This window comes from Coptis chinensis, chromosome 7 (genome assembly GCF_015680905.1).
Source record: "Coptis chinensis isolate HL-2020 chromosome 7, ASM1568090v1, whole genome shotgun sequence".
NCBI lineage: Eukaryota > Viridiplantae > Streptophyta > Magnoliopsida > Ranunculales > Ranunculaceae > Coptis > Coptis chinensis.
Genome location: NC_141462.1, coordinates 90,675,095 through 90,747,183, shown reverse-complemented (window position 1 = coordinate 90,747,183; position 72,089 = coordinate 90,675,095). Strand labels below are relative to the sequence as shown.

Below are 72,089 nucleotides of genomic sequence, written 5' to 3'. Positions count from 1 at the left end.
TGTGATTTTCAATGTCATTACAGGAGGGTCTATTTTCTTCCATACTCATTTATCCATCCAGTTTGCCTTTATCCTTACCCATTTCTTTACTTCATCCAACATGGCATCTTCATCAAACATGACACCTCCGAAACTCATTCCTGAGCAATCCTTTTAGTCTATGATGGATTTCAATATTTATGGCCATCTCTTCCGTGACTACATCACTAAAATTGGGTGGTCTTCCCTAGTTCTTCAACCTGACCAAACTTATTCACCAAGTTTGGCTACATACTTTTATGCTAATATGGAAGACACACCAGCTTTCAACCATGTGCATGGTGTTTTTTAGACGGGTTCACAATCATAGTTGGTGGCACACGCCATATTTTTCTAAACAACAGCTTGCCCTAACTTTGGATCTTCCCTATCACGATCCAGCAGAAGCATGGTATTACAGCTTTCATAATTCTCACATGTCCTTTCATTGGCCAGCTTTTCGCGCAGCATACGGTGATGGTCTTGAAATTAAACAAGTAGGAACTGGACCGATGCAATGGTGAGCCATCACCATTCCCTTAGCAAGCATGACCATGAACATGGGGACTGCGATGTTGTTTATATTGCTGAACATCATGGGAGATTAGCATTTTTCTATGGCCAATGAGGCTGCCTGCGTAGTATTCAATGCACTTGCTCAGCGACATTCACTATTTGATATTTCAGGTCGTGCCATTTCCAATCTGAAGCAAGCACGCACTGTTCAGGATCAGTATATACTATTGCCAGTAACTGCTTGCCAAATTATGAGGACATTTTTCCCGCAGTTTTCAGTTACATTTCATGATTGGGTTAAGGTTGATTCTATGTGCCCGGCAAACAAAATAATCCGCTCATTAAGGTTTCGGCAATGGACACGTCCTGCTAGGTACCTGAGGCATGTTCGTTGTTACACGAACGACAAAAAATTGTTGGCACATTTGAACAACTCCGGAGAACAACGATGGGCAGAAATTTGGCAGCAAATTATCTTTTGGCATGATGCTAAGGAAATGCATTTCATTCAAGAAGACGCCAGACCAGCAAGTCCTACTGGATGGTGACTTTGTAGGACATTATACATATATCTAGCTAAAAATAGTTATGTTTCGTGTGCTATTGTTTTTCGTTGTTTCTTTCTGAATAATGTATTATGTTCTCCAACCTTTCTGTTCCAGCAATCCAGCCCTAATTTTGCTCAAGGTTCTCAGGTACTTTCTTTCTTTATCTATTGATACTTCGAGAACTAAGTATCATTCTGTTTGGGGGTGCTTTAAACTTGTAGCAAAAATTAGGCAACTTGTAGGTCGTATATAGTTTTTATTTTCTTGTTAATAATTGTACTTAGTGACAAAGTCTTGTTTCCTTTTCAATAATAAAAATTGTCTAGAAATCTCACATTAGTATCCGAATTAGGATTGTTTTTAAGAAACTTAAGATAATACGTATGCAATAGTTTATACATCTTTTCATGAACATTCATGCACTGAGTATCATCGATTGTACACAGCAGTAAGTTTCTGGAACCCACGGTTAGTCACTTAAACGATCAATCCTGTGAAAATCTAACCAAAAAGCCTCGATATGTGTGATATATGAGTAATGACATAGAGGAGTAGTTTTTCCGAATAGAGAAAATCACGCGTCTACTTACTTTATCACCATCCGAACCCTAGGCGAGAATTTAGGCCATCTTTGGATCAACATAGCCAAAAATTCATACCTGTTAAAAATTTTACCGCTAGTCAATCTACTAAACCTTTCATCAAACCTTTCATTTTCACCAAAAATCCCTTACCCGTCTAGTAACCCTAAATAAATTAAACCTACCCAAATGAGGAGTATGAGAAATAGAATGAAATGTAGAAAAATAAAGAGAAAGACTTGTCCCAAATAAAAGTCAGTTACTTGCTTCAAAAAAAAAAAAAAAAAAATCATCATCAGTATCCAGAGGCTTAAGAGCAAGGTTGGGAAACTTCGGTTAGAAGCGAAAAGAAAAAAACAAGGATTTCTAGTGTAAATATCTTGAAGACCTATTCTCTCATACTTCGTCAATTTTGATTATCCATTTCCATTTTCTTCTACACCATCACCTAAGCCCCATAATACCTAATAAAGACCTCTAGCTCAATTAGGAGTAGGAAGGTATGATAAGAAGTAGTTGACGTGATTGATCGACTTCGCTCCTCGGTATCATTGAGATGTGAGGAAAACGTGTGCTACTTGCACAATCGGAGTTAACAAAACCTAAAAGGAAAAATTATGAGCCGAATTTGTGTTTTACACACACACCGTGAGAACCCATTTAGGTATGCTCTCCAAAGGATCCAGAAACGGCCCTGCTTGTACATTTCAATGAAGAGTTGACTGTATGCATGATCATATGTAGATGTTTTAATTATTGAATGCATATTAACTTAAGTTTCAAAGAAATCAATCCTCGTTCCCTGCTAAGGAGATGTATGGATATCTGAGATTAATTTAGGAAACGAAGTTTTGTCAATTTGAAGTCGTTGTAGTATAAATGAAGTTTGTGAGTATCTTCTCTGGAAAACTCTCACGAGGCAATAACTCATCCACTAGGGAATTCCTAGTGGTTTAAGGCCTTGTTACATATGGTCAATGCAACGACACTCTGCGAAACGAGAATTAGTTATGACTATACATTTTTGGCTACTTATCTATTTTAGTGTCTCTTCTTTGATTGAGGATAAGTAAAGTGCTGTTTGGGGGTAGTGTGATAAACACCCAAAACTGTAATATTAAACCCCATTGAGACATATAAATTTGGTTAATTATGTGTTTAATAATCATGAAATAAGTATATTTTCGTACTTTTGCAGGTCTTCGCAGTAAACATGAAAATATTGGTTAAACCTGCATTAAAGCACGGGAAACGATGTATATATGAATTCTTCCAAATCAGCCATGTGAAGCTAAACAAAGACGGATCAAAGTCGGGGACTCAAACATGATAGAATCGAGTCAGAACGGGGCTATGTAAAGGAAAGCGTAAACTTTCGGAGCTCATATCTCGTTAACCTGGACTCTAATTTTGGCAAGTAAGCTGCGCAGATGATCAGCGCGACTAGCCCTACCTTAGGCCAGAAATTGCAGAAATCGACGTCCGGACCCACCAATGGACATAGCACATGGACCCACCTTTCGGGCCCACAAGAAGAGATGAGTCATCAATCATGGAGCATGTCAAGATAAAAGTGCTAAATTATCGGTGCAAAGTTGACACCTTGCATGTAATTAATAATATTAGGTGTTAATAGTGAAAAAAAAAAAAAAAAAAACAAGGTGTCACTTTGTTTTAATGTGGTGGATAAAAGTGAATTAAATGTGTGTGTGTTTTCACGTGGGATGAAGGGGAGAATTCTAAAAGGAAAGAAAAAAAACAAAACAAGGGGGAATGCACTCCATTTACTCCCTTGACTTTTTTTTACTTTATCATGCATTATTTTTTTTAGTTCCTGAGTTTTTTTTAGTTTTAGTTTTAGTTTTGGAGTTTTTATGAAAAAAGCTTGTAATAGTTTTAATGGTAGAAACTTTTGTGTTCTTGTTCTAAATAAAATCTAAACTTCTTAATGCAAGTGAGTTATTTGATTATTCTTCTTCTTCTTCTTTCTCATTTACATATCTATTTGCTTCTTTCATTTATATCCCCTAGGATCATGAGCTAAAACCTTCCCTTTTTGGGGGGTTAATGATGCTCATGTGAGGGATAACATTTGTGATGTGATTTTAGTAAGTTGTTTAGGAAAAACAACTAGACCTACATCCTATCCCAAAATGGTAGTTGGTGTAGAGTCTAGTTAGGAATCAAGGTGATGATCTTAGAGATAAATCATTGTTTTGGTTCTACATGCTAGCAATATGATCTTAGAGATGAGTCATAGTGTTAGGGATCAAGTTAATCTTTATTAGGACTTGTCTATGAGTTCTAGGAAGGTTCAGATGCAAGAACCTAAAAATCATACAATAGAAGTTACCTTCACATGAGGAGAACTAACTCTCCACACCTATCTAGAAGTAAATTTTGGTTTTAGTTGCATGTTTACGTAATTTAAAGTTTCCAGTTTTTGCATTAAAAGAAACCAAGTAGTTAGTATCAATTCAACCATACTTTTTAAAACTTACTCACTAGTTTCCTAAAAGAGCAAAACCAAGTTGTAAGTTGTCTTAGACTTAGGATGGTTCGAAATCCCTACTCAAAACTATACACACGAATTTCATGAGTAAGGAAAAAATCTTTGTATTCGCGACTTTGTCAAATTAGAGAATCAAATCTCTAACATACGCAAAAGGTGAACATCACCTCCAATGTCAAACTTTTGGCCACAATCACCTAAGTCCAGCAAGGGAATTGATCAACATAGCAAGCCCATAGCCGTTCCACATGTGGGGGCTAGACATCATGGGACCGTTCATCCCTCAAAAGAAATTAGGGCTCAAATACATCCTAGCTGCCACAGACTACTTCACCAAGTGGGTTGAAGCAATCCCACTATTCCAAGTCAAGGAAGTCAACGTAATCAACTTCATCTGGACTAATATCATCACTAGATTTGGTCTACCCCACACCTTAGTCATGGACAACGGAACACAATTTGCTGGCACACAAGTCAAGGATTTTCTACAAAAATGGCACATCACTCAAGCATTTTCTACACCTAGATATGCACAAAGTAATGGCCAAGCAGAGGCCACCAACAAGGCCATCAAAGAAAACCTCCAAAAGAAGCTGGAGAGCAAGAAAAACCAATGGCCAGAGCAACTCGAAAACATTCTATGGGCATACAGAATAACAACTAGATCCAGTACAAATGAGTCTCCTTTCACACTTTGCTTCGAAACGGGAGCAGTGATACCATCAAAACTCACAATCACAACTGCACGTTCTGACATTGTTGAATCAGGAGTCAATGACAACATCTTGGCAAAAGAAGTTGATCTCCTAGAAGAACGTAGAGAAATTGCTGCAATATCCCTAGCTTGGTACCACCAAACAATCCAACGTTCTTACAACAAGAAGGTCGTCCCAAGATCTTTCCAAGCTGGCGACCTAGTCCTCAAAAAGACTTTAGCATCAGCCAAGCTCGACCCAACATGGGAGGGCCCCTACATTGTTGACAAAGTCGTTGGAAATGGCGGATACTGGATCAAAACCTAGCTCGGTGATAGGTTTCCCCGACCTTGGAATATAGCTCTCCTCAAGCACTTTTATCAATAAGTTTTTTTTCTCTCCAAGTACATAAGTCAATGTGAATGAATTCTCATTAACATTTTGAGTGCAGATATCATTTTTGCATGACATGAGCACCTTGCATTTCACACTACGCAGCCCGACCTAAGACATCACAATGTCAGGTCGGATATCAAAGAAGGAGTTCAGAACGACTCAACAACAATAGCCATGTAGTGATTAATTTCAATCAATTCAAATCAAGGTCCCCCAAAAGGACCCTAAACCAACCTAACACCAATGCCAGGGTTAGGTATGGTTCAACTGTAATTGCCACTCAAAGGCCAATTATCAGACAAATTCAATCTAAGGAACCCCCAAAAGGAGCCCAAGTCAACTTACGATCTCGCAAAGGGTTTAAGACAGACTCAAATATAATGGCCACTCAAAGGCTAATTATATCAATCAGAAGTTCCCCCAAAAGAAACGAATCAGGACGTACACCTAAGGACAAGACGAAGCCTAGGTGCCAACTACGCAAATGCATTAGGTCGTACTCAAACGCTCTACGACCTGTGACAAAAGACGACCTAGCAAAAGCAAGCAGTCTATTAGGACTAGTACTACGAAACATAGGTCGTCAAACAACAAACTAGTAAAAACAAAAGCAATCACATGCATACTTCAAGCCGACTTCAGCAAGTAAGTAATTTAAATATTACAAAATCGGTTAGATACCAAGGCCCCCAGGTTATCCCGGGAAAACGACCTCAGTATCCCCATAAAAACAAATAATAATAATAATATTGTATCAGTATCAAAAGCTGTTTAAATATTGTTCAACGACCTCCCAACCCAAGATTAAACACAAAGACATTCAGAGTCAATTCACACAAGGAAGATTCTTTGCATTCAAAAGGTCCAGGGACCCTCTATAACACCAGAACCGGCAACCTGACCAACAACAACTTTAGAAACATCCAAATCAGAAACAACAAAAGGAACAGCTGGAGCAACCGGTGGCACAATGACTTGGTCAGATGGCAGATCAAGTGGTCTACTAGCATCTACACCAGCATCTCAGCAGACATTGTTGCAGCCCCACTTTCAATAGACATCTTAAGGTGATCATACTTATCCAAAGCCTCAACATAATCATCCAACAGCACATACACATCGCCACTCTCCACCGTGTCCACCAAGTCGTTATATGCAGTCTCAGCTCGTTCAGCAACGGAGCACAGCCTCTTGCAATCATCGACCCATTGTTGAACATCCAACTTTGCAGAATCCAGAGTGGGTTGCAATAGAGCCACTTGACCACCCAACTGTTGCACTTGATCCCTCAGCCTTTGTGACCTCCGTTCTCTCCACTTGTCGCTTGACCACCATGCGCTACAAGTTTGCTTTTGTCGACATCCAAATTTTTCTTGTAACGGTCGGAAATAGACGCCATATCCTTCAGCTTCCTATACATTGCCAGAACCTAGCAAACAAGATAACAAATATAGACATTAGAATGGATCAAAATCAACAAGACCAAAAAGGAGCAAGCTCAGAACAGAAGAATACTCACATAGCACAACGACCGTTCCATCTCCCCCAAGTTCACATCCAGGCCCTTATTGTCCAGCTTGCGCCTATCCCCAGTAAGCACAATACTCTCCAACAATGCCCCACCAACCAAAGGGGACTTGAAGCTACAGTCACCATTCATAACAAACTTCGGCAGCAAACTATAGGGGTCCTTATACGTAATCATCCTATCAAGGACAGCATTGTCACTCTTCTTGCTTGGTCTCAGATTTACTTTCGACCCTTTTCTGCTTTCGGCTCGAAGAAGAGGGCTCACCTCACCTACTTTCTTCTTTCCACGGGCCTCAGCCAACCCAGCATTATCAGCCAAATCAATCAGGTTCATCCTCTTCAGAGGAACCAGACCTGAAGACGAACGACCTTCAACAGAACCAGGTTGGTCTCCAGACTCAGTTCGGGCCTTCTTAGCCCCCTCCGACTCAACCACTTCTGAACACCTTTTCATATTAGGCTTCCGGAACGAAGTGGGAGCATCACCCTCCCCACCAAAGATCGCCACTGCGGCACCACCCGACTTCCAGCACCCGCATCTCCAGAGGAGAAGCAGTTGGATGCAGAATGATCTGCATCACCAAAGGAGAAGCGGTTAGACACAGAGCGCCCTCCACCCCCCAACTCGGAATGTTGGGGTGCCAAACGATTTGCATCACCCAACTCAGAATGTTAGGATAACAAACGATTTGCGTCACCCAACTCAGGACGTCTGGAAGGCGTCACCCCTCCAACCGCCCTCACCACTCCAGAACGGTGTTCAGCGACCCCACCAGATGTCCTAGCTCCACCAGAACGGCTGTCACCAGCACCTCTACTCCTTTTCACTCCAGAAACAGGTGCTTTCTTTTGACTCTCCCTCTCCATGGCAGATTCTGAGCTAGAATCAAAAAGTTCAACCACTACCTTGCAAGCCCTAGCTTTTTGCTCCAGCCTCTTACGGTTGATTTTCTTCCCTCCACTCCTCTTAAGGTAATGCCCAACCTCACCCAACAAAGCCTGCTTATCCTCCAAACTCAAACAAGCAAACCTTTCAATAACACCATTCTTCATACGATCACGGATTGTAATCTCAGCAAAAACAAACCAAATAAATTAGAATGTCCAAATTATAATTTAAAACACACACATTACGACCTACAACCAATGACCTACCACGAGGTTATACAACACGTTTATCAATCTCCAAACCAGGCGGGCACTATCTACCTACAGCCAACAACGGCTTACGCCCCCAGTCCTCCTTACTCACCCCCATAATAATAGGAGACTTCCCCTTATAAACATGAAAACTAAAGTTCACAGCACCCGACTTCCTCACAAAAAAGTGCTCCGTCACATCGTTTAAACAGATGTGGTAGCCCCTGTCATTCAACAAATCCAACACATGGAGAATCCTCCAACTGTTCCCCACGAGTTGACAGGGGGCTTTCCCCAAAAAGTTCAAAACCTCCACAGTAAGACGAGAAAAGGGCAGCCTCATCCCAGCCTTCATCTGCCCATAACAAACAACTACTCCTCCACCCCAAGGAACGTAGTCGTTAGTATACAAATTCTTCTCCCCAGCCAAATCGTACACAGACAGATCGGATTTCACCCAACCAAACTCCTTCCTCAAAGTGGCATAACAGTCCACCAACTTAGGCTTCCTCTCATCCATTGTCTCCAACGAAGAAGATGACAAAGCCTCATCACCACTACGAACGCTATCCTCAACTTCTTCGTCACTTACCGTTCTCTCTCTCCATTTACCAACTTCAACCTCACCACTTATACTATCACTAGTCGTAGACATTGCACAATCAAAGAAAGAAGGAAAGCTCAAATTTTTAAGTTGAAAACACGAAACTAATGGCAAGGGATGAGAAGTTTTTCCTTGTTTTTCTTTTCTTTCGCTCTGGATATTTTCCTTTTTTTCCTTTGGTTGAAAAGTGAACAAACAAAAAACTTCTACAAGTCAAAAACCCCTCAACTACCCAAACACCTCGAGACAATCAAAACATTTCGTGTTCCCAAAACCTAAATCATTACACGCCCACAAATCGGTGTAACTTCGGGCCCACAAATCCAACCCAACAGTTCCCGCACATTCCCTGAAATCTAAATTCAAAACAAAATAGCTGTCAGACACATGCTTTCAAACTTTACTTTTTAACCGTTCTACTTCCACGCAACAGCTGTCCAATGAACGAATAAAAAATAAAGGGGGCTGTGTAAGTACCCTCCGTTCTACACTACAGAGCACATGTCCACAGGGCAGGACGTCTTACTTCAGCTCGTCCCATAATATCAGATCATACCAACGACCCAAAGATCCGTGTCGTCACCAAAGAAGAAGCATTCCATTCATAGAAAGATATCAACTAGCACAATCTTGGAGCTCAATCAACGCCACAATCAAGGAAGCATTAACTTTGTAACAGCACATTAATGGCGAATCACCAAGATAGCACACAAGTTGGATCTGCAATTCATAACGATTCAAGCATATATTTATAAATAGAGAGAGATGAACTACGTAAGGTTTGATTCAAGTTTACCCCGAGAAACTTGATACGTAGGCAACTCTTATCCCAAGAAGAGTGCAGCCATTTCCTATCCAACAAATCATCAAGTCGTAGTCCCAAAATAACCAACATCTACATATAGTGTCGGTTTGTATAGTCGGAACAGAAAGTTTCCTGAGGAGGAAACTCTTTAACTGCAAAAACACGAAACTCGGTGATTGCGAAAGATTCCTTCCTTTTGTAAAATTGTTTGAAAAAATGATACGGTGCACGCTCCATAAAAGGAAGTTCGGTACACCTTACCTGCTGCTCACCCAGTTTGGCCTGGTTCTACCAGTTTGGTTCAGGTTAACCCGGTTTTTGAGCTGTTTGACTTGTTAATTTTGGGAGGAATAACTTATCTAATGAAAAGTTTTTTTCTTTGTGCTTTGTGCCACAGGTAGAAACAATCATATTATACAGGTGAAAGATAATCGAGAATAGTAAGAATCGATGACAACCGTAGACTCGGTGAGGTGGAAAGAAGGTGACAGATACAGCGAATACACGAAGCCGTGGCGATGGTCACTTAAAGAACTACATAAAATATTAGTACTCGAGAGATTTGAGATGGACGAAGTGTATGAATTTGAAACGAAAGTCGAAGAAGATGAAGTAGTAATGGCTTACTCACAATTAAGTTGCGGGAGTGCAATTCCGTTGAGCAAAGAAATTGTGCAATTATTGGAGTGGTGGAAAATTGCACCGGGACAACTGCCAATTTCATTCTGGTTAATCTTTACAAGAGTGCACCGTTTACAAAATGAATTTAACAGAAGGTTCGGGGCTCAAGAATTCTTCGCGTTGATACAACCGAAAGCCATACTGACGAAAGGGTATATAAAATTTGAAGTTGAATTCAAGCATGAAAATATATACCAGATGGGATAGATTTCTATATCGGTTGCGAGGGAACTGGAATCCGACAGAGTTTAAAATGCCGAACAAATTTCGAGGTAAACCAAAACATAAGTAATGAAAATTGTACTATGAGTAAATTGTTAACTAATATGGGTTATTTTGTGTCTAACAGACAACGTGAGTATACTACCAGAAATTAAATTGGACAAGGAAGTGGATAATAACCTTTGTTTTTTCTTTAATGAATGTTCCGACGAAAGATTGGTAGATCTGAGCTACTTTGATGATATTGTTGATTTCAGAAACTATGGGGGTACCGAACGACGGCCTAACAGGTCCAGGGAGACACATAGTGAAATGGAGAACATGAGTAAGAGACTCAAAAATGCAATATTTGGCAGCGATAGCGATAGTGAAAAAGAAGATGGAACGGAATTAACAAAGTGAGAATTAGTGCTGAGCTTGTCAAGCACAAATAGCGAATTGTACAAAAGAAAATGTTTCACTAGAAACAGGGCGAACGAAGGCCAAGAGAGACAAAAGACGCGATGATGTATGATGCCCCGAGGGACGAGACTACAATGCACAAAACAGCCTATACGAAATATAAGACGTTCTCAACATAAAGAAGAAAAGATATGTACCATAGAAAAACATAGATATGTAAAACGGCCGGGGAGATGTAATATATCATTCTTCTTTGGTTTATGCAAGAAAAAAATAGTTGGGAAGAGAATGAAACAGTGATACTTGCAAAAGATAGTGTAGCGAAGAATACAAAGTTGATGAGAGAAAACAAACGGCAGAGCAAAATGCAGGAGCAAAGAATCCCACGACCACTGGCAAGTACTGTCAGGGGTAATACTACTCACGGAGGAAAACCACAAAATCTGTTAACAGTAAGTTGACCATTAAATTTTATTATTGTGTTTGGACGGTAAAGAAATTTGTGTCCAACACTAATCCGATGAAATCGGTAGATGAAGCAGAGATTCTCAAGTCTGGAAGATGAAGCGAAGGTATCGCCAGGGACCATGCCAATGGAGGGGCTCGAAAAATATCGAAAATGTGACCAAAACACAGAGAATATTGGAGAATATGACAGAGTAGTGTCAATGATCTTCGACAGTATGAACTAGGTATGTCAGTATTTCTTATCAGTTATTGTGAACTTGTGATCAATCTGAAAGATTGATGAAAAACTAGATATTTTCCTGCTGCAAGTTAAAACGGCAGTAGTACGGGCGAAAAAAATTCATAAAAAGACCGCGAAGAAAAGTTTCGTTCCGAATGAAGTCGATGCCCTAGAAGAAATAAAGAAAGTGAAGATACGCAACCGACAATTGGAAGAAGCAAACAAAGCGTTAAGCGGAACCAATAGAGAGTTAGAAGATGAAAACAAAGACTTAATCGAGCGAACGGAAGAAGCAAAGCGAAGATCGTAAGAAGAATTCGGGAAGGCCTATGAGATAATGGAAGAACACAAACGCTTAGAAGCAGAGGTGATAGAATTGAAGTCACTCGTGGTAACCAAAGATCAGGAACTTAAACATGCGCAAAAAGAAGTGGAGAAAATTAACAAGCGGATGATAAATGTAAATGAGCGGCTCGGCCAAGATCACGTGCAAATGGCACATTGTGAATCGACCGTAAGACAATTGACAGAGAACCTAACAGAAACGGGAGATGAACTAGAACGTGAAAAGATGAATTACAAAGATTTGTAAGAGTTATATAAGTAAAGAACTGGTAAGGAGCCATTGGATTTTCCTAAACCAATTATTATGTGATTGTGTGAATGTAATACCAAAGAGCTAAAAATTCTTTTGATGAAAATAAAAATAAAGTATGTATTGGCAATTAAATATCATCGCGATGTTAGATAACATCCATGTGGAAAACTGATAATGTTGTTAAGTTATGTAGATGAAATGAAATAGAATGAAACGCCCCCAATGCTAACTTTAACTTTGCAAAATTAGAGTAAGCGAGCGAAAAAACGTTCTGACTTAAAACTGACGAAACGAAACGGGATAACTTCGTCAGATTGTGTCGTAGCGATAATAACGAACTAAACAAACATAAAAACATTTACACTTAGGCTGACAAAGCTAAAAGTGGTAACTTTGTCAGACTTGTCGTAGCGATAGTAACAAACTAAGCAAGCGTAAAAGTATTCAAACTTAGACTAACGAAGCTAAACGTGGTAACTTCGTCAGATTTGTCGTAGCGATAGTAACGAACTAAGCGAGCGTAAAAGTGTTCAAACTTAGACTGACGAAGCTAAACGTGGTAACTTCGTCAGATTTGTCGTAGCGATAGTAACGAACTAAGCGAGCGTAAAAGCATTCAAACTTATACTGACAAAGCTAAACGTGGTAACTTTGTCAGATTTGGCATAACGATAGTAACGGACTAAACGAGCGTAAAAGCGTTCAAACTTAGACTGACAAAGCTAAATATGGTAACTTTATCAGATTTTGTCATAGCGATAATAAAGTTCACTAAAACTAAAATAATACCATTGGACCTGAAGTGAAAGAAGTACTTCTTTATTGATTACTAAGTCTTGAAAAATGCAAAGATAATAATAGAAAATAAATTACTGAACTGGAAACAAACTAAAGATTGTATTATTATTTTTTTCCAAGATAACGGGAAAACAACAACTAAAATCTACTTATAGAACTTGCGCAGATTAAACACATTTCACAGCTTATCGAGAACATTTCCATCTAAATCTCAGAGAAAATAAGATCATTTGGTGGCGGGGCGATCAATGATGTATAGACCTGTCCAATTTTCTCCAAATTTACCAGAATCTATCAACCTCATCTTTCGACAAAGTACCCAGTCATCTTTCTCAAACAATTTAAGTCGAACTTTCTTATCATATTTTCGTTTCATATCAGCTTGATAACGAATTAACTGTTGAAGACCAACATCTCTCGTCTCATCAATCAAGGCTTTCGCTTGAGCAAGTGCTTGATCATTCGACTCCAATTCCACGGCAGAAGTTCGTGTGGTTGGAGTCATCAACTCTATAAGCAAGACCGCTTCCATACCGTAAGCAAGATTAAACGGAGAAAATCTCGTTGAATGCTTAGGTGTGGTTCGATAAGCCCACATAACCACAGGAAGTTCCTTAACCCAATTTCCTTTGGCCTGTTGAAGTCGTCGCTTGAGCATTGCAAGAATAGATTTGTTAGTAGCTTCAGCTTGTCCATTAGCTTGAAGATGGTACGGTGCCGAGAAATTGTGACTAATCTTCAAGTCAGAACAAAATTGTCGAATTTCTTCAGCATCAAATTGTTTGCCATTGTCAGAAGTCGATGATGTTGGAATACCGAAACGACAAACAATGTCACGCCATAAGAACTTTTTAAAATCTGAAGCATGGATCTAGGCTAAGGGCACGCCTTGACCCAAATTTGGTAAAATCGATTCGCGGCGAGTAAGAAACGAACACTGCCAGGAGCTTTCGGAAGAGGATCGACAATGTCAAGACCCCACTTCGCAAACGGCCAAGGGCTCAAGATTGGATGAAGTTTCGTTGCTGAAAGAGTTCCCATATTAGCATATTTCTGACAAGGAACACAGTTCTTAGACAAACGCTTAGCATCCTTTTGCATGTATGGCCACCAGTACCCTTGTGTCATTGCTCTACGAGCGAGACTTCGCCCCCAAGAGTGGTTTCCACATAGGCCTGAATGAATTTCCGCGAAGACGAGTAAACCTTCAGCTCTGCTGAGACAACGAAGCATAGGGTTAAGACTTGTGCCTTTGCGATAAAGTTGCAAAAGACCATCCGAAGTCAAGATGAGACAATATTTCCAAGCATCGCGTTTGACACGATCACCCACTTTATGATTGGGAGGCAAGATGTGATCATGTAAATATGTGATATAAGGAAGACGCCAATCATCCTCGTCACAAGGCGTAAGCGGAAAACTTAGCTCTATATCAAGAACTTCTGGAGCATTGTCAGCTTCATGATCATCATCAGTATGGACCGAGACAATATCATTGACAAGATCATTAGGGTCATCTGATATCATAAGTTGTGGATCAAGTGTTTTCTCTACACTGGCAGCTTGATTATCAAGATCACACTTGCACTTCCGACTCAGCACAGGAGATATCAAATTGGCATGACGTGATTTGTCAGAAAATGTCTGGACAAAAAAAACAACTCTAAGTGATGTACATATCGCGCAAATCCTCGATGGACAAATCGATACTCGGTTCCTTTCGAAATTCAATGGTAATCTGGCGAGACTTATCTGACTTAATTGCCACAAATAAATATGCAAGAGAATCAGCATGTCGTACATCATGACGCGGATGCTGCACAATACTGATAGATTCAAAATTTCGAGCAATCCGATGAATTAAGTCCAAATAAGTTGTCATTCTCCCATCACGAGCTGCATACGATCCTCCAAACTGGCTAGCGACTAACTTAGAATCTATGAATAATTGTAACTTAGTCGCCCCCAAGTGAAGAGCAGTGCGTAAGTCACAAATGACAGCTTCGTACTCGGTCTCATTATTTGAAGCGTCAAAACCCAAACGCACTGACTTCTCAATTTTTGCTCCATTCGGCTGTAAGATTACACACCCAATACCCGAGCCAGACTTATTATGCGAACCATCAGTGTAAACAATCCAGCAATCGGCAGATACATTTGATAAGTGTGGCAAGTCATCGCCCCCAAAAGGTAATGGCATGTTGTCGACAATATTTTCTTCGTCTAGTAATGCATCAGATATAGGAATATCATAAATAGGAAAATCGGCCATTAGCGAAGCCAAAGCTTGTCTTTTCTCAGCTGTGCGAGTTTCAAAAACAATGTTATAAGCACTAAGATAACTTTCCCATTTTGCGAGGCAAATTGATTCCTGGGCATTGCGAAAAAGCTTTCGCAGTGGATATTCGATATAAACTTTGACAACTCGTCCCTAGAAATAAGGCTTAAAACGCCGGGCAGCATGAACCAAGGCCAATGCAATTTTCTCCACTCGAGAATACCTTGTTTCAGCCATTGTAAGAGTTTTGCTAACAAAGAATATATGACAACCATCGCTACCATTGACAAATAAGACGGCGCTTACGGCATGATCAGTGGCGGCTAAATACAGACCTATAGGCTGCCCCGTTGCTGGACTGGCAAGAACTGGAAGTTGGACTAAGTATGCTTTCAATTGATGAAATGCAAGTTCACAGTCCTCTATCCAAATTGATGCGTCTTTCAATGTTTGGAAAAAGGACGGCATCGATCAGAATACCGAGAGATAAAGCGATTTAAGTCAACCAAGCGTCCAGTAAGTCAATGAATCTTTTTCTTAGACGTCGAATAAGGCATTTCAAGGATAGCCTCAATCTGATCCGGATTTGCTTCAATTCTGCGTCTAGTCATCATGTATCCTAAGAATTTACCAGACGATAAACCAAAAGAACACTTAGCTGAATTCAAATCCATGTTGACATTCGAGAGTCTATTGAAAATAGTTTGCAAATCAGTAAGATGATCAAGTGCTTCTGTAGATTTGACAATCATGTCGTCAATGTATGCTTCGACTGTCTTTCCAAGTAGATCAGAAAAAATGGTGTTGACTGAAAGGCATTACCTGGTAATAGTAAATTTCTTGGTCTGTAATGAATGTAGTTAACTCTTGGTCCTCAATGAATAACGGAATCTGATGATAACCAGAATAAGCATCCAAAAAAGACAAACGCTGAAAAGTAGATGTGGCATCGACCATTTCAGATATACGAGGCAACGGATGCAGGTGAATCGGACATGCTTTATTGAGATTCATGAAATCGATACAAACATGAAATTTTTCATTCTTTTTAGGCACTGCAACTACATTTGACAACCACGTTAGATAAGTCACAGGCCTTATAAAATTAACAGACAAGAGACGGTCGATTTCTTCTTTCACTTTCATGTTTCTATCGGGGGCCATCCTTCGGGGATTTTGTCGAACCAATTTTGCATTGGGATCAATGTCGAGTGTATGACAAGCCACAGAAGGATCTATACCAGGCATTTGCTCTATTCGCCAAGCAAAAACATGACTATTCTTCCTCAATAACAAAATAAGCTCTTGTCTCTCCGCTTCTGGAAGTTCGGCTGAAATAAAAGTTGTCTCTTCAAGGAGTTGGCCAATATGAACTTCTAAAAGTGGATCGACTGTCGATGGTCCTTCAACATTTCTATTGGCAGAGTAAACTGAAGGTCTCGGATGCTGTAATTGCTATTTAATGGCGTTGGAACTAAGAATAGTTCGCCTAACAACTTCAGACTTTTTATACTCATCAAGAACATTGTCGTGGCAAATTAGAGATGCAAGTTAATCGCTGTACACTTTACAGACTTTTTTATTGAATGGGAACTTGATGGCTTGATGATATGTTGAGATGATAGCTTCCATATAATGAATCCAATCGCGACCAGATGACATTGTAAGGGGATTTACAATCTATCATTAGGAAATCAATATTGACTTCCTTCTGCATAAGAGTGACCGGGAGAGAAACTTTTCCAACGCAATGAGTAGCGGTACCATCAAAACCAACGATAAACGCATTTTCAGGAGTAACCAAGTTATCAATAAAAGGAATACTACGATAACACCCAGAAAACATGACGCTAGCTGAACTACCAGTGTCGATCATTATACGATGTATACGCATACAGCTGATATATGCAGTTATCACGACAGCATCATAATGAGGAACATGCACTCCCATTAGATCTTGGTCAGTGAAACACAATGGTTCGTCTTCAATAGTCTCTATGCGAAAACCTTCTAAGAAATTGATCCCGTTAACTTCGTAAAAATTAGAGAGATCACTAGTACAAAAAAGGGCTTTTTGACTATTTTAAAATGTTATTTGTGATTGTTCTGTTCAAAACGGTCATAAATGGCATAAAATGGTTTTTGTGACTGTTTTAAAATATTTTTTGTGACAGTCGTTTTCAAAACGGTTACAAATGTTTTTTTATAGGAAAGAGGGTACATGTGCGGCGTATTATTTGTGACCATTCCCCCAAAACAGTTACATATTCCCTAACTTTTATGTGACTGTCTTGGACCCAAATATTTCTGCCTACTAACTAAAACAACTTGAAACACAGCCCACGTTCGATCTCCCCCTTCCTTCCAACAAACAACAGTTTCCAACCATTCCATAAACACTTCCAAGTACAAGAAAAAAAAAAGAAAAAACTGCTCGATCTCCCACTTACGCGTTTAGGGTTTCCAATACACCTCGTCTATTTTTCATTCATTGTCTCAAAAAAATTCAACCCTTTCTCTCAAACAAAAAAAAAAGGCATGGACTCATTTTCTTCATTCTTTCCATCTCAATCTTCATCAAGAGGGAGTCGATGGAGTTCTTAATAATTGAAAAACTTTCATCAAATCTCTCCAACTGTTCAAAATCATCTCAAACTGGTATAATTTTTTATTTAATTTTTTTTTTGTTTAATTTGGTGCAAGTTAGGGTTTATGTTAAACTTTTTGTTGAAATTGTTTTAGGTATATGTGACATTATCTTGTGCATTGGTGGCATCAGCAGTTGGTGTTTATCTGCATTTGTTGATGAATATTGAATATTGGAAGGTTATTGACAATGATTGGATGTATGGGTAGTATGATTTGGTTACTTTCAACACCACCTTATGAAGAGGTATTATTGTTGTCTAATTTTTTTATATTTGGTATTGAGGTTATAGGTGTTAATTAATTGTAGTTTTTTGGTGATTAAACAGAAGAAGAGACTTTCTCTAATGATGACAGCTGGTTTACTTGAAGGCGCATCGATTGGTCCTTTAATTGACTTGGTCATTAAGGTTGACCCAAGGTGTACGTGTATAATTTAGTTTGTGTAAATAAATATATTGGAATGCTATGTTTTAATGCTACGTGTTGTTTGATGTCGATCATGTAATGTTTATCCTAAGGCTTAAGAATTAAAAGGAAGTTATAAGTTGTCTGTTTTAACCAAAGAAACTATTGTTGAAAACCAGTTGACTCTTAACTGATGTAATAAGATTTTTTGCAAGAATGATGGGATCACTTTCTTTGCGGGTACTGAATTCACGGTTCTAGATGCTTAGTCAAGTCCTTAGTGTCTCAGTACTTTCATAGTTGACACATTTAATTAGAGAAAGACCTTTAGGATTTGACCAAGGCCCTTTTAGTTTGAAAGTGTTTACTTGATGGGTTCATTACATGAGTTTTAACAAGAGAACATAAACGGTAATTCCAGTAGCCCACCCTATTATGTAAGTTAACTTTTAGCATATTTGTTAGCATCCTTGGTTGGCTTATACGGGATTGGTGGCATCATATCACAGCTAAAAACATAGTTGATGAACAATTTTTAATCTTTTATGATGAGAGAGAAATCAGGAATTAGAATTTTGATGGACCTTCATTGGTTTTTTCTTGCATGCATTTTTTTATGACTTCATGAGTATTATGTTCATACCATGCTTCTTAACCTAAATGGAATGGTTGTATCACTTGTGCGGGAGATGATGGAGATTTGTCCAGTTGGTTTTTTTAGCCAATAATTTCATGGATTAGAATATTGTATGACTTGTCTTTGATATTCACTTAATGCATTGATACTCACCTCGTATTGGGTTTGTTTGAGTGTGTACATATATAATGTCGAGAAAATGATGCTTGTGAGAACATGACTCAGTGCCTAATTTTTTTTCTTTTTTGGAATTAATGAGTTTTAAACTCTTAATTAAATTTGTTCACTGCTGTGGCAGTATTTTGATAAGCTAGTTTGTTGAAACTGCAATCGCATTTGGTTGCTTTTAAGCAGCAGCCACCTTAGCGAGGCGTTGGGAATATCTTTATCTTGGAGGGCTCCTTTCCTCTGGTCTCTCTATTCTCTTCTGGTTGCAGTTTGGCGTGAATGTGACTTGGTCACAATTCTTTCTTAATCCATTCATTTGTATATTATTAAGTACTTATTGATAACCTAAGTCTTATGTCTATGTTTGCTACTGGAATGTTCAATGGAGTTAGCATTTATGAATGTTATTTGAATTTTAATGGATTATATTTTAGGTGTATATTTGTTGCAGGTTCAATTCAATGTGAAATGTCTGTTTTCAAATATATACAGGTTTTTTTTTTTTATTTATTTTAACATTTATCACGGTTTTGCTAGATCTGTCACAAAAGAAACGTTTTTTGTGACGGTTTTTGAGTAGTTGTTACCGTTTTATGTGGTGGAGATAGGCTAGTCTAGAACAAATATTTGTGACGGTTTTGGGAAAATAAATAAATGACTCCCACTCCGTCACGGTTTTGGAAAAAAAATAGTGACAAATGACTTTTTGTCACTGTTTTTAATAGTGATATAAAACCTTTTTTCTTGTAGTGGATATTTGACTTTAGAACGATGAGCATTTTTCCGCTGAGTATTGAACAATGAATCAATGACGGCATGTCCAACCTTAATGACATTGTGATCGGTTACAGTTAAAGCTTGAGTTGTCACTTTTTCCTCCACATATTGATCAAGTTTCTCATTCTGCACAAGCTTTTCAATTCTTCCCCGCAAAGACCGACAATTCTCAGTCTCATGACCATAATCATTATGAAATTTGCACCATATATAACTATTTATCACGAGTTGTTTTAGTGTCGTCGCGCAGGGGAAACGGCGGAGTGAGTAGACTTTTATCTTTGATTTTGTCGTAAACTACCGTATATTTAGTATTAAGCGGAATTAATTCAAAATCAGTAAAAGGCTTTCCGGTCCTACTCGTGGAGTCGTCTTTCTTATATGGAGGCTTCTGACTGGGTTGTTATTGATCAAAAGTCGGATTCTTTTGTTTATTCCACTGATCATTGAAATCTTTTTATTTATTATCTTTGTCACGAGAAGTTCGAGCAGCCGTATCGTCCTTAACATTGATAAATTGTTAAACTTGTTGGTATAACGCACGTCGGGAAGATGGAATATCCCGAACAAGAGAGTTGTACAACCCGTCTTTATCAAACAAGATAGCTTCTTTAAAAGCGTAAACCACCATTAGATCGGATTGTTCAAAAATCTCAGTTGCAGCTTGGCAAAACTGTAGAGAGTTTTATCACGTTGTTGCTTGATGTTAAAAAGAACCCGGACACCATTTGGACGTTTCAGATTATGATGACGCAAACTTTTCAGTTAAGTCCTTGAACCGATAAATAGATCACGAGGGTAATTTGCTAAACCATACCAATGCTTCCCCCTTTAATGTAGAAGAGAAAAGTTTACATTTCAAAGCATCGTCACCCCCGATAAAACCAGTTTGTTGGTGAAATTAATCACATAAAACATAGGACATCCCTCGACATCATCATATTAATCAAACTTAGGTTGTTTGAAATCTTTGCTGTGAGTAGCACGTTGGACGGCGAAGAAAATTTGTCCAAAATACCATCTTCAACTACAAGATTCTCTAATGTCGATTCAAAAGGATCACTATCAAGAAGAGCTTTTTTAATCATTTCTCGGACACGTTGAGGAGTCATCAAATCCATATCGGCTGGCTCATAATCATGATCGCGATGACGCCTATGGGAATGAACGGAACGAGAAGAAAATGATGAAAATTCATCGTGACTGTGTCGAGAGGAATGTGGTTGGTACGTTGGACCTTCAGTACGATAATGTTCGGAATCATAAGAACCGCGTCGCTGAAGTGTTTCTCCATACTGATTGTTACGATCATGAGTGCGACCATTATTCTGTTCGCCACCCGAATTCTTCGGGACTTGCCAATAATCTGTAGGACTGTGGGGTGCAGTCGGACGGATATTATCAATACCTTGCCTACCGAGAACGTGATCAAGTGGTTGGAGGTTTCTCGGTGGAGGTCGGGGAATTCGTCGCCCATTACTTGGAACTCGTTGATGGTTGTTGCGAATATCGTGAATCTCATCCTCACCACTTAAACGATCCCACACACTATTATGTCATTGGCGTGTATTACGTTGTGGTGTGACAGATACAACATCATCTGCGAGTGGAGTGGGTCGTTTAAGACGACGCCTGTAGTAGTTGTTCTGTTTGCGGACAGTCTTTAACTTTTGAAGAAGTGTTTCGTGAGACATATGACTTACATTATCCACATCAGATACTGGAGATTCGTCATAGGCAATAACCTCGCGCTGAATAATTTGGCGCATTGGTGGAACGCCAGTATTAGGAGGTATTATTCCGTCATCGCCAAGTTGACCTTGACCATCATGTTCGTGATGATCGTCAGTAATTACATGGAGACCTTGAGCTCATCGAGTATGCGTCATAACTTTTGCAGAACGTAATCGAGACATATGACTTACATTATCCGCATCAAATACTGGAGATTCGTCAGAGGCAATAACCTCGCACTGAATAATTTGGCGCATTGGTGGAACGACAGTATTAGGAGGTATTATTCCGTCATCGCCAAGTTGACCTTGACCATCATGTTCGTGATGATCGTCAGTAATTACATCGGGACTTTGAGCTCGTCGAGTATGCGTCATAACTTTCACAGAACATGATCGAGGGTGTTGAATAAGAACCGCAGACGATACCAATTATATTTCGACCAAATATGATCAAAACACTAAGTGGTGACGAAAGAGACAAAGAACGTAGAAAAGTAGTTAGAAAAATGATGGTGATCGGGAGAATGATGAGACTGTACCTTGCGGTTGCCTACGTACCCAAATTATCAATGGGATCAAGTCTCAAGAATGTAGTTCTGTATGAAAAATAGTTTGACATTTATATAGGTAGAGTAAAGACTCCTTGTAGCTCAAGTATTCTTGTAGCTTAAGTAATTGTAATTGAATATAACTCTCAACTGATAATTATCTCTTTGATAGGAAACGAATCTGGACATAAATTAATGTACGTTAGTGGCAAGTCATGTGGCTAAGGTTCAGCCTTAGGCACATGAGTTAATGGGCCTATACATTGATCCATGGTATTGTAAATTAAGCTTTAGCCATGTCGATTAAACGAATAAAATAGAGACCCCTACTAATGGACGTTTGCCACGTAGGTGGGGATTGAAACAGATAGCTTAGAATACTTTAAAATTCCTAAAAACCTCACTTACAAATTAAGATTGAAAGTTTCAGGATTAATAAATTGGTTAAAAAGTGGAGAAGCTACAACTTGTAAAACCCACATGAAAAGAAGAACTGATAACTTTTAAAGTATTTTCACTTTCAATGTATACATACTAATTTAGTGCCAAGGGGTGTTAAAGTTAAATGATATTAGGAACAAATGAATGGTAACACACATACCATTATCAGCAAACAATGCATCAGTTGAATCATCTAAAGAGATACGTGTCTGAAGTGATTAATGCTACACACTTGTCCAGGATGTGTCGACTCCGAACTTTTTCTTATCTCCATTCAAGCTAATGTTACTTTCATAGTTCACCGGCCTGGAGACCATTTACGACTTTAAATGCATGTTGTAACAAATGATTTAAGCACTTCCAGAGTTGTCAGTTGTCAGTTGCCACTTTAGGTCTAGATCACATCATTTTCACCTCGCCATTTGAATTATTAGAAATTTTGGCCTACAATACAAACGTACAAAGACAGTTAGATGGGGAACTCAAGGGTCAAAAATGTGGTGAGAATGAATGTTTAATAACACGTACATGAAACTTACTAGGGATAAGTAGTGAGCATCTAATTTGGTTGCTTAGATTCAATTACTTACAACTCAACCTACATATCACATTCTTAGACCTCCAGTTTGCATTCAACAGTCAGTACATCCCCATTCATTCATAATAAGATACCCATTCAAAGATTTGGTTTGGGTTATTTAGACTTTGGTCATATTATTAATAGCGAAATTAGGCTTTGGTCATACTTTTCAAATTTATTAGGCTTTGGTCCTACATCTGTTTGTTGAATATGAGTCAATATAGTTGACCCTAGTCAATCTGCTTCAATCTGTTTGTATTTTCAAAATGACAACATTGCCCTTCAGTGTGCTTGTCAGGAGAAAAAAAAATAGTTTTAATCAGATCACAACAAATAAACAATTATTTGATCAACATTTAACAAAATTAAGGAATAGGTTTATTAGTTATACATCTTTTAAGAATTTCGCGTAATTTCCAAGAATAAGACTATTTCCAGGATTTGATTGAATCATTTTCTGATAATAAGAATCAGTGGTATTTCCATTCTCATTAGAATCTGAAAATCCATAAAACCCATCACCAACTCCATCTCCACCATTATATTTACCACCACCATTAAACCCAATTCCACCACAACCCAAACACTCCTCCTCCTCCTCCACTAATTCATCTAACCCGAGGCTAGAAAACAGTTTGAAACCTCAAATTCAACTCCAAATCTGCTCTTCCAAGATTTTCTAAAACTCATTGAGTGTCCGAACTAAATTAGATTCCTCAAGATCGATTTCGAGCGTGCTCTAGTCATTCTTCTAGATGAATCTTCAAAATTAGATGGTGGAGATGTTAAAGTAATTGATTTGGGTTTCGGGTATCAAGTCGTATAAAGTCCACCAACCTTTATAGTTTACAAGAATAGAATGAAGCCCCCACGGGATGACCGGAAGAACACCAATGCTTAGAGCTACATAGTGAGAAGCCAAAATGATGTGGTTTTGCCCGACATTTTGGGGTTATTGTATTTAATGGCTTTTGGCCTAAGACTCATTCTTTTTCAAGAGTGGAGCTCTTGTAAACTTTTTTTGTTTCAAATGAGGTAGTTTTCAACCTAACAAACTTTTAAATTGTAATGGGGTAGGACTAAACTCTAATTTTGTGAAGTTCAAGAGATTTAATTCCTAAAATATGACTTTGTTTTATATACTTAAATCTAAGTTTATCCAACTTGTGTTTTAGTTCTCCTCGAAATGTGCACAACAACAAATTGACAACCGATATTTTAGTTCTCTCAGAACCACACCCTATATCAACACGTGGCGAACCGAATACGTCAACATAAAAGCACGTGACATGCACAAAGAGGGGTATTTTGGCCATTTTGAAATAACAAACAGCTTGACCAGGATCAACTATATTGACTCACAGTCAAGAAAAAAAGTATGACCAAAGCCTAATAAATTTGAAAAGTAGGACCAAAGCCTAATTTCGCTATTAATAGTAGGACCAAAGTCTAAATAACCCATTTGGTTTACATAGAATAACTAAATCACTAAATGTTTGCAACCTCTATTTTGGTAATGCACCATGGATCAATACAATTTTGTGAACAACGCTTATATTAAATAACCTTGGTCAAAGTAGATTACATCTACATGATTGATTGTTTGAAATGTATAAGTTATTTTGAACAATTAAAATTCAATGTGAATAAATAAAAAAAAAAAAAAAATATAGCAGCGATAGGGAAGATGGTGAAGCATGAGGAAGCTTGCAGAGCTAACCAACATTGTTTTATTCTGTTTAGTTTCGACACTTTCGGTTTCTTGGAACAACAGTCTATTGAGCTTCTCAAGAGACTTCTGAAAGTTATGAACAGTAACGTTATGATTGCTGGTTCTAACGAGTTTGTTTTTAGAATGATAGGATTTGTTATTCATAAAAGACTTGCGGCGCAGCTGTTGCACGCTTGTCCTAATTATTTGTAAAATTCTTCATCAGTATCAATAAAATTTCCACTAAAAAACACACACACACCAATTTGTTGTGATTCTCACGTTGTCATCTTGTGGATTTCAATGTGACATTAGACTCGCTTCAGCTTACTAATTGACCTTAAGCTATTGTGATGGTCCACCCAATCGTCTTCGTGTCCTCATAGCTAGGTTCTCGTGGTATAGCCAAATGTGTTTGTTATGAAGCTCTCGCAACTGAATGCAACACTCTAATGGTGAACCATAGTTCTATTCCCTTACGGTACCCTCATAGATCGCTTGTTATATATGTAGCCTAGATTAGGACATATGGTAGCTAATTATGTAGTCTAGCTAGACATGGTGTTTCCAAATGTTGTGTGTGCATTGCAGGTCATTAAGAATTTAGGCAACTGGGGTATCATGTTATCCTTAGTCATTGTTTAAACATGTTTACAGGGTATTATATGGGTATTCCTTTCGAATATCCATAAGTCAGTATTGGTTCTGTTCACATAATTTGCATATGAACCAATCTAAGTATTTTCTATTATGAAGCATGTCAATTGAGCCTAAACATAAAGAAGCTCAACTAAACTCGTCTTGATTTTACAGGTGGATTGACAAACAAAGCTACTCGAGGGCTCAAGATGGACTCGTATTGGAACACGAGTTCAGTTCGAATCTCCCGATGATTAGTAGCTCGCTGCAAAATGCCCCACAAGTTCTTGACACTTTTTTTTTTTTTTTTTTTATCTTTCCCAAAAAAAAATTCAATCCTACACTTCCACTCTAGCCCACTTTTAGTCACGACATGGGCTCTATTCCCAATCCATGGGCTATTTTTCACAAATGTAAGCCCAACATACATCTGTTCTTGATCGGCTTCATCCCATTTCCGTCAATCTTTTTTTCGTTTTACTAAGTGAGCAGATTGTATTGATATGTTAAAATATACGTAAGTATATTACACATCAAGTTAGTTGAAGGGGAGGATTGTAAATAGCACATCTTCCCTACTAGCTAGGTAGGCCCTATAAACATTTACCAATCATATGCACAACACCCTTGGGTTATTAGTTCACAAATCTATAGATCGGCATAAAGGGCATTTCCCATTTCTTCAAACAAGAAAGCTGTATTGCTAGTCATTGTAAATGCATAGTAATTTGCTGCTGTGTTAGCTAATGCATTAGCTTCTTTCCAAGTGCTGGAGATCTGTACGTAGCTCTTGTATTGTCTTTTTGCACTGCTTCCACCTCTCTTGCATCTGCGATGGTAACATATCTGAGTGAATCCTTTCTGAACTAAACTCCCTAAAAGTCATCAGCATTCATACTTCTCAAAGCTAGATGTAAGAAGAACTTAATCAACTTGTCATCCTCTCCACCATTCACCAATCAAATCTCTAGTGTTTATATGAGCTAGTGTGAGCTAATTTTGAAGGGAGAGAACCATCAAAGACATTTTTGAAATGTATCCCAGCTTAGTGGAACGTGAAAAAGGTTGATATCTGAAACTGCAGAGACTAGGACACAATGCAACACCCACAAGACCTGGTTAAAGACTCGACACGTACTTAAAAATGTATACAGCCTATCCACATTTTTTTTGGTATTCGTTACTGCCGGACCCATATTGTGTTGGGCAAACCCCAAAAATAAAAACAATTATTACAAATGTGTTGTTAGCCCCAAAAGTTGTTTTGTGTTGGGCATCTCCCAAACCAACGTGAATTTCACTTGTTGCAACCTTTTTAGCCCTTCTCTTCTCTTCTCTTCTCTTCTATTATCTTTTCTTCCACCATCCTAAATTTTAAACCATAAAAAAAAACTATATCCTAACACTAACACTAAACACTAAACAATTTGAATATGCATGTATGTAATTTGAATATATGGCTGAATGAGAAAATTCGAACACCCTAGGCTTAAACTACCCGGCTAGGTCGTTCGTTGTACACACCAAACGGTCTGGTCATACCGTCTGGACTGAGTCCAAAACAATGTGTCCATGTCATTTGGGATTTGGACTTAGAAAAAAACTTACGTTTGTGGTCACACCGTTTGGAGTAAGTCTCCAACAATATGGCCACACCGTTTAGACTAAGTTCCAAACAGTGTTGTCATATCGTTTGGGATTTGAACTTGGAAAAAACATAAAGTTCTGTTTTTTTGCCTCTTTACCGGTGTGTCCATGTCGTTTTGGACTTAGTCCAAATAGTGTGGCCATGTTGTTTGAACTGAAATTTGGCGAAGTTCGGATTGTTTTTTCTTAACTTCCATATCTTCAAACACGCATATTTTTCAAACACGCAAAATACCAAAAATCAAAGTACAAAATGATTCAAATAATTCATTCCAATATCATTCCCAAAAATCAAAGTAAGTGTGTCAGAATTTGGAATTGTTAGAATTTGGAGACGAAAGGTATCGAGACGGAGAAACAGTATTAAGGTTGCCTCTTTCAATCGAAACAAAGAAATCTAGAGTTCAATCGAGCAGTAATCGAAATCGAGGTTTTGAGCAGTAATCGAAATCGAGCGGTTCTCGGGTTTTGAGTTTTGAGTTTTGAGTTTTTGATCAAGCAGAAAAATCAAAATCGAGGGGTTTATTGGAGACGAACGGTAATTGCCGGTTTCTCGCGTGTTTTGGTTGAGGGGTGTATTATTGTAGGTTGTGCCCAACACAATGGGCATATCCCGGCCCAATTCGGCCCAACTCGGGGTCTGCCTAACACAAATCGAGGTCTGGCAGCCCCAACCCTGCCCATGGGCCAAAAAACCCCTCAAAATGAAGTCCTCACACATTCGTGGGCCGGGTCGACCCGACTCTCAAGCGTTTGAGGGGAGGATAAGTACCTAGACTTTGAAGCTTAGGCCCTCTCCTAAGCCCGGCTCTCATAGGTCCTCGTTAAGCCCTCATCTGTCCCTCAATATTTATCACATAGATTTTAATGAATCTTCTTGCAATATATTTCATTTTAGCAGTAATACACTAAACATCGCTTAAAATAACACTTATCTTTTAATTTTGCCAACCTTATAATTTTATAATAATATTTTATTAAATGAATTTAGTTAATTTTAATTGACTAATGCAACTTTAACAAATTCTTCAATAGTTTGAAGTTTTAATTGTGAAGTGTGTGCATTTTTACCCTTTTTAACTAATGTTTCTAAATTCATTTTGTAAATCAAGTGCGTAACATAGTACCCGACCCTTAAAGCCCTCTTGAAAGGGTTGAGGGACGGGTAAGGGCTTTGAGATTTAAGCATTGGCCCGACCCGGCCTAGCTCTCAAGGCAAATAAGTGTAGGGCTAGCCCGGCCCTCAAAACATGAGGGCTTCATTGTTTAAGGGTCGGGCAAGCCCAGCCCAACCCATTTGACACCCCCGTGGAGCCATACTTGACAGTACAAATATTTGACATATCAAAAACAAAAACAATGCTTTCTTTCTATTACATTTCTGTGTTGATATAAGTATGTGGGACTTATATAAGTTTGTTTTTTTCCATTTGGGTGTTTGTTTTTTGCTACTTATAAGTGTTTAATACTTATAAGTGATTATTACTTATAAGTTTATATAAGTCAAGTTTTGCTACTTACACTTTTGGCACTTATAAGTAGCAAACATATACCATAAAAAGAGTCTACCACTTATAACTAGTTGAAAAACAAACACCCAAAAATATAGTGGTCCACCACTTACCATGCCGAATAAGTAGTAAGCACTTGCAAAAACCAAAAAACAAACACCCCCTAGACTATTACTAGACTTTGGACAACTGTGAACTAATTGAAATACTCAGGTCAATCTCATAGTCTTACATTTTCCATTTCTTCCAAGGCAGTCGGACTCAACCTAACAGCGTCAAGATCTATTGGTATCCTTCCTTCAAATGGCGAAGTGTTTCCATATGAGTAGGTTGATATGGTGGTGAAGCTTGGTGAAGCTTCAATGCCTCCAACCTCCACTGATCTCTGCCTCTCAATAGCAACTCTTCTGAAACCATAGGAGGGCAGGTCCTTTTGGTCATACTGTCGGAGCATCGTTTTGATTTTTGTCCAGACGGTGTTATCGGAAGCAGCTGTAGTCCAAACATGTCTGTGCTTGTAGATGAAAATGACCAAGAATACAATCAAGGCAAGGCCTGAAACCGTTCCTGTAATGATAAAGAGGCCCCGGAAGCTATTTAAGTTGAGACTATTCGAAGCAACAGTTTTTTTTGGACCTGAACAAGTGATTTTCGTTCCAAACATTGCCCGGTCCAACTCCTTCATCTCACTACCATGTGATACCTTCAATATTCCTCTAGAAACATCAGCCACTAAGGGTGACCCTCTTGGAAAAGCCTGCAAATTAATCCCAACAATGATCAGATGATGATTCAGTGCAAATATATTCCTCCGTCTGCAGACTGAGCAATAATTAGAATCAAAACGCCATTGAGATCACACTTCTATATTTTCTTTCTCTTTGGCTATGTTCTTAGTTAATAGTCAACAAACCATACTGTTTGAACATGCTCGTGAAAATTGAAAAGAAAATTAGCTAGCTAGAAAGGGATTGGCAGCTGAAGTGGAGTATATTTCTAATTGATTAAGTGCTCAAGTGATTAACATTTCATCTGAGATTTGAATGGTAATGTTCACCTTAAACGTACACAGTTGAGGCGTTGAGCTAGACCAATAGAAAATTATAAATAAATCACTATATACGATGTTTGAGCTGAGCTTATATTAGTAACTAATGGTTTTCTTTTATCGAAAAGCTAGGGACATACTAAACTGAAGTAAGTAAATAAGGACCTTGGAAGGTCAAAACCACGTGAAGATGAACAGATATATCGCTCTATGCATAGATAACTTTCAGATTTAAAAGATAGTGTGGAGGGAAGAAGAGAAACTTACAAACCCGAATCCGGCTGTCTTATTTACAGGACCAATCATAGTGTACTCATTGCAGTACTTTGCTATAAAGGGCTTTATGTAGGGCACCGAACCAAAGAAAGCAGTAATTCCACCATTTTGACTTCCCTTTTGTAAAGCTTTAATCGTTTCTTCAGGAGAGCTAAATGGCGTAAATTTAGATTCATTAAAGCTCATTTGCTTTAATGTATATGGAATAAAGGACCCTTTTTGGTAACCCACATTATCTCCATTCTGTTTAAGTTCTTCAATGCTAGTGACAACAGGTAGGAGGCTTTGCACGGTTAGCATTGACGACAGGCTAGCCGTGTAACTCGAGTTCAATATGAGCACGACAAAAATCCATACTACCACTACAAATCGAGTTAAGTTACTCATTATCTTTTCTCCTGCAATAAATGCACACAAATTAACTGCTTATGATGTATCTTAATTTAAAATAAGTTTGAATCACAAACTCAGAAAGCTAAAAATTTAACCATTGAAGAAACTTTATTTGATCTGAAACAAACTGCAAGGCAAGGCCTAAGGATTAAGAATCCACATTTTAGAAATCTTTTTTTTTATCAGCAAAATAGGGCAACATTATAGAATATATAAAGTAACTACTTGTTGAAGTTGTCAAAAGTGTACGATGATCATGTTTTATTTTTCTATGCACCTTTTGATATAAAACTTTCGATAATCCTCGAAAAGGATGCAAGACAGGTCATGTATGAGAGATTTTAATCTTGGGGTCTGCCTAACCCCTTTAAAAAAAAAAAAAAAAAAAAAAAAAAAAAAAAAAAAGCGCTATATGTGATTTGCAAATCAAAACAAGCTAGGTGTAAGGGAAGGGCATCACCAATGGGCGTGGATAAATTTAACGGATCCTAGTGAAAAACTGTTTCCAATACAACCTCTAAATGGGCCTCCAATTTAACCATTCTAGATATTATTTAGGGTTTTTTAGACCTGCCCCTCCCATTTCAAAGATGAATTAGACTTGCCCCCCAAATTCAGGGAAATTAGACTTGCCCCCCCCCAAACTCAGACTCCGTCTAAGTCAATGCAGTTTGACCGTCATCTCCTTGTGAAATGTCCTAACTACCCTTTGACGAAGTCTGAGTTTGGGGAGGCAAATCTAATTCATCTTTGAAATGGGGGGGCAGGTCTAAAAAACCCTAATTTTTTTTTACTTGATGTCTGTCTTTTGCTAATGAGTTCAGAGTTCAGAGTTTAGAGTGAAACATAAGGAGAGTAACACTTAAAATATACTTAATTATCAATCTGGGAGACTAATTGTTAGTATCATCTGAAAAGTGTCAGTAATTGGTAACACAACAGTTTACTTGAAGGGATCCCTTACTTGAAACACACCTAGGAAAAGATGGCACTAACAGCAATAGCCTCGCAACCGTGCCATCCAACTTTCTCTTGCTTTCTCAACCCCTCAAAAATATTGAAGTATATTCCTAAGAACCTTACCCATTCCAATATCATCACTAGAAGAATAGCAACAATAGCAGTTGTGAACACAATTTTGCTAGCAAGAGAAACCAGGTTCAACATGGATGTAGCATCTGCGATTCGACTTTAGAATGACGGTTCCGGATCGGACACCGAAGAAGCAGAGGGTACAATCGAAGACCATGCACGGAGAACTCTTAGAAGTGAAAGATTTAATCGAATCGAGCAATGGCATGACGACAAAAGGAGCTTCGCGGGGAGCTCATCCTACCTTAAACAAGACATTTACACACTAATACAAGCAAAACCAGAAGTGAGAAGCCTCCGCTTAGGTTGCTCTACTCCAAGCTTTTCAACAACGTTACTAGAGTAAGTAGCCAAATGTCATACTTCCGGTCCTAGAGTTTTTGCGGATTAAGATTTTAACAGGGTCACTCGGAGGGCAAACAAGCGATGGTTTTACCCATCCGAAAATATGTTAGCAGCGCCGTGTCAAGTGACACTATCTTTCATGTTACTCGATTGTGCGGTTAAAGACCAAAAACGGACCCAAAGTCGCGATGCCATTGGCCTCCAATCTTAAAACAATTGATAAATGCACCTCTATTTTTTTTTTTTCTTTTTGTGGTTCTAACATAACCGAATTTTTGCAACTAGATTATGCGGCAAGGAGTAAGGATGTCGTTGGGTCGTAAGGAGTCTTTTCAAAACATAGTTCCTTGATGACATTTTATCAAAATTATAAATTCATTCTTTCAAGTAAGGGATCCCTTCAAGTAAACTGTTGTGGTTACCAATTCGGCTCTTTTTTAGATGATACTAACAATTAGTCTCCCAGTTGATAATTAAGTATATTATAAGTGTTACTCACCTTATGTTTCACTCTGTTACTCTCCTTATGTTTCACTCAAACTCAACTCATTAGCAAAAGACGGACATCAAGTAAAAAAAATTAGGGTTTTTAGACCTGCCCCCCATTTCAAAGATGAATTAGACTTGCCCCAAATTCAGGGAAATTAGACTTGCCCCAAACTCGGACTCCGCCAAAGGGTAGTTAGGACATTTCACAAGGAGATGACGGTCAAACTGCATTGACTTAGGCGAGAGTGCGTGTTTGGGGGTCCAAAGTCTAATTTCCTAATTTGGGGCAAGTCTAATTCATCTTTGGGGGCAAGTCTAATTCATCTTTGAAATGGGGGGGGGGCAGGTCTAAAAAACCCTATTATTTATAAAGGACCTGAAGGCCAAAGTGTAATTGAAACTTTGCACATGACTTCACTTAAGTCAGCACCTGACTTTACTTCTTGATTTTTTGGTCTTGTTTCACATGCTATAAAGGAGCAGTCATCTTCTCCATTGGAACACCCATGGATATAGTGTTTTAACTCTTCCTTATTGCCCTCCAAAACACTGACGTGGCCCTCCAAAATGCTGACGTGGCCTTGGGTTTTAAAGGCCTGCATTGGTGATGCCCTTTTCCTTAATTTACAAACTAAGCTCCCCCTTCGATGCCTCACACACTTAACAAAATTGATTCTCTATTTTATATGTTTCCTATACTTTGATCTCTTCGAACATGCATAAAGCAACATCCCAAATGCACAAAGATAAAATCAACTTGGGTGAGTTGCTAGCTACTTAGTTGTTCTAAGACATGCATGTGATGAATGTACTAGATGTGTGGTAAATATTAATATGCATCAACCATCTATACATTTCTTAATGTATAAGGGCATCTCCAATGGGGGGTGTAAACCATATAGAGTGGAAATTTTACACCCCAAATATCAAAAAACTCTTTCCAATGGGGGTGTTATACCGTAGGTAATAGTGTATTAGCTAATAGAGAGGGTGGGGAATTCCCCCTCTCGCTATTAGTTAATAAAAAGCCCGGACGTCACTTAAAATAACGTCTGTTTAACTTAAAAACTCGGACGTCACTTCAACACACGTTTGAAGCTTTATTTTTTAACTCGGACGTCACTCCAAGTGACGTCCCAGTTTTTTTACACTCTTCCATTGGAGAGTATAGAGTGTGGATATTTATGAGCTATACAATACTATACAATTAGCGGTGTAAAATCCTAATGGCACCTACGTGGAGCCTAGGTGGAGGTGTAATTTTACACCCCCATTGGAGATGCCCTAAGCAGGCAGTTACAGAGGTTTCTATTCTTAATATGCATTTGTTTGAGTTCATGAGTTTATTTACTGAACTGTGCGCAAAAACGAGAGTTGACATTGGAAACCAGAAAATCATGCCAACTTGTTGAGAAGGTGAGCCTCTAAAATCATCATTTATCGGATGTTCAAGAACCCAAACCACAAACCCGGTTAGAATGAAGAATGCTCCACTAGTTAGCCATAAATCCGTTGTAAGAGGCTTCAAGAAGATCCAGGTGGTCTTTTTCGAATCATCTTTCAATGCTACCATCATTGAAAGTCCTCCTTCTGTGTATGGCAATGTGAAGTCTGCATACATGGATCGATTACATGTGATTGTTGTATCCCCCACAACAGCATCAAATCTCTGTTTTCAGACATCGCAAAGAAGAAAAAAGAATAAGCATCAACATTATGAAAGAGAACGAACGAAAAATGACATATGTCACCGTTTGAAATAATCTTATGAAATGTTAAATGCTAGGGGGGGAGGATTTAGTTACCTCAGTATAGACTTGATAGACCAATTCATCAACACTCCCAGAACTAGAACCATCGGCATTCATGAAGGGCACAAATTCATAAGCTACAAAATATGGTAACGCTGCCATAACCAAATTGAAAACATCTATAGCATACCCTGTGATGGTTGTTTTGTTAGTGTACATATTTCGCTCCACTTTGACAAATTCATTAAAACCGGCTTTCACTGGAACTCCAACCCTGAGTTTCTTACCACTTGTTGGAACAGTCATTGATTCTCCTGGCCAAATGATAGTTCTAAAATTAGCCATTGACGTAGAATACATTTGACGACTTGTCAAGTTCAAATCCTTTGAAATTCCATGTTCAGGTGTCCAGAATCCAATCTCCCTTTCTCCTTTTCCAATTATATTGAGTATCTGGAGTACAGGTGACTGGAGTTGCCCGTTAATGAAATAGAAATCACCACTTAGTCCTTTGAATATAGTTTTTGAAATAGCATCCAGAAGTTCTGGTCCAGTTCCAGAGGTCTTAATGCTTGTAATGTCTGTGAGGTTGCTTTTGGTTCTTGGCTTTTCGAAAAGGGACTTTGTTGCACCAACTCGCTCGGCAGCCATAGCAAGAGTCGAGATAGTATCATATGCTCGAAGCCCATCAATGTTAAGATCCTGCAGGTGAAACTTCTTTTTCCATCTGTTTGTGAAATTATCCAATTCCAGTGATGCATTAATATATGGTTTTATACCCAAGACGCCTTGCATAGATGCAATGACGGTAGTATCCATTGATTCCAAGAGATTCGTAAGTCGGTCTGTGATAATCCACACATACCCCTCGCTCACCATTCCTATCTCTTTTGCAATTAGAAAGAGCCGAGAACCTAAAGAATCTGACATATCAACAATGAACACCTTATTTTGCATGTTCATCACCTTATCAAGCTCTAAACGGATTTCGTCATTCGTAGCGGAAACAGAAATGACACTCTTATAGGGAACTCTTATTTGTTCTTCTTGCAAGGCATCAATTAGATAAGGTGTGATTCCATTCCCATAGTCAGAGTTGTCGTAGACAATGACAACTTCCCTCCATTTGAAAGCTTGTATGATGGAAGTAATTGCATTTACTTGAGCAGAGTCATTTTGAGTTGCTCGGATAAAATAAGGTGATCTGGAAGACACGGATAGACTTGTAGCAGAGAAAGAAATGATGGGCACATGTGCTTTGTCTCCAAGATCTATCACAATATCTGCCTCGGATGATTTTTGAGGGCCAATTATGGCTTGTACTTGTACATTCTGTAACAAGTCTATAACTGTATTGACGATTTATTAAAAAAAAACAAAATCAAAACTCGTTGCTTAATAAAAAAAAGAGAACGAATTTGTGGGGACATACAAAGAATTTCTGTCCACGGCACAGATGAATCTGATTGGTCCACCACAACACCACACCCGCTAATTACCCACGTCAGTCATTGCCTTGTTTTTTTATTTTTAATTTTAAAAGAACATAGATAATATGAATAGAACAAAGGCTTTTCCTTTGTCCATGAATGAAGTAAACTGTTCATCATCTTCGCAAGCAAACACGATCTTCGTATATAGATTAGAAGAAGTTACGTTGAATCTCATTTGAAGTGGGGTTGATTCTCTTCATATAAAGTTCGCACGTAAAAATTGATAAAAAAAAAAAGGAAAATTTTGAAGAAGAGTTGAGCTTAGATGGTGTCCAAAAGAAAAACTTGAAATTCAGCAAACCTCATTTCAAGATTGAACCGTTTGAAAATATTTGGTGAAGATTGGAGCATGTATATATTCAAAAGATTGGCAAACCCCGTTTTAAGTTTATGTTAAAATTAAAAATTTTGAACAAGAAAATCATTTAGCATATGCCGCTCTTCAAAGTTTCAGTAGCGTCTTTTTGAGTTGCTTAGAATGAGAAGATGAACAGTTCGCCCAGTTTATATTTGGTTCCGTTTATTGTTTTTGTTTTTTCTTTTTAATTTTCCTATTTTATTTGTATTCAACTTTTGATTCGTTAAAAACAAAAATTAGCTGAGTTGGTTAAGGACTCAAGTGGCTGGCCCTCCGGTAGCTTATGGTGATGAGGTGGACCAATCAAGTTCTTTTGTCCCGTGGACAGGAATCGGTGAATGTCCACAAATTCATTCTCTAAAAAAAATTGTAATCTCTACTGATTATACAATTATTACGTACAAATAGAAGTTCCAGAAAGCAATGCATTGCAATTTGAATGGCTTTAGAACCTATTTACTTGATGCACTAACCAAAATTTATATGTGGATGAGAAACTAAACGGTGTGGAAACATGCTAGTTCCAAAATTTTGCTTTCCATGTCAAACTCATGGAGGTGATTTCTGATTATCGAAGGAACCTATATTCGCAATATCATTTTTGGAACAGGGCCATGGCCTTTAACTTTTATGGTGCTATATAAAAACTGGCCGTACGACAAAATTGTTTTTTAATTTCTCTTCTAGTTTGGTTCTACAAATAATTAAAGCTCCACCACAAACGGAGTTGACCACTGCTAAAGACGATATTACTCTTATTTAAGTTTTTATCAGTTAAATCAAAATCAAAATATTATGGCTATTGAGGAAAATTCTCATGTAACTTTTCCAGCACACTCATATTTTATGTTAGGACTAATATGAAAATTTTAATTTTTTTCATATTGTACACATATATAGTAGTGTTTGCATGTTTGTTGAACACATGCATATTGGTGTGTGCATGTGTGGTAGTAGTGTTTGCATGTTTGTTATACATATGCATAATAGTATATACATGTGTGGTATACATATGTATAGTAGTGTTTGTATGTTTGTTTTGCACGTGTATACACATATATAGTGTTTGTGTATATGTTATTATACACATGCATAATGGTGTGTACATGTTGGTATATACATGCATAGTGGTGTTTGCATGTGTGTTATACACATACATAATTATGTGTGCATGTGTGTTGTACACATGCATAGTGGTATTTGCATGTGTATCGGACTATTACTCCAAACTTAAAAATATCATCGACGATAACAATATCGAAATCGAGATAAATCACACAATTGATTAACACAAGATTCGAGAATTATTTGAAAAAGAAATTCAATTGCCGTTCAATTGTTTGTCGAACCGGTGTCGAAATCGACCCAATTATTTTTAATTATTATCAATAATCTAGAATTGAAAAATGAGAAGAGTGTTTGTCATAAGAGAATAAGATGTTTTCTTATAGCTTAAATCACTAATTACAACACACAAATCAACTAACTCAAATTTGGAAACAACTAGATCTCAAAAAAATTTACAAGTTTCTAGTTGGAGTTTTTTTTTTTTTTAGATGAAGAAGAAGATAAATGTTTTCTTATATCTTAAATCATTAATCATAAAGTTCACAACACACAAATCAACTAGCTCAAAGATAGAAACATTTAGATCTCAAAAGTATTTTACATGTTTCTAGTTTAAGTTTTTGAACCTCTGAGATGATATCATTTACAAAAATACAAAAACTAACTATGTATTAAGACATGCAAGGAAAATATATGAATACCGTTTTTGAAGAACAAGGCCCAAAATTTCGATATCGTTTAATATATCAAAAACGAGATATATATACATATATCGGATATCTCGTTTTGGTGACAAAGTTTCTAAAATATCGGATATCTCACCGATATATCTCGATATCTCACCGATATATCTCCGGATATATCGGATATTTCGAAATTTCAAATTAAATTATTAAAATTGGTCAAAAGTCAACCGATATATATCGATTATATCGAAATATCGAATATCGGATAAAACTATATGAAATATATATCCAGAATATTCGTGGATATATCAAATATCGATTTGACATTTATCGAGATATATCTATCCTATCTCGGGCGATATTTTGAGAATCTCTCAAATGAAGGGACAGCCTAGTTCTGTAGTCAGCATTTGTGGTATAGAAATCAAAGAGTGCCATTTCCATGCAGTCCCACCTAACTCTGCCAATGGTTGAATCCATATCAAGAACCACACCAACGTGGAAATCATTCACCCCTTGGCCGTGACTAATATTTCGACCTGCTACAAAGTTAGCAAGCAGAGAACAGAAAATAGAGAATACGATGCAGAGAGTTTGAAGGATCATCATGGGTGCGAGTTTGAAGTATCTCTGGTTCGTATTATTGAGTTATACTCTTGTAATGTTGGAGAGCCTACTCAAGGTTCTCACCAGTACACAATGTAACATTATTTCATTTTTATTATCAATACAACCAATTAATTTTAGCAAAAAAAAAAAAAAAAAGCCGTATTATTATAGAGCTTAGGCATGTTGAAGAATCTCTGAGCAAGTATCAGAAAACTGTAAGTCAAGTCAAGCAGTGAATGAGTCCGCCATGCTATTTAATTTGGGGCGCGAATTTAACTCATTATTTTAATACAATACACCAATCAGAGATTTCCGCCATGTCCTTTAATTTGAGTCAAGATTCGAGAGTATTCAGAAGGATATGACTATTCCACTGATTTGTCTAAAATGTTACGTAGCTGACTAGCTGATAACTGACCGCTTTCTAGATTTTGTGCATGATCGTGTGTCCGTGTGTGGTTGATTATATGTGCGCGTATTTGAGTAGACATCTGTGCGCGAGGTTGTTCATGGGTGCGCCAATTTCATGCGTCCATCATTCAGAAATTTTGCAATGCTACAGATGATCGCACATCAGAAGTAAAACTCATTCACATCATTTTTAAAACATTAGCCAGCCATCTCTCATTTGCTGACTTTCCGACTATTTGAATACACTCTTCAATAGGGAGGCAAACCCGTAATACTTTTTGGACACAGGATCCTGATACTTCTTTTGTAAAATGATATTGCAAGATTAATCATTACATCTTTCCTTAATATTGCGATTTGCAGCTCAACTTCGTATTGTAACTCAAAATCTGCTGGTTGGCAAATATGTGTAACACCACTTCAAAAGTTAAGCAACAGACGCAGTCGTTCAGTTATCTGTGGTGAATTTTCTTTTCAGTTTTTTTTTTCTGATAATTTATATATTCCCTACTAGTTGTGTTGTGAATATAATACTGCGAAAACAACGTTACCCACTACAATAGATTAATCATACACAAGGATCAATCCTTCTTACTAGACAAGACTTCAACACCCTCCAAACAATATCCCAACATTTCTCAATATCAAATAACAAGCATATAAAGTAAAACAATTAATGTAAAAGAAGAACAAACCACAAGACAAGATATATCGTGGTTCGACAATTTGCCTACTTTCATACTGTGAGTTCCAAACTTTACTAGATGTCCGGAGTAACAGATTACAAGTCTCTCAATCCACTCACAAAGAATGAACACTCAAATCACAAAGAATTGCTCTCTTATAATCTCTCTCTTTCTTGGTTTTGGAAAAGTTAGGTTTATACATAAAAAACCTATATTTATACTATTTCAGAAAACTTCCGAAAAAGGGCAAATTCGTACTGAAATAGGGTGGAGCACGGGTTGCGTCCTCGACTAGGCAAAGTTGGGCGCGGGTCGCGCTGAAGAGCTTGTAAGTCCCAAAAGGTATGAGCGTGGGTCGCGCCTTGCCCAAGTGTAAATGGAGCGCACCCTTCACACCAGAATGAGAAAACATCTTTTTTCTCTACAATTCTCCACCTCGGTGAGGTTTTAACACATAAAACCAAGCCGAACACATCCAGCAAGAACACATCCATCCGTAAACTCATGAGCCCATCCGCCCCTAAGGGCCATGCCCACAAAGGGCTCTATCAAGCATGTAGGATTTGGAGCAAGTCCAAACAGTGTTGGAACTTAACTCCGATAGATGACAACCTTAGTCAGCATATCAGCAGGATTGTCATGGGTGTCCACTTTCTCAAGTGCAACATCACCATCCTCAACGATATCCCGTATAAAGTGATAACGTACATCAATATGCTTGGTCCGAGCATGATGAACCTGGTTTTTCACCAAATGAATAGCACTCTGACTATCACAATGTAAAACAACATTGTTCTGCTCAATACCTATATCATCCAGAAAACCTCGAAGCCATAATACCTTTGCCATTGCCATATACTTTGCCTCAGTAGTAGATAGAGCAACTGTAGCCTGTAGCATAGACCTCCAACTAACCGGTGCACTATGCATCATAAACACATAACCAATAATCGATCGTCGTCTATCTAGATCACCTGCATAATCTTAATCTACATATCCACTGACATAACAAGTGCCTCCACCATAAACTAATCCCACATCGAAGGTACCCATCAAGTACCTTAATACCCATTTCACTGCCTCCCAATGTTGCTTCCCAGGATTAGCCATATACATGCTTACAACACTAACGACCTGTGAAATGTCTGGGTGTGTGCACACCATAGCATACATCAAACTGCCCATTACATTAGCATAAGGAACATGTATCATATGTTTTTGTTCCTCCACCGAACTAGGAGAGAACTTAGCTGAAAGCCTAAAATGCCCAGCCAAAGGCATAGAAACCGACTTTGCATTCTCCATATCAAAACGCGAAAGGACTTTCTGAAGGTATTTCTTCTGAGATACAACTATCCGTCGATTCTGCCTATCTCTGTCAATCTCCATGCCCAATATCTTCTTGGCTCCACCTAAGTCTTTCATCTCAAACTCAGAGCTAAGTTGAGATTTCAACTTGTCTATCTCCACCATGCTTTTAGAAGCAATAAGCATGTCATCCACATAAAGCGAGATAGATGAAGTCATTACCACGGCTTCACGAAAAGTAAACACAATAATCATACTTACTTCGGGTGTACTCATGTTGCATCATGAACGTGTCAAAGCACTTGTACCATTGCCTGGGCGATTGCTTTAACCCGTATAATGACCGATTCAATTTGCATACATGATCTTCTTTCTTAGTAACGACAAACCCTTCAGGTTGTCTCATATAGATCTCTTCCTCCAAGTCCCCATGCAAGAAAGTAATTTTCACATCAAGTTGCTCTAACTCCAAGTCGAAGTGAGCAACTAAACTCAATAATACACGAATGGACGTATGTTTGACCACCGAGAAAATACCTCATTGTAGTCAACTCCTTCCTTCCGTGAAAAACCCTTTGCTACAACTCTTGCCTTGTACCCAGTACTGTCGGACTCAGGAAGGACATCTTTCTTTCTGAACACCCATTTACTACCGATAGTCATTTTGCCCTTTGGCAATAAAACTAGGTCCCATGTGTGATTTTTATCAAGAGATTCCATCTCTGCTTGCATAGCTACCAACCAATCTCTCAGAATGAGCATCTCCGATGCTTTTGAAGCTATTTGGCTCATCATTTTCGATATTTAGTGCATATACCACTAAATCCACCTGACCATAGTGTTTCACTGGCTTCTCATTCCCATACTTGTGCACTTCTTTAACTTGTCTCTTTGGCCTAGGGTCAGCCACTACAAGTTGCGGATGCTCTTGCTCTTCTTCCTGTTGTTGTGTGGTTGCATGCTTTGGTACCTCATCATGATCTAACTAGTCATCTACTGCATCAGACAACTCAAGCTCAGTAGCTTGAACTTCTATAGACTCACCATTCTGCCCCTGATACTTCCGGCTTACTGAACGATAACACGGAAGTCTCATCAAAGGTAACATCTCTGCTGACTTGGAACTTGTGGTCTTCTAGACACCACAATCTGTATCCTTTTACCCCATTTGTGAAGCCTAAGAATATGGCCTTCTTAGCTCTAGGATCTAGCTTGCTTTCTCTCACATGGTAGTAAGTGGTCGATCCAAACACTCGCAAAATACTATAATCAGTTGGGTTACCTACCACACCTCATAAGGTGTCCTGCAATCTATAGCTGGTACTGGTGACCTATTATACAAGTAACACGCCATGGACACTCAGATTCCCTTAATACTTTTGCCTAGACCGGCATTAGACAACAAACATCTCGCTTTTTTTCAAGCAAGGTTCTATTCATCATTTCGCCATTCCATTCCCATTGTATGCGTCCCCCAAATCCCATTAATTTGGCAATTCCTTGTTGCTCACAAAACTCTTGGAAAGGTCCATAGGTATACTCAGTACCATTGTCAGACCATAATATCTTTACCTTCCTATCTGTGCGATTCTCAACCCTTGCCTTCCACTTCTTAAATGTCTCAAACACTTCATATTTCGATTTCATCATATACACCCACATATAGCGAGTATGATCATCAATGAATGAGACATATATAATAGCGGTTACCTCCCTTTGAAGCCACCCTAGAGGGTCCCCAAACATCCGTATGCACATAGTCAAGGATGCCTGTTGTTGTGTGCTTGCTTGACTTGAACTTGGCTCTGCACTACTTCCCATAGACGCAATGCTCACAGAACCCCATACTTGGCTTCTTCAAATTCTTCATTGCTTACACAACTCAGACAAACCTTTTTCACTCATATGCCCTAAACGCATATGCCATATCTTAGTGCACTCAGAATCATTACGTACTACATTCACCCACTGCTACATCGTTTATCACCGTACTACCTATCAGAGTATACAAGGTTCCATGTTTTTGACCCTTCATAACAACTAAAGAGCCATTAATAATATTTAGGACTCCACCTTCGCCCACAAACTTGTGGCCTTTGGAATCCAAGGTACCAAGAGAAATAAGACTTTTCTTTAGCTCAGAAACATGTCTCACATCGGTTAAAGTCCTCACTACACCATTATACATCTTGACCCGTATAGTTCCAGTTCCTACCGTCTTACAAGCAACGTCATTACCCATCAAAACAGAACCACCATCAATGCTCTCATAAGAAGTAAACCACTTTCTATTCGGGCACATATGATAGGAACATCCGGAATCAAGAATCCACCTTTCGGTCATATAGTCTTGTGTGGACACACAGAGACTAAACTCATCCTCTTCTCGTGAGCCCAAAGCATAACTTGCCTCAATTTTTGCCTTTACCTTTCTTCCGACCATCTCTTGTTCTCTTTTTCTTGTGAAGAAAATTACTTGCGTAATGTCCTTTTTCATTGCAATTGTAAAGACGTTTTTAAAGGCTTCTTTGACTTGGACCTAGAATTCTCATTACTTGTAGAATTTTGTTCATACGAATTTCCTCTTGCCACTAGCTCCTGACCTGCATCAATGCTATTCTCTACACGTGTCTTCTTTATCAACTCATAAGAAAGAAGTGCACTCTGAACTTCGTCAAGATCGACGACTTCTCTGTTCATAAATGTAGTTATTAGATGCTCATAGCTTTCTGGCAAAGAGAATATCAAACATGCCGCTTGATCCTCATCATCCATCTTCATACCAACATTCAAATAATCCGCTAGACGTCGTCGAAACTCACTAACGTGCTCTTGCATATATCGTTGAACCATCGACCATCATGTACCGATAAAGACGCTTCTTAAGGTACATCTTGTTCGTCATGCTCTTAGTCATATTCATAGACTCTAGTTTGAGCCAAATATCGGCAGTGATATTTTCTCCCATCACACTACACTACACCATAATTCTGGAAATAGGACACACTCTAAGGACTATATACCCCGTCTCTAATTAAGAATGAGAAATGCCGTCCTAAATTGTTTGGACCCCGTCGTATTTGTTGTTTAGGTTGACTACAGGACATTAGTTATCGTTCCAAATTAGAGACGAGATTTATTGTCTTTCCCATTTTCGGTGACCGTCGTAGATGAATTTTCAGAGACAAGGTGAGCCCAATATTTCACTATCCCGCCTCAATACTTTTTTTTCTTCTTTCAGTAACCCTAACCCTAGTGTAAGGAAATTGAGGGCTTGGGTGGGAGGGCTCTGAAGTAAAGCTTTGGCAGGAGTGATTTAGAGAGCTTCAAATCTCTCTCAAATCGGTATCTCTCAAGTTTGGTAACCCCCTCATCTCTCTCTAAAGTTTTTGGTATTCCCCCTCTCTCTCTATCATCAATTTTCGTGTTTTTTTTTCCAGACCTCAATTTCTAAACCCCAATTTCCAGTCTAGGGTTTCTGATATATATTATGATGTTTACTTTATTTTCAGCTTTCAAGGCTAGAGGGTCTGCTCTACGTGTTCACTTCAAGGTAACTTTTTTTTTGTTCTTTCCTGATTTTAGATCTGTTATTATTCTTTTGTGGATAGATTAATGAGGATTAACTTAAAACTAGTATCTGTTGTACATGAAATGAAAACTTTGAAAGACGAGTGTTTTTTTTTAGATATTGATTTTCAGCTAGTAAATACTGAATACAAATTTGAAAATGATTTTTGGATAGTTGTTCGATTTTATTTATAGTAGAGTTCATGTTTGAATTGTTTGACTTTACCTTATTGGGATTCTTTGAAGTTGTCTCATTACTTTTGAGTGTACTTTTTCATGACTACGATAATTATAGGTCAATCCCATTAGTTTTGTAAAAATTAGACAATTTTACTTTATTAGTTTTGGGTGAACCTATGTAGTTACCAAGATCGCGTAAATTCAAATGAATGTTTCAACTTTTTAACATGGTATGTACTGTGAACTTTGTTGGTTATTGTTGTATTAGAAAATTTAGTAGTTAATTAACTATTCTCTGTCACAAGCCTATAGATATTGACTTTTGATCCTGATATATATTTTGATGTTTACTTTATTTCTAGCTTGCAAGTGCTAGTTATGATTTGATAGACTGATTGATGAGTTGATTGAATCTAGTAACAGTTGGATTGCTTGTGTTAAGCATCTGATAGATAGCTCCAATTTGTGACTTGTGAGTTGTACCACACTCACTTGGTTGGCTTGCGAAACAACTGAGTCGCCCTTCGTTTCGATAAGGTCAGCTATTCCGATCCTTATTACGAAGTGTGAGCTTTCCTAATTCTTTTTAGCCTGCGCTTTCGACTTCCCCTTACTAGTAAAGGGAACTGGAATGGATTTTTTGACCTAATCGATTTGTCTATGCAAAATGTGTGCTTCCACGGACTATGGTTCAACTCGGGCTAGCTATAGAACAGGTCTGCTCTACGTGTTCACTTCGAGGTAACATTTCTTTTTTCTTCTTTGCTAATTTTGGATATGTTATTATTCTTTTTGTAGATAGAATAATGAGGATTAACCTTAAACTTAGTATATGTTCACCCCAAGTCTGGACCACAAGGCCCCGAAAAAAATTTAAGGCCAGTATCAGATCTTTGGAAAGAAATCCAACAAACAAATCAGGCCAAATATTGCAACAGAGAAGCAATTGCACCTCCCAAAGTTTTTCAAAAGCATCTAACCATTTCATATTACAATGATATCAGAATCATCAATAAGAATCGTACACGAACGCTTGCATGAGACTTTTGTTAAAACAGAATTAAGTAGTATAAATTACAGCCATCGCTTCCAACTTTACAATGGTCCATGCTTGAAGGAACTGACCCGACCTTCCTGCCTTTGTTCTTTCTCTTACCATTTTCTTGGTGGCAGTCCAACAACTTCTCTATAAAGTGGAATTTGTGTCTTTTTCTTATATCTCGCTTTGTAGAACATAGTGCTCTTTAACAAAAAAATTGAGTGAACTTGGTTATTCAATTCTTGAATCAAACTTATAACGGGATCTCCGTTTGTTCATCCGTGTAGTCTTCAGGTTTGAGCAATGTGGAAGGAAGAACACATTTTCACAAGGATAAGTCTAAGCATACGATAAGGGGGACCCCGTTGGTCCTCCCCTTAAATCACTGAATCCCCGCAGATCCTCCATTCCTTCCGACTTGAACAATCCTTGTGTTTTCGATGTTACTTCATTTGGTCTTTGTTGGAGATGGTTCAATGATGACACCGGCATTCACTTCAGCTTGGAAAGCGGCTCTTGCTTGAATCGTGTTCTTTATGCTCTAGCTGATTATGAATTCACAATCACCTCAACTATCTTCTCGTGCCCATGTAAACCAGGATTTGTTTTTCAAGTAAGATTACAACCAGCTTTTTCTTACAAGTTATTTTGCTCAATTTTTTATACAAAGATTTTTCTTGCTCTAGTAGTATGGTTGTCTTACTGGTAAGTGGTACTTTTTTTGGGACTAGTTGGATGGAGTTCTCATGCCTCCTAGTGGACCGGATTGCTGGCCCTCGGGGACAAGAAGAAGCAATGGCTTGTGTTTTACCGATTTGATGGAATGACTTTCACAGGAAGTGGAACCATTGAAATAAAGGACGCAATTTTGTTTATTCCAACAGTTTTGTACTCTCTTTTCGATCTTATAAGGTTTCCATACTGCTTAAGTTTTGTTTGTCTTGATTTAGGTGTTTGGAATTTCTAACACCATGATTTTCGTTTTCTAGGGTTTATAGTTTTGTTCCCATGGAGTTTTTTTTGTGTGCTAAACTAATTCTAACTTAGTGAACATGGTTAGTGTTTGTAAGCCTCATAGTTTTTCTGCTCTAATAATATTTCATATATTTTTTTCATGTTTTTTGGTTGTTTGATACACCAATTGGTTGTGGTAACGGGCAAACATTACATTGTGGGTTCTCTTAGACATATTTGATTCATAAAATTTATGGCTCCAATGCATTTAACGATTCTTATAGCTGTGCAATTGTGGATATATATGTTGTATGGTGGAAATACTGATTGAGAAGGCAAAGGTTGTGGGAGCTCTGGAGATGCGTGCAAAGGTTGAGAAGGAGATGGATGTTTGCCAAGGTAATTTGCTTAACCTTGAACGCTTATAGTTTAGTTTCTTTTAATGATCCTTTGATAATGTTAGAATTATATGCATAATAGGGGATTTTTCCCTTTTAATTGTGAATCCATTATTGAGTAATGAGGAAAAATGAGATGGTTTGATCATGCTCACACCGAATTTACACTAGGCTTGTTTAACAGTTCTAGTTGGGTAACCGAAAAGAGGCATGGTTTAAGGAGGTGAAAACGATGGAGGTGCTAGTACTAGTATAAGATGTTACTTTTAAAAAACCGAATGAAGAACTATGATTCGCTTAGGACATTTTCTTTAGCATTATGCATATAAATCATTATTGACGTGTATGATTATGTATTTGCCGCTTCCGTGAATATTGCATTTTGTTATGTCTATCCTTTGGTTTGCTAGACTTAGATGTCGACTTTTCGCTTGTTAAAATTTTGATTGTACTTTAGCTTCAAGTTACTTGAGAACATCCGACATTTCCGCGGGTGTTTGAACATTGATTGTGATGCTTTTATGGTCTAAATTGCATTGTCCGTGATAGAAAGCAAGGTTTCTAGCTAATAAAAAGCACTTTTGTAGGATTACATGTGTGTTTATAGCCACACCGCCTTTGCCGCTCAACCGCTTATGGTCGGTGTGTTGTTACTAGTCATAGTGTGGTGGTGGTGGTGCCGCATTCGGCGAGCGTGTGTGTAATGAGGTGGCAAAGATGTGAGTGTGTGTGTAATGAGGTGGTAGTGTGTGTGTGCAAGCAAGTGCTAGGTGGTGAGCGAGTGTGGTGCCGTTGGTGAGTGAGTGTGTCTTGCCGTGCAGGCCGGTGTTGGAGTGTGTGACCTACCCACTGCCGCCGGCTGAATCATGGCTTGACTCACTATCGGTGCCCGCTGCTGGTGTCGCCGCCATGGACTGGCCGGGTGCTCGCCTACGGTGGTGGTGTCATTCCGGGTGATTCACAATAAAGAACAAAATGTGCGTGCAAAGGTGATGAAGATAGGAATTTCAAATTGTTTTTTCATTATGTTTTATTCTTCTTTGTATACTTTGAAAGCCTAGTTGTTGGCAATCATAAGTTTGAAGATATTGTAAATTGGAAATTATCAATGTATATATCAATTTTGAAATGTGTTGTTTTAATATGTTGTTTGACTAATTGATTTTATCATCCGAAAACCTTAAATCGTGGGCGGGTTTGGAAAATAGATTCTACAAAAAAAATATATATATATTAAAAAATTACCTTAAACTTGTAAATGACATTAGGACCCAAATTTACGACGGTTAGTAGAGTTCCAGTTTTGAAAACATGTAGTTGCATTGGAAAACAAATATACGACGGTTTTGAGAGTCCTATATTTAACGACGACATAAACTGTCTCAAGTCCGTCGCAGTTCTAATTCAACTTACTACACTCATTCCCGTCGTTAATATTAACGACAGGGCTATTCGCGACGGAGTCTAGGACACTATTTCCCCGTCAGAAATCTCGATTTAGGACGGATTTAACCGTCGTTTTTTGCCATTTCTGGTGTAGTGCTATACATGACCTCATTAACAAGACATAACCGGATTGATGAATAAGCCCGAAGATCGAACTCTTCCCAATCATCATTACTCATATTTGCCAATAGATTTAATCCCCTTTAAAAGCTTTGTCGCAAACCTTTGTTGATAATGATGTCCTTTTACTTGGACTTGTCAAATCCCAAAGTTATTCTTCCCATCAAACTTCTACTTCAAACCCCTCAAGGTTTGACATCTTGGGAGCCATCTTTCAAGTTACACACAATAACCCAAAAATAATTTTACTCAAATTTAATCAACACCTTGTCTACACAAATTTCGAAAGCACTAAACTCAAAATCCCAGTCTACGCCCAATCCACCAATTGTTGTGAATATAACATCACGAAAACAACGTTACTACAACAATAGATCAATCCTACACAAGGATCAATCCTTCTTACTAGACAAGACTTCAACACCCTCCAAGAATATCCCAACACTTCTCAATATCAAATAACAAAGATATAAAGTAAAACAATTAATGTAAAAAGAAGAACAAACAACAAGATTTGATATATCATGGTTCAAAACACACATTCCAAGCTTTACTAGATTTTTAGAGAAACAGACATACAAGTCTCTCAATCCATTCACAAAAGAATGAACACTCAACTCACAAAGAATTGCTTTCTATTATAATCTCTCATATCTCTTTCTTGGTTTTGGAAAAGTTAGGTTTCTACAGAAAAAACCTATATTTATACTATTTCAGAAAACTTCCGAAAAAAGGCAAATTCGTGCTGAAATAGGGTGGAACGCTGTCGCCCTCGACTAGGCAAAGTTATGAAGTCGCTAAAAGCCCTGTAGAAGTCCCGAAGATATGAATGCGGTCGGTACTTTGCCTTAGTGTAAATGGAGCACGGGTCGCATCTTTCACACCAGAATGAAAAAACATCTTTTTTCTCTAAAAGTTGTATATTTCCTAGTAGGTGTAGATAGTATACCCTACTAGGTGTGCAAACTCTGAAGGTTCTCATCAAATACGTACTTCTTGTGTCAATGTTTGTTGGTAAGAAACATATAACTCACTGACAAATCACAAATTCGCAATGGTCGACGACTGTATTTAAAATATTGGATATGTCTATTTCTGCTAAAAGCTAAAATTGAATAATATAATAGTATTAGGTGCACTTGATATTAAAGTTAGACGTTGGTGACTGGTGACTGGTGACCACTGACCAAGCTTCTGGAAATCTCCTTTAGTCCATGAAGTGTCCAACGGGCATGAGCGTATGACCATTCTACCATTCACTCACTAAGAACAATTGAAGATGAGGAAAATCAAATCTTACTACAGACTTTCCAGCTAAAAAAAACTCTTGCTTCTGACTTCTGACTCTCAGAGTCAGAGACGAACTGGGCTGGAACAGCAGAGATATCTAAATTCAAAACAGAGATTACGGCATAAGGACAAAACCCAATAATAATTTCACAATAAATTCATCTTGAATTTTCATTTCACCATAAGTCTCAAACCCGGCGTCATTATTTTTTACTTATAATTTCAATTTCAGTTCAATTACACATTTTCAATTTTAATTTCGCCATAAATTCTATATGAATTTAAATTTGCATATGAAAATATAAATTTATATATAACAATTTAAATTTATATAGTTTCATTTTCGTATGTAAATATAAATTACATATGCAAATATAAATTTTACATACATATAAAATTTGCATATAAATTTAAATATAATATAATTTACATATGAAAATTTAAATTTACATACATATGTATTTCATATGCAAATTTAAATTTACATAGAACATACTTATGGCGAAATTAAAATTGAAGTAGATATAGAGCGAAAATATTTGAGAAAATTGGGCTCACCCCAATTACTTGAATTTCAAAATGCAACTAAGACCCTTTATCATTAGTTACGAAGATGGGCTTTATTCTCAGCCACTGGCTAAAGTCTCAACTTTAAGCCCAAATTACTGTTCTTAAACCTGATCTTACGTAATATCTTCTTAAGGTTTAAAAACATCGAATAAAAACACCATGTGTCCTAAAATTGAATCGAAGGAGAACATAACCAAATATAAAAATAAAATAATTCCTAACGCCAAAATCACTATCAAGGACATATTTTTTTCGAAATCACTCACAAACCCAATTTTCAGGTAAAAATAACCCGAAAACCCAATTTTCGTGTGAAAATAATTTTTAAGGACAAATAGCCCAGATTTGAAATTAATATCTCCCGATTTTATCTTTTATGTCGTTTTGGTATGAATAATGATTGTTCATACCTCCTCATGTACGAATAGTGTTTGTTCATGCGCACATAGTTCGGGAATTCTCGGAATTCCGACAAATCCAAAAACCGAAATTCATCAAATTTCGACCCCTATCATATTCGGAATTTCAATTGATTTCAGAATAATTAATATTTCGACTCTATATTCGGAATTCCGGTTTTTTGAAAAACCTAAATATTGGGTGGAATTCCGAGGTTTCGTTCGGAATCACGAACACTGCATACGCCAAATAAGTGAACATACCTCATACATTATATTGAGATATGAACAGAGATTGTTCATAACTTATGTTGAGGTATGAACAGTAATTGTTCATACCCCAAATATGTATGAACATACTCCAATATATAGGTGTTCTTATTGATCATACATTATGTTGAGGTATAATCATAGTGATTGTTCATACCCAAAATATATATAAACAATGATTGTTCACACTACAAAAAAAAATTGAGCTTTTACAATTTGATGATTAAATAAGGATGGCTTTTACAATTTGATGATTATCGCTTTCATTTTATCTCATTTGGATTTACTCTCCCAGGTTGTTCGAAATGTAAATGAAGCAAAGAAGTTGGAGTCAACGACATTACGATGCAGACTTAGGTTTATTTAGAACATTTGTACTATGTTTTCAATACACAATGGTAAGTGCTTCTCTTTTAATTTGATCTTTGCTATATCACACGATTTTCTGTGAGAAGGTGTATAGTTCAAGTTCTAATAATTGCTCCTACACGGCTATAGCTATATCTTAAGAGCCTAGATACATGACGCACAAGCGAGGGAACCGGAATATGCAGAATTTGATCCGAAACACTTGAGGCGTTGTTTAGATGGCTAGGAATATAGTCTACCGAGTTTATGTGTTATACGGCGATATTTTCAATTCTTTTGGGAATTCTTTATATTATTTCCAATTTATGAAAGACCACTATGTTTGTTATTTAAGTAAGTTTGGATATATGATTTTTTATGCAAAGTACATATTATGTGTGAAATGTTAAGTTGTGAATTATGTATTCTTGTTGATTTGATTTGAATTGTAGACCTTTGTATGAATTGCAGGTGTGATATAAAGGCGCAAAAACAACAAAAAAAATTAAACAACTCAAAACATCTGCCACGGCCTATAATTGTGGCAAAACTTTACATTACTGACCACAAAGGCAATTGCCCACGGTTCATGTAAGCCTTAGCCACGGTCGATAGCTGTGGCAACAATATTATTTTCCCCGGCCCTGGGAACGGTACCAAACCGTGGGCAAACACCGAGCAGTAGCCACAGTTATGGGTCGTGGCAAAAGGTTAGCCACAGGCGTATTGGCCACGGTCTTGCGACAGCTTATAACCGTTGTAAAAGGTCTTTATTATTGTAGTGTCATACTCCGATCCAATAGGTGTTCTTATTGATCATACATTATGTTATGATATGAACAGTGATTGTTCATACCCCAAACAGGTATGAACACTAATTGTTCATACTCTAATAAGACTACACCAAAAAGGGTGGTTAGCAATAGCTATATTTGTTACTTATATTTTTACTAACATTTATATTCGTTCATTCTGGGGTGTTATACTCACTTAGGCAAAATTTAGTAACAGATATATTCATTACTTAAATTAATTTTAGTAGCGATTATATCTGTTAGTATATGTTTTCTAACGGATAGATAATTGTTGCTTATCTACTGAAATTGTTCGTTTACAACGGATATAACTGTTACTAATGTTTGGCGCACTTCTCACATTAACGTTTTAAGTAACGGATACTAAATTATAGTCAAGCGAGAAAAAAAAAATTGAAAAATATTTGGGTCCCGGGCCACCCTGCCTGCACCTATATTTTGATCTAGCACATCTCATTATTCCATCTTACAAAGATATCCCATTCCATAACAACTCAATCATAAAGTGAATATCAAGAAGCACCAGCCACTGTCCAACCAATTAAACATTATATAAATAACCCACCAATTAATCCAATTACCAATTTACAAATTGAACATTTATAAGATCAAGGTACATCATACATAATATAACAATGGAGAAAGGTGGCAACAAATCCACTGAAGTGCTTCCTCCAGCCATGGAGTGAGAACATAGATTAGCAACTTAAATAAGAAAAAGGCCGAGTACCATGGAGCCAAAAGTAGCACCACTATATGCACCCTTTACATTTTTGGGTGCGTATACAGATCTGTTTTTTAGAACAAAAAAGGTCACTTTAGTCTGGTACTTCTAAAGCTTTAGATAGTGGTGATAACTTCAAAAGAGTTTGTTTTAGAAGTGAGATTCATCCTAAATTGTTTAGAGTTTGAGTTTGGGAGTTGTAAAGAAGAAATGTAGACTCTTGTATAGATTAGATTGGTTTTAAGCTAATGAAAACATTGAAAGCTTTAGTTGTTGGTATTGAAATGACTTGAAAACATTGAAAGAAAGATTGATTAAAGCTTGAAATAAGAACAACAAGACAAAATTGAATATTGAAATAAGAACAAGTAAAATAACAAGTTTTGATTAAAAGGAAATAAAACAATAATAAAGTAAAAACTTAAATTGAAAAACTAGACAAGAAATTAAACAAACCTAATGGTTTGGATCCTAAGACAATGGATAGTTTCTCTCTCCCTTACTTTTGGGTTATATACTCCTACTTTTGCCTTTTACAGATTTGCCCTTCTCCATTACAAATTAGACACCTCACATTTCACTTTTGCTTTTGCTGTTTGGTTTCTTCTTGACCAAGGTAGGTTTTGGGAAAATGTCATATTTTGAGATAAGGGCCTCCATCTCTGGTCTTCTGATTTGAGGGCTTTGACCTTTGACCTTTGATTTTTTGACTTTGACCGTTAACTTTGACTTTTTCAGGACTTTTCCATAGCAGCTTCTGGTCTTTATAATAAGCGTGATTAAGGCTCCTTTTGGTGTTAAGACGTAGCTTTTATGATAAGTGGTATGAAATACTCTATAACCTGAAAAAAGAAATAAAAGCTATGAGTTGTCTTTTCGTTAAACGTAAGAAAGGCTGTAATGCAGCAATATACGGGTAACAAAACACACATTTGGGAGCTGATCAACTTCCCATATAAAAAAGAAGACCCTAAGAATTTGAAACCCAAATTGTAGTTTATACCACAAAATCATGTAACGAGTGTGTTACCTAAATTAAGGCATTAAGATCTGGATAGTTCTGTTTTGACAATCTCATAATGCACTCTCCAGTAGTACGATCATCTCTCATAGCAACAAGCTTGAAGAATTCCAATAACTACATTCATCGCTTAGTACTTCCAGCTTCCATCTTGTTTCCTTATTTCAGAAATAGTTCCATATACCATGTATTTGTGGGTCAGCATGGTTCCTACAAAACTAGGACAATAGGTCACTTTGTGAATACTTATACAAAACAATATAACTTCCTACTTTAATCACCAACTTTTCCTCCCTCAAGCAGCATGCATACACTACCATCTACCATCTAGTTCTTTAGCATGGTTCGTGTTCAATACGTCAGTGCATATGAATTTTCAGGTGGAACACTTGCATACTAAAAGAAACTTAATAGAATGGACTACAACTGCAGTCTATCTAATATTCAACAATCTCGATTTGAAATCATTAATCAATATAGCCGTAAAACTACATGTATATGTATGTTGGTCCTAGAGTCTGCATTTTCACCTCACAAGTCTCAACGTTGCAAACAAGGCATAAAAAAAGTTGAAGATCTGAAATTTAAAAAAATGTAGTTGACATTGTGCTCTAAGGCCTCATGGATGTATGCATAAAGAAAATATGGGTTGACGTTGGCAAATAGATAAACTATTACCTGATATCCAAACTCCATTTTTGAGATTGGTTAGGATGCAAAAACCACTAGTCTGCATCAAGGTCTCTACACTTGTTGGACTTTTAGAGGCATTGAAAGTCCTTCAACCAAAAGCACGGTATGAGAGCTAATATGCTCTAATCTGTCAAGTGAAAATGGTACCAAACGTCAAGCATTAACAACTAGATGACTCAACTCAAAACTATGTATCATCATGGACCCCAACATTATTTGAAAGAGTAAAACTATTACACTACATATATTTGTGCTTAAGTCATTAAGTGCAAATATAAGCAGTTCAACCCAAAGCCTCATTGCTTATAAAGGGCGTTAAATCCCAATTCAAGTCTAAAGATGCATAACAACCAAGCATAGGTGTACTATTTCATTGAAAAAATATCAAATGAAGTAAACTGTACAGGTTAGTTTCCATGAATTTGCAACTAAAACTAGAATTGTCACAACATTTAATAATTCACAACTGACAGAGCAAGACCATAACTATGACTTGTCTATTTCATCAAGAATCATAATTCTCTTTTCTTTTTTGCATAAGTAAGGAAATTTTATTAAAGATGAATGAGATTGTCAGAGACAAAACATGATACACTTTTGCTCATTTAAATTGGTAAGTCCTGAAAGGGCTTTCTATCATAGATACATAGTATGGTCTACTAGTGCTCTAAATCGAAGTGCCTGCAATAGTGTGGATCCCTTTCTAGTTACTACAACTACACATAAATTGCATTCTCTCCAAACGTGGGTTAGTATCCAGTGTTGTAAAAGTGTAATCGGTCGCTTCCATCTTGCTCTAAACAATAACCATGGTATAACATCACTATTGAAGGCCTGAACATCAACTTCTGAGTCGGCTTCAATAATCCAAATGCTATTCCAATTCATTTCCACAACTTTCTCAACTACCAATACAATGGCAATGCATTCTGCCTCAAAACTGTTAACATGGCGTAGCCCTGCTGCGAGTATTCCCACTACTACTACTAAATCTTTGCTCTTGCAAACAATCCCCCCGCTACTTGGGATTCTGTGGGCAGAACCATCCGTGTTGCACTTTATGACATTCCCCAGAGGACCCAATGTACTTCTTGTATTGTTTGAGCTAGAGCACTCTTCGCTTGTACATCGAGCTTTTTTAGAATTCTAAACTCTGTCATGTCATTTTGCCTCCTTCCATGCGAGAGCGAACCCGAGACTCTAATGCCCCTTAGAATCTCTTGCTTCATGTTGCCCATGTGAATGGGGATGTCCTTGAAATGCTCTTTGTTTCTAGTCATCCATACTTGAACCATGATATGGACTGTGGTTGCATTCCACAAGTCTTGAATGATTGGGCTGCTGCTTTTTGTCGCATTTAGCAAGGCCATGAAATTAAACTCATAGAGAGTTAATTCGTGCATGTGTGCTGCCCAAGTCCAAACTTCTCGAACTTTAATGCAATCCCATAAAAGGTGTTGTACGAATTCTTCTTCTTGATGACAAAAATGACATCTAGAAGCCAGTTTCACCCCAACCCTTTTCACTAGATCATCAGTTGGCACGGCCTTTTGTATGAGCTTCCAAGCTATGTAGGCAGTTATGGGGTGTATGTGAGTTGTCCGAATCTTCCAATTCCATAAGATTTTATTCTTTTTTTTTCCTGATTGTTTCATAGGCTGACTATACCGAAAAGACCCATCAGATTTTGGCTTCCAAATTCTAACATCTTCTTCCCCACTAGGTTATGGGATGGCAGACAAATCGATTCCCAGACGACCAAACACTTCCGAGACAGCAGCAGGAAAATTCCATTTGTTATCTTCTATCACATCGGCTACTATTGCCTTGTACCTAGACCAGTTTACTTGTGGCAAGAGTTCCATAACTGATTTTCTAGCCCAGTTGTCTTTCCAAAGGTCCACTTTGTGTCTTAGGCCAATGATCCATTCTGTGTATGGTTCTATATCATGGAGAGCGCCTCTAATGCCAGGCCAAACAGATGAGGGCTTGTGATAAGTAAGAACACTTCCATCTCTTTTCCTAAATTTTCTATTCATAAATCTACTCCAATCATCATTCATACTCAGAAAACCCCATGCAAGCTTCAGAAGGAGTGCTTGTTTAGCTCTTCCAACTTGTGAATGCCTAGACCCACTTCGTCTTTAGGCTTACATACATTCTCCCACTTAAGAGTAACAAATTTTCTCTTGGTGGGATCTCCTAACCAAATGAAGTTGCGAATAGCAGCCGCTCCTTCTTTGATACTTTTCTTGGACCATTTGTACACCGCCATATTATGGATTGGAATGCTTGATAAGATCGCTTGCGCCATGATTACTCTCCCTTCAAAGGACAACATTTTGCCTGCCCACCCTAAAGCTTTCATTTTGATTCTATCCACTAGAGATTAAGTGCATCTATTGGTAACTCTTCCCTTGAAAAGTGGCACGTACCCCTGATATTTCTCAAGTAGTTCTCTTTCTTTAATATCAAATAGCTCCCCCATTTTCCTTTCTTCATAGAAGTCACCATGTTTCCCAGAAAAATCTTACTTTTTTTTGTGTTAAAAAATTGTCCTGCTGCTTTTTGGTAGGAGTTAAGGGCTAACTTCATATTTCTGAGGCCTTTAATGTCGCCATTGCAAATAGAAAGAGGTCATTTGCAAATAAAAGATGCGTAGGGACAGGAGTATCACCGAGTGTCACCATATGTTTCACCCTAACCGCTTGGAACAAGTGGTTTATTCCTCTCCTTAAAACATCTTGTGCTAAATCGAAAAGAAACGACAACAAGGGATCCCCCTGCTCAACCCCCTTCCTGCCAAAAAGAAACCACATGGTCCTCCATTTATCATAACTGAGTATTTTGTACTGCTAAGAATTGTCTCAATCCAATCACACCATGTTTTGGAGAAACCAAATCTCTGCATCTATCACCTGTAAAAAGAACTCCCAACTGAGAGTATTAAAGGCTTGCGTTATATTTAGCTTAAGCCCTATGTTGCCACCCTTTCTTTTTGTGATCAAGTTCATTCATCATTTTTTATGCTAAACAGATGCATGTGGAGTTGTTCCTGCCTTTGATGAATCCTAGTTGTTCTCTGCTAATCAACTTGTTTGCCATTAGTTTAATCTTTAGAGATAAGATTTTTGTTATAATTTTGAACAAGAAATTACGAAGACAAACAGGTATATAATGATTTACAACTTTAGCTTGTGTTACCTTTGGTTGGAGCACCAGAAAGTTGGAGTTCAAGCGCCCTACGACAGTTTATTAGGTGAAGCAAATTGGGCCAGCATTGGTCCAGGGAGCCTAGTTCATTGAGTTGAACTTATTGTGTATGTATATCTTATGTGTCAGATCAAAGCTGAACTTATTGAACATATAAGATAGTTGCTTCAAAAAATATTATTCATTTTCATTAAGTTTACTCCACGGAGAACTTAAATCTAGCAAGCTCTGTATGTATATTTTGATACTCCAAAAGAAATATAATAAGAAGCAAATGATTCGTACAATAAGAAAACTCTGGTATCAAAAATGTATTACTTCACTCCAACTTGAAAAGGTACGGTAGACCTATGAAAGTGTCCAATGGTGCACGTCATGGTTTCCATTCTCAGATTCACCTAGTCAGGGTTAACTAATAGTAATGTTGTAAATGTGAAGAAAAGGATATAAAATCCACCTATACCAAATTTCTTTAAAGCTGTTTTTTTTTGGAGACAATTGTGCTCTAAGGATAACAATTAGTTTCACAATATTCAGACTTTAAGCAATCATTCACATGCTTTCACAACTACACTTTCATACAATTAGTTAAAAAACATTGTATATATTTAAGTAATTCGGAGACTTTCCAGTTGGGTTTTTAGACCATTGTGGGCCAACACAAAAAACCCAAATACTTCAAGATTTTATTACTTATACAGTGTTTTTCTTCAAGTCTAGGAATTAACTTTCCGTCTTTTGGCTGATGAAAGGAAGATTAAAAAAAAAGATGAAAAAAAAAGATGAAAAATGAAAGAGAAGAAAACATTGTACCTCTATTCCAAAGATACCTCCTTTAAGCTAGCTAAGGGCTCATATACAATGAGGTATGTTCCTATAATTCCCAAAGTGAAAAATCGAAAAATAAAACAATGATCAAACAAATTAGAGGAGAGGGAAATCAGACCGACAATGGGCCAACTACTAATAAACCAATTAAGTTATGCAAACAAAGTGAATCAGTGTTCCATATTCCACACTATAATAGATAAAAGATTAATTAAAAATAAAAAAAGACTTATCTGATTTGATTGAAATTTGAGTCTTGGTTGATCGGAACGTATAAGTTACTGATGAAGAAAGAATATCAATTTGATGAAGCCGATCAAAATTGATCATAGTGGGTTGGTCTGCCACAATTTGTGGTTGTGATCCGCCACCGCTCCTTTTTGCCTGTTTGCATTTAGCTTAAGATACTAACAAGTGGATATTCATAGCGTAGCCGTACTAGATCATCCTATCATCCATTTTTCTTGTTTTGAAAAAAGATTCTTCAATTTGAACCGGATATCCCCAAATTAAGATTGTCTCAGATTGTGTAAAGAACAATGATTTTTGCTAGATCTCCATAGATTCGCGCCACCGTCCGGGACCAAATTTAAACTGGTCCGACACATATTTTATTGATGAAGATAATCCATTTTTCACACAATGCCACAAATAATAAGTAAAGCAGCAAGAAAGATAAATAGTACAAGACACTAACTTTATCGTGGTTCGGCCAAAAAAGATGTCATTGTCCTTTTTGAATATCCATTTCCTTCCTTCTCAAACCATCTCCTAATCCCCGCAACACCTAATAAAGACATCTAGCTTAATTAGGAATAGGTTAGTGTGATAGTAAGTGGTAGATGTATTTGATCAACTTCAGCTCCTTGTGTGTAAGGTAAAGTGTGCCCACTGCACACTGTAGTAGCGAAACTTGAGCGGAAAAATCAGAGTATTTTTGTCTTGACTTTTATGTGAGGACTTACTTAAGGACGCTATTCCAAAGTTTCAGAAACGGACCTGTTAGTGCATTTCATAGTATTACTCATTGTATATATGTTTGTTCGTAGATGATTGATTATTATGCATATATTAGCTTAGATTTCGACTTGATTATTCTGTATTCATTGCTAGTGAGATGTATAGATAATTGAGACAATAAATAAGGAAACAGTAGTTTTATTTCTTAGTCATTGTAGTATAGATGAAGTTTGTGAGTACCTTCACTGGAAAACTCTCACGAGGCTATAACTCATCCACTAGGGAATTCCTAGTGGTTTAAGGCCTTGTTGCATATAGACAATGCAATCGCACTCGACGAAACGAGATTAGTTAGAACTCCATTTTTGGTCACTTATTCTAATTTCTCATATTTGCTTGAGGATAAGCAAAATGCTGTTTGGGGGTGGTTTGATAAGAGCCCAAAACTGTAGCTTTAACCCCTTTAACAATATCGTTTTTGACCAATTATGTGATTAACAAGTAAGAGTTAGTACTGTTATCGTGTTCTTGTGTATTTCAGGCATTGGAGTCGAATATGTGTAGAAATGCGTCCCTTTTGCGAGATAAAGAAGAAAAGGTTGGTTGTTAAGAAGTTCTATGATAAAAGGCCAAGATTCAAGGAGAAAAAGCCTTTTTAATGCCCAGTCAAAGCTGAAAAGTGAAAGTCAACGCGGGCAGAAATAGCGCACAAAAGTCAGCTGAACTTCCGAAGGCCACATCTTTAGACTCAGACCTCGGAATTGGGCCTACCTTATATCAAAACGACCAAATTGGAAAGAGCTTTCTAATGGTTCAAGTCTTGACCCAATCAGAGGAGCATAAGTAGACTAAAAGGTTGTTGAAGTCATTTCCAACTGAAAAGCCCCATGTGGACTAAAGAAATTGGGTTTTGGGCTCGATTTTCCAGCCCAAAACATGGGTCCTCAGCCCATGCACGAAAAAGTAGATCTGGTCTCCTCAATTTGAAGACACAAGACTTAGCTCTTAAGCATCAAGTTTTTTACTTAGAAAATTATCCAATAACTTGTTTTAGATCTAGTTTTTCTTACATGAAATAGAATTAATTGATTAGAATAGATTAGTTTTAGAACAAAGGATGAATATTATTTAGAATAAGATTTAGTTTTATAATAAATTATTAGTTTTTCATTCAATTTAGTTTATTGACTCAATTCTTATTTAATTTTAGTTTGTCTTCATTTGATAATTAGTTAATCATCATCTTACTTCTAAATTAGTATTAAATCTTGTTTTAATTCATTTGGAATCATTATTACTATTGTTCAATTAGATTTATAAGTTAATCATTTATTCAATAATGGGTTGTTCTAGGTGTTCTTGTGTTAAAAATGATAGTGTAATAATTTAAGGCTAAAACCTCCATTAGAGGGGTTTGAAGAAGCCTTGATGAAGCTTGATTGTTGTTAGCGTAGAATAGTTCGTAATATTATATTCTATTCTAGAAAGCAATTAGCTCACCATGAAAATGGGTTTGATTGTTTCAAATGTTAGTTGTTAGTTGGTAGAGATTACTATGAACAATTAGGGATTAGGAAGACCCAATTGCTAGGCGAAAGCATTGCAATTCGGATTACGACAAGTCCTCGCTAGTTGATTAAGTCGAATTAAGGTGGAATCAAATCCCCCTAATTCTTTTTCTAGATTCGAACCTTAGTATTTTAATTGCCATCTTAGTATTTAGAACATTTCGATTATGTCATTTTCATCGTTGTTAGCATAATTATATAATCCGTACTCTCATTGACTTTGATAAAACTGATAATCTTAGTTAACGTGAATTCTAAAGAACTAGGAGTGGAACGAACTTTCCATTCCAACTATATTGCAATAGCATCGAGAGTAGAAAACTTTTATAAGATTAAGTGTAAATTAGTTTTAGTTTTACTTGCGTTTAAGTTTCGTAACTTATTCGTAGGTAAAACTATCGTTTTTACTTTTATTAAGAGGTTTGCCAGACTTCAGCAATCTAAGAAGAGGGATTTCCTTGCAGTTGTCTCGAGCTATTTCACTTAGCGTGGTGGTGAAGGTGTCAGGTCGAGGAGACTACAACAAAAAAGAAGAGCAAGAGCTGCTGTTATGATAAGTTCAGAGGTTGATTTTGGGATGGAGAGAGAGATGAGTGACTTAGTGACTTGAGAAGATCATCGCAAAAGTCGAAAAGGGCCAGTGAAGGTGGGAGGTAACGATGGTAGTTCCGGCTTGGCGAGCCGGTGTAAGCAGCTTAACCGACCGCATTAATCGGGGGGCTCAGAGGTTGCTGCTAGGGAGCTTGGGAGGCAGCAGAGGGAGAGCTCCCCACTGGTGATGGACGACATGGTTGTCACAGTTCGTGAGTCCCAGTTGAAGAGGAAGGCTTGCCCTTCTAAGGTTAAGCCTGGGAAGCATGCCCGAACTGAGGTTGTTCGACCTTCTCAGGGAGTAGAGCAAACAGGGCCCTAGATCTTTTCATAGGTCAAAGGTTAAAATGCCGATATGAGCGGCCTAGACTTAGAGGCTTTTAAGGCCAGTCATACTCAAGCTGGTGCTTCTAGGGGACGTAGTTCTGCTGTGAAGGTGAAGGTACCAAGTAAGGTAAGTGGAAAGGCAGTAATGGGGACCGATGATCTTGACCGCAACCTTATGTATGTTAACGACCATGGTGAAAAGCTGACTATACATCGTTCTGACTGTAGTTATAAGTCAGCTCCTATAGCGGGTTGTCTACTTGAGAGTATCACTCTAGATGGTGACCGGAGTGACCTCGATAACAAGAGTTTGAAAGAAAATCTGAGGTTAATGGATCTGTCCCAATGCTTGGTAAGTGTTGTAGGGATTTGTTTTTCTTTTCTTTTTTTGTGTTATTGAATCGTTTGAATTGTGATGGTGATCACTCTCTCACTTTGTATAGATGATCAGTGGGTATCGTAAGCTTAAAAAGATTGTCCAGATCCCTGAATCAGATAATGCTGTGATTGAGGGGCTTAGGGAGGAGCTGAAAAGCATCTAACTTGTTCAGGCATCTGAGAAGAAATAGTATGATGTACTGAAGGCAAAGTACCAGGACGCTTGCTTGGATAAGGTTATGGTGGGTAATGAACTTGCTCAAGTGAAAGCGGAGCTCGTGACAATCACGAACTATGCAAAACACTGTAAGGAGGTCGCCCAAGAAGCGAATGTTGCTTACAACTCTCTGGATTTTGACTTTGTGGAGCTAGAGAAACCGTATTCAGCTTTGAAGGAGGAACATGAATGTGGGGCTCAAGGTACACCAGTGCTAGACGTACTTGGAAATGCATGTGATGTTCTTCCTTTGGGCCCTTCTTTTTTAGTGATCGTGGAGAGCCCGCTTGATCGAACTGTTGCTAGTACTTCTTCTAAACCTGCTGCTGGAGCCATTGTGGAAAGCGTACTTGATCCCTTGGCCATTGAAAATTTGGAAAATATGTCTTAGTCTTGTCAGCCTTGCATGATTGTTTCTCTCTGTTCCTTATGTTTCCTGATGTAAGTGGTATTGATACAATAGAGCTGGTCTCCTGGGCTTACCTGGGCAGTTTGCCTTTTATATTTTTTGTGGCATAAGCCAGATACATTAAGAGTTAATAACCTAAGGCAACCTAGGTAGTTCGTCTTTAGTATTTGCTTCAATTTTGGTATTTAGACGAGCTAGTTTCCACATAAATGGCAGTTCGGTAGTTTTAAAGAATTGGTTTCCTGAGTATGTTTAGGCAGTTCATATTTTGTACTTATGAAATGTATGCTTGCATTGAAGTATTAACTTACTTTTGTCTAAATGCTTGTTGCATGTTGCTTTGACATCTCAGTAGGAATTTGACCTAGAGATATAAGTCCCGTTGTCTAGGAAAACTTAGGATGTCATGAAGCAATTGAACTCGACTGAGCATATTGCTTAGGAGAGTGTTTTGACTGTTATAGAAATTGCTTTGTAGGACATTGATCCTAGAATCATAGGTCTTCAACGAGTGAGAAGTGTTGTAGCTTAGTAGCCTTTGAGCTCGATTGAGCATTTTAGCTTAAGTAAGCATGTTACTGTTAGATAGCGTTCTACACTAAGTTAACCCTAGAAGTGTAAGTATTGAACTAGTCAGAGGTGTGTGAGCTATGTAGCCATGAGCTCGAGTGAGCGTTTGATCATAGAGAACGTTTGAGCTCTAGATAGCGTTTAAGTTCATTTGAATGTTTTGCTCTTAGGGAGCGTTCTGCACTTAGTTGACCTTAGAAGTATAGGTCTCCAACTAGCGAGAAGTGTAAGGCTAAGTAGCATGTGAGCTATGTAGCCCTGAGCTTGAGTGAGTGTTTTAATGTGGAGAACGTTTAAGCCCTGTAGAACTTTTTAGTTCGAGTGAGCGTTCTGCTCTTAGAGAGTGAGTTGTGTGTCGACTTGACAACATTGAGAGATTGCAATGCATTGATGCAAAATAAAAAATATGTGTATAAATTCTAAGAGTAAGAACTCATGGAAATGGAATTTTTTATTGATAAAATTTCTTTAACAAAAAATTATTCCAAGGACGTGGAAGTGCCTGTCCAACTTGGGTTTTGATCCAATATGTTCCATTGCCAATGACTCATTCCACTATGTAAGGGCATTCCCATGTTGGTGCCAATTTTGAGTCATCCTTAGTCTTTTTCAAGACTAGGTCGCCAACTTGAAAACTTCGAGGGCAAACTCGCTTGTTATATGTTTTTCTCAAAGTTTGATGGTAGGATGCCCACTCGAATAGCTACTAGGTCACGTCGTTCTTCGAGTAAGTCGACCTCATGAGCAAGAATGGAATCGTTCTGACCAGATTCAACGATCTTAAATCAAGTCGTTGTAATTGTCAGCTCAGTAGGGATGACAGCCTCAGTACCGTAGCATAGTGAGAATGGTGACTCGCATGTACTAGAACGAGCTGTCGTTCTATGAGCCCATAGAATGTTTTCTAGCTGCATTGGCCACTAGCTTTTGTTCTTTTCAATCTTCTTTTTCAAGTTCTCCAGAATGCTTTGTTACTAGCTTCTGCTTGACCATTGCTCTGAGCGTACTGGGGAGTGGAGAATGCGTGAACGATCTTCCACTTGGCCAATAATTCTTTGACTGTTTTTCCTTTGAATTGGGAGCCATTATCCATCACCAATGTGTGGGGGAGGCCAAATCTGGTAATGATGTTGGTCCAAATGAAGTTTCTGACATTAGATTCTTTGACATGAGCCAAGGAGTAAGTGCCTTCTAGCTTAGTTGGTAAAACCTTTGGGTGATGATACCAGAGGTCTGGGTTCGAATCCCGCTACACACTATTGAGTTACTGATCTCTTTAAAAACAGGCTTGCCCACACATTTTTGCAGGTGCCGACTAGCAAAGTCAGTAAAACCTTTGGGTGATGATACCAGAGGTCTGGGGCTCGAATCTCGCCAACATCAAAGAGTTACTGATCTCATTTAAAACAAGCTTATCAAAAAAAAAAAAAAACATGAGCCAAGGAAATCATTTCCACCAATTTGGTGAAGTAGTCTGTTGTAGCAAGGACGAACCGAAAGCATGTGCTTTTCTGTGGAATGAATGGACCCATGATGTCCAAGCCCCACATGTGAAATGGCCAAGGGCTGGCAATGTTGATCAGTTAGCGAGCTAGCTGGATGATGTTGTGGCCAAATGTTTGGCACTTAATGCATTTGAGTACATATTTCTTGGCATCAATCTGCATTCTTGGCCAGAAGTATCCTTGTGAGATCGCTTTATAAGCCAGAGAGTAGCCTCCTGTGTGGTTCCCGCATTCTCCTTCATAGATTTCTACGAAAATCATCTGACCCTGTTCTAGGCTTATGCACCTCAGATGGGGTCCTCCGGCGAACTTTCTGAAAAGTTTGCCATTTACTAGGCAGTAGCGACCTGACTGGTATTGAACCTGTCTGGCCTTGGTGCGATCTGTTGGTGCTTTGTCGAGTTGGATATAATCTATGATAGGTTGCGTCTATGTTTGAGTTATCTGAGTGTCAGAGAGTGGGCATAGGTCAACAATTTCAATGACGTGCTCATTTTGGTAAGCAGGTCGATCAACTACTTTGATGATTAGTATCCTAAAGGTTACAGTTCGGTGTTTGGGTCGCGAGGTACGCCAAGCTGTTAGCGTGACGATTCTCTTCCTGTTGGAAATGGTGTATGGTGACAGTTTTGAAAGAAGGCAGTAATTGATTTATAACTTGAAGGTACTTAGAAAGATTACCTTCATTGGTGGTATACTCATGGGCGACCTAGCAAACGACCAATTGTGAATCGCTAAAGACCTTGAGCTCCTGAGCTTCGAGCTCTAACGCCATACGGAGTCCCATGATCAGGGCTTCATACTGCGCTTCATTATTGGAGGTCGCAAAATCGATGCGAACTAATTTTTCCACCATAGAGCCATCTGGTGACACTAGGACTACTCCGACTCTACTGCCACCTAGATTGCTAGCTCCATCCACGAAGAGTGACCATACCGCTGGGTCGTGTTATTTAAAGGTCGGGGGGTTGTCCTCTGGTTCCCAGTTCAGGTCGTTAACTGAGAAATCTGCTAAGAAATCAGTGACGACCTGACCTTTTTGAGAGGTTCTTGGGGTGAACTCAATGTGGTGTTCACCGAGTTCTTCTGCCCATACTGCCATGCGAGTTGTCTTGTTGGCTTTAAGAAGGATCTTCTTTTGTGGCAGGTCGGTAAGCACTTTGATTGGATGTACTTGGAAGTAGGGTCTGAATTTCCTTGCGGAATAAAGTAGTGCCAGTACTACCTTTTCAATGTGGGAGTAGTTATTCTCAGCTGGCAACAATGTCTTGCTTGTGAAGTAGATCAGTTTCTCTGCGTTCTGTTCTTCTTTGAAGAGAACCAAACGATAAATAAGTCGGAACCACCGACTAAAGTACAACCCCAGCATTTCACCATCGATCGGTTTTGCCAGCACAGGTGGTGTTGACAAATAATCCTTGAGAGTAGATAACACTTGGTGGCATTGCTCATTCTATGAGAACTATTAAGCCCTTCTTCTTGAATTTTGTAGAAAAGGTCGGCATTTGTTTGATGCTCTCGATATGAACCGGTTTAGAGCTGCCACCATTCCTGACAGTTTCTATATCTGCTTATTTGTTTTTGGGTTGGGCATGTCCAAGAATGCTCGAATATGATATGGTTTTTCTTCTATCCCACGTTGTGAGACCTGATACCACAGAAACTTCCCAGAGGATGCTCCAAAGAGGCATTTCTCAGGGTTAAGCTTCATCTGAGTTCGCCGAAGTCTAGAGAACGCTTGTGTGAGGTGATCTAAGTGATCTCCAACTTTCTTGCTTTTGACGACCATGTCGTCTATGTAGACTTCCATGGTGTCACCTAACAAGTCTTGGAACATATCGGTGATGAGTCGTTGGTAGGTTGCTCCAGCATTCTTGAGGCTGAACGGTAGGACATTGTAACAGTAAATCCCTTGCTCTGTTATGAATGAAGTTTTCTCTTGGTCTTCTTCTGCTAGTGGGATTTGGTTGTAGCCACTATAGGCATCCATGAATGACAAGAGCTCGTGGCCACAGGTCTAGTGCACAAGTCGGTCGATTCTTGGTAAGGGGAAGCTATCCTTAGGAATTTCCTGATTTAGGTTGGTAAACTATACGCAAAGGTGAACTGTGCCATTCTTTTTTGGGAGTGCTACTATGTTAGCGACCCATTTGGGGTATTCGACCTTTCTAATGAAGCCAACCTTTTTGAGATTTTTGACCTCTTTATTGATTACTTTTTGAAATTGATTACTTTTTGAAATCAAAGATATAACTTTCGAGGTTGTTGGCGAACTGTTTTAACGTTTGGGTTAACGTTTAATTATGACATGCAATATTATGATAAATTCCAGGCACATTGATGTACGACCAAGCAAAAACATCTTTATTTAATGATAAAAAGCTTACAAGTTGTGCCTTGAAAGTAGGATCAAGGTTAGCTTCTACATACACAAACTTAGGGTCCTCTTCAGTTCCTAGGTTAACCTATTCCTTCAGCTCGGTATGAGCTGCTGCCTCAGTGGGTTGAGCGACCTCTAGGGTCTTGGTCTCTTGTGGTGTCTTCTTGACCTGAAGCAGTGGGGCGACCTCTGGGATCTGGACTTCTGGAGGGACGTTTCTGATTGAGCCCCCAGTTTTCTCCTTTGCGAGTTCGCTGCGTGGGGTTTTGGTTAAGGTGTTGACCTCAGAGATGAAGTCTTCTACTAGTTTGGTTTTGGCAATCTCTTGGATGTTTTTGAGTGAAGCCCCAGTAGGCTTGTTGACTAAGAGGATCTGATTGCAATTGTAGGCATCGAGTTGGTTATTCTAAGCTCCATCATGCCTCTGGGGCCAGGGAAGCGTAAAACCTGATGGAGTGTTGATGGCACTATTTGCATCTTGTGGATCCAATGGCGTCTAAAAATAGTAGTATAGGACGAGTTAACATCCAGAACGCTGAAGCCCGTATTGATGCTGACCTTGTCTTCATGCGACCCAACTAAGACAGGTAGAATGATGTCTCCTATTGGGTCTGCTCGTGATCCGTTGAAGCCATAGAGGGGGGCTATTGGATCGATCATGACTGACCTGGGCATGTTCATCTCCTTAATGGTGCGATAGAATAGGATGTCACATGAATTGCCTGGGTCGATCAGGACGTGCTTGACAGTCCAGTCGCTGATTTTGGCATGGACCACCAAGGCGTCATTATGTGGGAGACACACCTTGTTGAGGTCGGCCTCAGTGAAAGTGATGTCTCCAGAGTTGCGGGCAGTTGCATGTGGGGCAGGAGCCTCTTGTGAGGAGAACTAGTAGATTTCTTGGATGGTGCCTACCCATCTCCTTTTCTCCCTTGTAAACGTGATGGAGTTTTCCTGGAAGGTAATCATGTTGATCGTTCTGTTGTTATCTCTGTCAGATGAATGCTTTTGACGATCGTGATGAGATCGGTCTGTAAAGCGTCCTCGAGGGCGGGAGCGATCTCGGTTGTGGTTGCGTGGAGGAGTTCAAGTTCGCTCTTTGTGAGCCATGAGCTTATGTCGCAGGTCGCCATCGGCTATATCATTATAGTGCTTGATATGGCCTGCCTCAATGAGGTCTTGGAGGTAGTGCTTGAGTCCGCGGCATTCGTTGGTCTCATGGCACTTTGCTTTGTGGAAAGCGCAGTATGGCTTTCCGGGTGTGTCTTCTGGCCGCTTTCCCTCAGGTCGGTAATAGGCTGCTGTTTTTATTTTCTCCAGTATATAGCTTGGAGATCTTGTCGACAAATAACTCGCTTCGTGTGCATCCTGGTACCAGACTTTTGTCCTTGTGGTCTAGGTCATTTTTTTTAGGACGGGGCAGCGTCTGAGATTGCTGCGACTTCTTCTTGTTCACCGTCGTCATCTAAAGCTTCCTATAGCTTTATATATTTGTACACGCGAGTGTACAAGTCTTCCACTTTTTCATGATGCTCCTTCATGAGCGACCTGTATAGCCAGGTGTTTTTCCGGATTACCTTGGTGAATATCAAGGTTGCAAAGGACTCTTTGGAGGTCACTTTCTAAAGACAGTATGTCTGTCTTGAATCACCCTAAGCAGGAGTGGATTAACTCGTCTTTCTTCTTAGACAGCATGAAAAGTGAGTCGACGTCGGTTTTCTTACGTCTGTTGTGGACGTAATGATTAGCAAACTGGTCGGTTAGCTTCTCAAAGCTATCGATGGAGTTTGGCTCCAGTGAGTAGAACTAGTCAAGGGCTCCTTCTTTCAAACTTGGAGGAAACAAGCGGCATTGCAAGTATTCGAACTCTTGCGCACTGTAGAGTGCGAGGCTCTAGATGTAGCAAGCTACGTGTTGACCGAGACACATACTGCCATCATACATCGCAAAGCGTGGCTGAATGAAATCGTGCGGGGAGGGTTTACTGATTACCTCCGGTGTGAATGGGGCTTCTCGATAAGTTTTCAGCATCTTCTGGACGATCTGAGTGGCGTCCTTCTTCACAGTACTCTGGTCAATTCACTGGGACAACTCGTTGATTTGCTGGTTCACTTCGTTAATACCATCCTCAGGGTGACTCCGTCGTAAGAGGCGTTTTCCTGTCGTAAGAGGGTGATGCTGTCGTTCATGGTTCCCATCTGGGCGGCCATGTTCTTCATTTGTTCTTGTATGTTGTCCATGTTTCGTGGGCTTGAGATTTGTTTGAAGGTTTTTCTGGTTGAATGGTTGCGAACTCAAGAAATCGAGCCACAGACGGCGCCAATGTAAAGGTTAAGTTTGGTAAACCTTACAAATGTAGGCAGTTTACAGGGGAGATGGTGTTTGGGTGGTTGGATTTGACTGAGTTCGTATGGACGAACTGCCTACGTATCAAGTTCTCTCTCTGGGGGGGGGACTTGAATCAGGTCAGACGTAGTTTCTCATCCTCTTTATATAGGCAAGGTGTCCGCGCCTCTCGCATTCCCGCGTCAGGTCAGATCCAGGTCTTCAGGTCACTCCCCAGCCTTGATTGCGAGTTATAGACATTTATCATGAAGCGTGCCTGAAACTCTGGCCTTGATGGCTATAATAAAGACATACGTTATGAGCCGTTGTGGAACGAGAGGAGTGAGCGCTATGTAGGTCGTTTCTGGATGAGATCATCCATTCGTCTCGGGTCACTTTGAAGCGAGCTCGTAGGACGATGGTGTGAGATCGATTGGTGATGAGGTCACTCTAGACGTGAGTTGATTATGTTGCTTGCCTAATTCGAGTCACTATGAAGCGAGCTCTGAGGACAAGAATACAAGGTTAGTTGGTAGTTCTGTATGTGCTGGACACGTGTCTAGTATCCATTGGTTGTGGATATTATTCCCTCACAGATTGTTAGAAGATAACAGTTACTTATAGAAAGAAGTATATAGTACCACAAACTCAATCATAACACTCACAATCATAAATCAAGACAGGACAAGACAAACAGTCCTTAATCGACAACTACTGTTTCATTTTCACATTATCAAAAGATAAAATTTATCATAACAATATCTCGCTCGTTAGTTTTTCCGTTGGAGATTAATTGTGTCAAATGTTAAGATCGTACTTGGGTATGAACTTGTAAACATGCATGCTTGTTTGTTTATACCTCTCTTGGGTCAACAAACAAGGATTTGGGAGGCGGAGCTCTTATACAAGCAAGAAGTGTATGTTTTTCTTCCACTTTCAATGCTTTGATGCACCACAAATCTTCAGGACAGGATAGTAATCTTGAATGGGGAATAAGAGCTCTCAACTTATCGCACTCGCCTACTTCGGTAACAATAACCTTACAGTCCTCGCGTTGAGTGGCCAAGTTATGTACAAACCGGCACAAAGAACGCATAAGAAGGTCAGACCGCTCGCCCTCACAATGCATTCCATACGTGAAATAGAATCCAAATGGTTGAAAGAAATCTGGTATGATTGGGACCTTTAAGCATGGAAATAGCTTCTTAATGAATTTCGAGCTCTTTGCACATAACAGGCGGGGCATAGATACTATGCTCACCCTTAGCTTGAAAACGTCCACACTGTTCCATACACTTAACATGGCCCAATTGCTTGGTAACTGCGCATTGGAGCCCAAATCAGTGTTCCATGACTCACCACTTGGGTAAGCAATCCATGTACCCAAGCTCAGCTTGTTTCTTAGTATTTTGTCCATGTCATTGGAAAAGAACTCTGCAGTTGGAACCACAAACCTTCTGTAAAGATATTCTGCTTGTTCTATCTTTATCTTTGCGATCTCGACCTTCGAAGATATGCGTAGTTTGTGGCGTGCAACTGGATCGACAAGTATAGTTGGTCTCCTAAACGGAACGTACCCAAGCTTGCATGTGAAGAGCTTAACTGAAGGTTTGTTATCCTTCTCAGTTGCCATATAGGCAAAGTCGACGTTGTTGGTAATGAACCATTGTTCCATTTTAAGAACTAAACTTGATCCTATGTTCTTTCTTCGGCGTAGAGGTGATACTCGAAGGCCCAGTATATATCCCACATTAGCTTTATCTTTGGCCGTACTAGGAAGTGTCACTGTCTTTATTGTCCCTTGAATGACCCCAACGATCTCATTATCCGCCTCGGCCACCTGAAATGTAATTCATGGTGTATGCACATCAATTGACGATCGGGAATACATACCAGTTGATCAGTACACCAATACTACTACAAGAGCGAAAAGAAATATTGTTCCTTCGTAGTATAGGATTAAGTACGTAATGTTGCACTACTGAGAAAATATAGGGTAGTACAAACCAGCATATTGTACATTGGGCAGTTGCGAATCCTACAAATAGGATCGCCCATGGTGTCCGTGTAGAGGAACGACCCACTCTCAAATAGCCCAACGGTACACCTCCTTTCGAGATCTTCTATGCGGAGCTGATCAATCTGCCAGTTATAGCTCCTAATTTTAATCTCTTCGTCATATGCCATTAATTAATGAAAACACAAGTTATGAAGGTCCTATATAGGTAGTAAGAGTATGAAAGTTTATAAATATGGAACGAGAATGAGGTGGTAGAACAAAACATAAAAAGTCCTGCAACAAGGCAAGAATACTTTTACGCTGAACTCTTTCTGAATGATTTTTGGTTCTCAAGGAGATTCCATAGTGAAGCCAAATTAAGGCCACGAATACAATAGAACTAGAGCTATTTATATCTACAAAAGGTAATGTTCTCTATCACCCACATCAACACCCACATCAACCTCGTAGAGTTCAACAATAATCGCATTCTATCAATAATTATTGGA

At 38.4% G+C, this 72,089-nt stretch overlaps 2 protein-coding genes and 1 pseudogene across 6 annotated transcripts in view; 1 reads left to right on the top strand and 2 right to left on the bottom strand.

Annotated features, from left to right (window-relative positions):
- The first annotated feature begins 17,421 nt into the window (after positions 1-17,421).
- Positions 17,422-19,212, top strand: LOC147489897 (bax inhibitor 1-like; annotated as a pseudogene). Its single transcript, XR_015202872.1, has 4 exons — positions 17,422-17,670; positions 17,755-17,905; positions 17,988-18,079; positions 19,002-19,212. The product of XR_015202872.1 is annotated as a bax inhibitor 1-like (transcript).
- Positions 19,213-28,382: 9,170 nt separating this feature from the next.
- Positions 28,383-35,367, bottom strand: LOC147489896 (glutamate receptor 2.9-like). The gene is made up of 5 exons (XM_086574763.1): positions 35,355-35,367; positions 33,910-35,204; positions 33,461-33,773; positions 29,777-30,183; positions 28,383-29,218 (listed from the first exon to the last, which is right to left on the bottom strand). The coding sequence occupies exons 1-5, from the start codon at positions 35,365-35,367 to the stop codon at positions 28,682-28,684; spliced, it is 2,565 nt and encodes an 854-aa protein (XP_086430889.1). The 3' UTR covers positions 28,383-28,681.
- A 34,914-nt stretch (positions 35,368-70,281) lies between these two features.
- LOC147489895 (putative N-acetyltransferase HLS1) overlaps positions 70,282-72,089 on the bottom strand; it is a 2,692-nt gene continuing 884 nt past the window's right edge. For 3 of the 4 annotated variants that reach the window (XM_086575009.1, XM_086575011.1, XM_086575010.1), the window contains exons 2-3: positions 71,589-71,723; positions 70,282-71,421 (exon numbers count right to left, since the gene is read on the bottom strand). In XM_086575009.1, coding sequence (XP_086431135.1) covers positions 70,435-71,421; positions 71,589-71,723 — 1,122 coding nt within the window. In that variant the 3' untranslated portion in view covers positions 70,282-70,434. Of the gene's footprint in view, positions 71,422-71,588 lie in introns of all 4 variants that reach the window. The other variant, XM_086575008.1, reaches the window with a different exon arrangement.

Coding starts and splice junctions, on each gene's coding strand:
- LOC147489896 (XM_086574763.1), bottom strand. Junction 33,774..33,909: donor TCTATCAAGTCTATACTGAG/GTAACTAAATCC, acceptor GTCTGAAAACAG/AGATTTGATGCTGTTGTGGG. Junction 29,219..29,776: donor AGACAGCCGGATTCGGGTTT/GTAAGTTTCTCT, acceptor ATTAATTTGCAG/GCTTTTCCAAGAGGGTCACC.